The 72,089-nt window shown below is 41.4% G+C and overlaps 3 protein-coding genes and 2 pseudogenes across 5 annotated transcripts; 2 read left to right on the forward strand and 3 right to left on the reverse strand.

The window, feature by feature from the left end:
* Positions 1 to 22,113: 22,113 nt before the first annotated feature.
* LOC307099204 (olfactory receptor 7A10-like) lies at positions 22,114 to 23,028 on the forward strand (the record flags this gene model as incomplete). The annotated part of the gene is made up of 1 exon (XM_079770416.1): positions 22,114 to 23,028. The coding sequence occupies exon 1, from the start codon at positions 22,204 to 22,206 to the stop codon at positions 23,026 to 23,028; it is 825 nt and encodes a 274-aa protein (XP_079626542.1). The 5' UTR covers positions 22,114 to 22,203.
* Positions 23,029 to 30,742: 7,714 nt separating this feature from the next.
* LOC307100533 (neurofilament light polypeptide-like) lies at positions 30,743 to 48,171 on the reverse strand (annotated as a pseudogene). The gene is made up of 2 exons: positions 48,151 to 48,171; positions 30,743 to 31,913 (listed from the first exon to the last, which is right to left on the reverse strand). The product of its transcript is annotated as a neurofilament light polypeptide-like (transcript).
* A 5,076-nt stretch (positions 48,172 to 53,247) lies between these two features.
* LOC307100535 (putative olfactory receptor 7A2) lies at positions 53,248 to 54,201 on the forward strand (the record flags this gene model as incomplete). The annotated part of the gene is made up of 1 exon (XM_079773004.1): positions 53,248 to 54,201. The coding sequence occupies one exon, from the start codon at positions 53,248 to 53,250 to the stop codon at positions 54,199 to 54,201; it is 954 nt and encodes a 317-aa protein (XP_079629130.1).
* A 6,404-nt stretch (positions 54,202 to 60,605) lies between these two features.
* LOC307100536 (DCN1-like protein 1) lies at positions 60,606 to 61,378 on the reverse strand (annotated as a pseudogene). Its single transcript has one exon. The product of its transcript is annotated as a DCN1-like protein 1 (transcript).
* Positions 61,379 to 64,002: 2,624 nt separating this feature from the next.
* LOC307099197 (olfactory receptor 7A10-like) lies at positions 64,003 to 64,926 on the reverse strand (the record flags this gene model as incomplete). Its single annotated transcript, XM_079770410.1, has 1 exon — positions 64,003 to 64,926. One exon carries the CDS (start codon positions 64,924 to 64,926, stop codon positions 64,003 to 64,005), a length of 924 nt encoding a protein of 307 aa, XP_079626536.1.
* Between the last annotated feature and the right edge of the window lie 7,163 nt (positions 64,927 to 72,089).

The following is a 72,089-nucleotide window of genomic DNA, read 5'->3' on the forward strand; positions in this document are numbered from 1 at the left end:
AGATTTCCATCTTGCTCCCATGACGTGCGCTCTCTCTCTGTCTCCACTCCCCCCCCCCCCCACTTTGCTCTGGTGAAACCAGCTGCCACATTGTGAATTGTCCTGTGGAGAGACCCATGTCGTGAGGAGCTGGGAGCTGACTACTGAACAGCCAGAGAGGGACTGAATCCTGCCAACAGTACCTAAGTGGACTTGGGTATGACCCTTCCCGCATCAAGCCCTCAGCTGACACTCTGACCCATTAGTGACCCTGAAGCAAAGAAAGCAGAGAAGCCATACTTCATTCCTGACCCACAAAAACTTTGCAATCGTAAGTATTTGCTGTTATTTTAAGCCCTTATGTTTGGGGGCAATTTGTTGCACATCAGTAAATCGCTAAGACAACAGATTTGGCCAGATTCAGTGGTTAATCAGGAGTTATAATGTTTGCCAGGTTGAAATAAAATTGTAATAGACATCTGCTTTGGGCTGTCTTCCCCAAACTGCAGAACCTCAGATAAGGGTGAAGTGCAGGTCCGTCATTAGAAGTGTATCTTACAAAGCATGATTAGAGGAGGAGAAGGGAAGTGAGATGTAGGCAGTAAATACTGATTTTGAATGAGCACATTTCTGTGGTGGGCACCTGGGGCTCAGTCCCTCCAGGGGCCTCTGGCAGTGCGGAGGACACACGCTTGAGGAGTGAGGGAGCTGGGGTATTGATCCACCAAAAGTGATGGAGGGTCATTGCCAGGGATGCAAACTCCTTATTAATTCTGACCTGGGGCCCCAGGGGCCATAGAAAGCCCCAGGCAGAGCATCTCTGGTGTTCACCAGAGCAGGGACTATAGAGACGAATGAGGCATAAAGATTAATTGTTCCCTTGGCGTCTGTTCTGCAATGTCTCGGCATATTGCTGTGACAGACCCCATCTTAATTTAACATTTTGCTACTTAAATCATCATGAATGTTTTACATTAATTTTGTTTTTTTAAAACATTTCATTTAAATAATAGTCATCTTGACTACTTGAGTTCCTTGGCACCACACCTTAAATTTGGTTTCACTTCTCACCATTCTCCCAACCTTGGGGATCATGAATGAGGGCATCAGCACACATGGGAGAGGACTCAGCTGTCAGCTGCCACATCTGAGTCAGGGTGGGCTCAGTTCTGCTCTAGTAACAAGCAAACCCCAAATCTCCATGGTTTAATGCATCAGAGATTTTCCTTCGCACCTGGCTACTGTCTGCACACAAAGGAAAAGAAAACAGTGTGTGGCCACTCTAGGCCTCCTGCCCTGTTTTTTCTTTTTTTCTTTTTTGGTTTTATAAATATATTTTTATTAATTTCAGAAAGGAAGGGAGATGGGAGAAAGATAGAAACATGAATGATGAGAGAAAATCATTGATAGGCTGTGACCTGCATGCCCCCTACTGGGGATGAAGTCTGCAACCTGGGCATTGCCGTTGGCCAAAGCTCTATCCACTGAGCAAAACCAGCTAGGGCTGGATTTTTTTCTTAATGCAGTGAAATACAGGTAACATAAAACTTACCATCTGACCATTATTTAAATTGACAGTTCAGTGCATTAAGCACATTCACATGCAACCATCATCACCATTCATCTCCAGACTTTATTATCTTCACAAATTGGAACTTAGTCCCATTAAACATTCATTCCTTCTCCTCCTTCCCCCTTCCCCACCAGCCCAAGGTATCCAACATTCTACTTCCAGTCTCTGAGTTTGACTTCTCTAGGGACCTCATAAAGGTGGAGTCATACAGTATTTATTTTTTATGACTGCTTTATTTCACTCAGCATAATGTCCTTAGTGGTCATCCATGTTGTATCATGTATCAAAATTTAATTCCATTAAAAAAATTTGAAGTAGTAAAAAAAAAAAAAATTACCATTGTAACCATTTTTAAGTGTGCAGGTCAATAGTGTTAAGTACATTCACATTGTTGTGCAACCAACTCCTAAACCTTTTTTTCATGTTCTTGCAAAACTGAAACTCTACACCCATTAAATACTAACTAGCTCCCCATGTCCCCCCTTCCATGCCTGACAACCACCATTCTATTTTATGTTTCTATGAATTTCACTACTTCAGATATGTCATATAAGTGAAATCATGCAGTATTTGTCGTTTTGTGACCGGCTTCTTTCACTCAGCATAATGTCAGCAACTCTGTGCTTTCAAATACTTATGTCTCTGTTGTATGTGCATTTCAAAGGCCACCTTCTTCCATGAAGAACCCATCCCCATCCCCAACAAATACAAGTATCAGATTGGAAATCATTTTGAATATGTTAAGGGCAGGTCAATAAAATAAGAAGCAATGTCTACATGAGGATGTCAAAAAAGATAGTATCATGAAAGCAACAGCTCTCTAGCTCTGTTAATCAGTGAATTAAGTCCATGGACAGGAGATATCTGAAAGGAAAAAGTTTTACTTTTTAAGCCTAGAAATGGTAAGTGGAAAGCAAGTTGCAGAGGGGTGATGCTTATACTTGTAAGGGCCTAACCCTCTAGAGTAGCACTTCCACATCTGGTCATTAAGCATATTTTTACTCTTTCTCTCTTTTCTAAGATCATTGAGCTGTTGAGGGCAGATGAAGAAATAAAGCTTAACTGATTTAAAATTTACCCGGTAGTCTGTTTGCAGATGTGGCCCCATTCTTTTTTCTTTCCAGATCTTTTTCCATGTGATTGTGAGCTTCTCCCATCCAGAGCTGTAGTCTTTTTCTCCACCTTTCAATCTGGGTGGGAATTAGAATATTTTCTTTGTTTTGTTAAAAAAAATATGGTGGAAGTGATAGTGTGCTTTACCAGACCTTGGTGCATTTCCACTGCTCTCACTCAGAACCGTGGCTGAGCCATGTGAACAAATCCAGGGGGCCTTCCAGAGAAGGAGAGGACATGTGGACAGAGCTCATTTATTCCAGCCAAGCCCTCCCTAGATCAGTCACCATAGCTGAGCCCCTAATACATGAGAAAGCCCAGCCAAGTTCAGCAGAGACACCCCAGCTGACCCTTAGCTGACTACAGATTCATGAGGAGACCAGTAGAGATCAACACCTTCCCACTACACAAACCCATTGAAAAATAAAGTAATTATATTAAACTGTTTGCTTTTAGGATGGCTTGTTATAGCAACTAGTGGCCCAGTGCACAGATTCATGCACATTGAAAGGAAACTAATTAGAAGGTGGCTGGCAGGGTGGAACTGGGCGAGATGGGCTGGACATGCCCTTGAGCCAACCTCCTGTGATCCCTTCCTAGCTGGCTGCACCTGGGGTGGTGCTGCTCACCCTAACCCTAACCCTAACCCTAACCCTAACCCTAACCCTAACCCTAACCCTAACCTTCCCTGGCCCACCACACCTTGGGCTGGTGCTGCAGCTCGAAGGGCGTCTGAGGTCATCACAGCTTGGCAGTGAACCAAATTCAGGGCCGACAGTGCCCCAGCAACAATATAACCTATGGCCGAAGGGGGAATTGTGTGGCCAAGGAATCAGGCTCCCTTCTCTCTGGTTCCAGGGTGTGTCACCCGGGAACCATTGCTGCCAATTCACTGAAGCTCGGCATCTCCTGCATTGAGTGTCTGCCCCCTGGTGGTCAGTGCTCATCATACCTACCAGTTGTTCTGATGGTTGGACGGCCACTTAGCCTTTTATATATATAGATAGTGAATTGATGCTATAATTAAAGAGAACAGAACTGAGGGAAGTAATAATAATCTGGTACTTCTTACTTTTGGCATTTGTACTGAAATTTGAGGACAGCATTCACAGTGATTCTGTTATTCAAATATATTCAAATGCATTTCAGATAACTGTATAGAAGTGCCTCCAGTGAGGTTCCCTTCCAGGTAGTCAGGACAGGGTAGAAGGACATGCATGTTTGTGCAGGAAAATCTGTGATTCTTATTCACATGACTGGGCAGAATTTCAACTTCCAGGTGATTAATTCTCTTTTTTTTCATTTTTTATTTTTCACTTTGGTTATTTTGACAGTTTTCTCTTTTTCAGATTCTCTACTTATATTTACATTGCCAGGAAATAAAAACTCCCCCACACCAAAACACCATTGTAGATCTGCTACACTTAAATATATTACTCCATTGGAAGTGCTATCAGCATAGTGTTGGCAAATAGCCCAAAGCATATATTTCAGAGGTTTTTATAGTTTGTAATGTTCATGTTAATTCTTAGGCCATACTGCTTTCTAATGAAGACAGCATTATGCTTTGTGCATTAATGAAAACCTCAAAACAATCATCATAAAGCTTCTGGGATAATAAACTAGGATGGTCCACAGATGTAAGATGAAATCTACATTGTTGGAATTATAAATGGTTAGAGAGGCCCAGGCTAGAAGACAAGCCCAAATCACCATTAGAAGAATTAAATATGATATGGTCCTAGATGTATCCTTAACCTTTTGCACTCAGATGTCGAGTGTGACTCGACAGGGTTAGCATCGGTAGCAGCTCGTATGTCGAGCCACACTCGACACATAGTTTCACCATGGGAGGAAGGGGGATTTTTGTCTATTTTTCCAGTATCTTTTCTTGTTTTCATTAGCATGAAAGGACAAGTAAAATGTAAATGCCGTCTCAACTGATGCCAAAAAAGAAAAAATGAAAAACCGATAACACATGTGAAATTTATTAGGAAACTAGTACATGATCTTGTTGGAGAATTCAGAGATGGTACACTAACTTCCAGGGGTAGATTATTATCCACTAACTTAGAGCAACGTTTAGATGGAAAGCTCTATATAATCACAACTCACCCTAACAAAAAACACAAAGATTGTGTTGTTTGTTCTAACAGAAAAATCAAAGGAGGAAGAAGAGAGACGATTTATATTTGCAAAACATGTGAATGTAAACCAGGTCTTCATGTGGGTGAATGTTTCAAAAAATATCACACCATGAAAAATTATAGATATTAAAATTACTCTTGGAATGTATCAATAATTTGAAATATAAAAAAATCCAAATAAATAAGTTTGTATGAAAAGAAACTCCAGTTTTTTATTCTACTGCCACACTTTGTAAAATCTGGGGTATTTAAAAAATTAAATCCCGAGTAGAATAAAGGAATCGAGAAAAAAGCAAGTGAGTGCAAAGTGTTAAAGGTTTGTTTGAGCCCTCAGTCTAATTTGTGAGGATTGATCTGAATTCAGTTCATTCTAGCCAACAGAAAGTGACTTGCAATTTTTAAATTGTATTTATTATACAGAATATGTACATTCTAGAAGTTTCCTTTAGTGCTACACTGTTGTACTTCTTGCCCTGGCAATTGGAGGGTATGCAATTACCTCAAAGTCATCAATAAGTAGAAGCTGTGCTCCCTCTTCATCATAATTAGACATGTCATTTTGTGTATCAATCATTGTACTGAAATCTAAAAGAAAATTCCAGGTATCTTTGCTATTGATTGTTTATGATGTCCCAACAAAAACTAAGAATTTAAAGCTTCCATTAAGGACTAAATTCCTATAGGTAATGGCCATTTCTAGACCTAATCTTTTTTGTCCTGGATTCTTTGCAAAATTAAACTGGTAAAAATCCTTAAATCATGCTAGTCACTTCAATCCCTGTTCCATCTTGGGCATCTGGGCCTCTGTTCTGTCACTTCCTAATTCTGTCATGACCTGAATGACGTCTTATTTGGAGAACTTGCACTGTTGCTGCTCTGAACTTCCACACAATGATCAACATACTAACACTGGCTGGCTGGACTGCCAGGTTATCACAGAACTACTGTATGCCACCTATTCCTATTTTATTTTTACCTTGAGGATCTTTGTGTCTAGTGCATAGTTGTTCTAACTTCTTCCTGTCCAATGATATTTTTACACTGTCTCGAATATACAGTTCAGGATTTTGGAAAAAATTGGTCTGTTAGAATATCTAACTTCCAGTCATTTTGAGACAGGCAACTTACTGCTGGTTTTTCACTAGGTTGTGTGAAGATCATAAAGTAACCATGGGTATCCTTCTGCAACAACTTAAACTTGATCATGTTGTGTCCTCTGGGCCTCTTACCTCCTCCTCCAGCTCCAGAGTTAATGGAGGATAGATGGCTCCTCTCCCGGGCTCCTGGGCTCCAGTTCATGCACAGTGTAGGGCAGCCCTTGGCACAACTGAGGAAGCAGCCCTGGGCCTGGGAGAGGCAGAGGGTTGGGGCAGGTGTCAGGAGCCCCTTGTGAGTTTTCTCCTGAGGGCAGAATCCTCTCAGGCATGTGTGATTCATCCTTTGAGTATACACATTGAAGATATTCCTGAGTTCAGAATATATATATATATATATATATATATATATATATATATATATCTCCTACCTTATAATAGAGAAACATGCAAATTGACCACACCTCTGCTACCCCCATGATTGGGCCGGCGGGAGGCTGGGGGGTTGGGACTCCGTGTGGCCTATCTGGCCGTTGAGAAGATCAAGATGGCGGCGCCCAGTCCTCTTAGTTCCAGGGGTCACTGGGAAGATCGCCGCCCCGGGGAGGCGAGGCCGGGCTGCCCAGCCACTCCCGGGGGTCCCTGGGAACATCGCCGCCCAGGGGAGCTGAAGCCGGACCCGCCTAGCCGCTCCCAGGGGTCCCTGGGAAGATCGCTCCTTACACTATCTTCATATTTTTGGATACTTTTTTCTTTTCTGGTTGGGTGTTTTTTGCTTCTTCATATTTTAAAATCATTGACTTGATTCTTGGGATCCTCTAGTCTGCTGTTGGATCTCTGTATATTATTCTTTATTTCATTCAGTGTATGCTTAACTTCTGATTGGTCCTTTTTCATATCCTTGAGGGTCTCACTAAATTTCTCGGAGGCTTCTAGAAGATTCTTGAGTAACCTTATAACTATGGTTTTGAACTCTATTTCCAGTAGTTAGCTTTCCTCCATGTCTTTCATTTGTGACATATTTCTTTGTCTCCACATTTTGGCTGCTTCCCTGTGTTGATAGAGTGGCCTTGTTTGCTAGGTGTCCTATAGGGCCCAGTGGTTCAGCCCCCCACAATCACCTGAGGTGGACACTCTTGGTGCACCCCTTTGTGGGCTGTGTGCACAGTCTTGTTGTAGTTAAGCCTTGATTGTTGTTGGTATCACTGGGAGGAATTGACCTCCAGGCCAATTGGCTATGAGGATCAGCTGTGTCTACAATGGAAGAACTGCTGTGCTGGAGACACCCTTATGGGGCAGAACTTCCTTCAGTGGGGCTTTGGTGCTCACTGAGTCTGCCCCTTGAGTGTGTCGCTTATGGATTGGAAGAGTTGTAATCTGGTATGGTCTCACACTGATCATTGGGTACACTGGCTCTTGGATCTTCAAGGAGGTGCAAAGTCAGCCATTGCCTGAGGCCACCCAGCAGGAGCTGCAGAGTGATCTACACATTTCTCCTCTTTGTTTGGGATTTGGAAGTGTCCAGATGAGGCCCAGCTGTGACGCAAGGTCGACTGCTGCTGTTGGTCCTTGGGCCTTCTTTTGGAAGCTTTGGAGCTCTCTGACACAGCTGCAGTTTGTTAGGTTTTAGGCTGCAAAAGGACAGGCCATTCCTATGCAAAAGCCACTGCTCACAGCTTGGGTGGGATTGTAAATTGGGTGAGGCGGGGTCTCAGGGAATCACCAGGGCGGAGCAAATAGCAATGGCTGCCAGTCAGCCCTGCACCGGAGAGGTCCCCAGGTCTCTGTGTCCCATGGCCCCATGCAGAACAATGATCGCTATGAGCACCTCTGAGATAAAGCCGCCCTCGTGTTCTGGCCTGATGCCAGACAGTCCAGTTTCTCCCCATATGAGTCTGGGTCCCCAGAATCTCGCCTGGAACTGGAGTTCAGAGCAATCGGGAGCTTGTATATCCCTCCCAATTGAAAAACAACAACAGTACACCCAGTTGCCAGCCTGTTTTGTGCACGCCTTTACACCTCCGCACTTCCGCACCTCCGCACCTCTGTACCTCCGCACCTCCACACCTTCGCACCTCCACACCTCCTACCAGTCTCAATGTGCTTTTTTCTTTCCTTCTAGTTGTAGAACTTCCACTCAGCCAGCTTTCCCATGGTTCTGGATGATATTTGTTTTGTCTTTTAGTTGTAGATTTGATGTGGTTGTGAGAGGCAGCAAGTACAGGTGTTTACCTATGCCACCATCTTGGTTGTCCTCTCCCTTCCTCTCTTGTGTTAAAAATTGTTTTTGAGGGCTAAAAGCTTTCCTTTAAATACAAAAAAAGGTTTATTGAGCCAAATGCCAGCCAGCAAAAGACCAGGTCCTGGGGCTGAAATCTAAACCAGCAGCATCAGAGTGATGCAGAAAAGACATATCCACTGTCCTGAAGTTGACAGCTCTTTACACTTTATGTTTTGGGGAAGAAAGAGGTAAGTTGTTTTAAAAGAATTTACATTGGCTACTGATGCTGGTGGGGGTGCCCCAGGGCGGGGAGAGTGTCACAGGAGAATGTAACCTGGGGCAGTTCTAGGATAGGTACACAAGGAAGAAATATTTACTACTTTTGATTGGTTATAAGCAACAGTCCTGAAAGCTCATGTATGTGCAGGATGGAGGGGCATCTAGTGGCCACTACAGAAATTGATTCAAAGTTCCAATTAACAGTCAAGAATATAAGCAATCTTTTGTAACTGAGTCCATGGCATTTACCTGGTTGGCTACTATTATCTTTTTATCTCACTCACTGGCTCAGTGTTATTTAATTTAGGTCATCTCAGATTTCTTCCTGCTCACTTTTGAAGTCTCTGTTCAAAGGCCACCTTGTTTGCAGATCTACCAAACACCCATGAAAAATAGAATTCCCTACTCACTCTTTCCTTTAGACATGCTTTCCTTTTCTTCATACCACCTGCCACCATGGTCAGCACTCAATTAGCATTCCTGAGAAACAAAGAAATTATTATTAAAACTATAGAATACACGATCCCCTCAGAGACATAGGTGATTGGGACAAATATTCCATATCAGGGCTGGCACTGGATATCCTCTAAAGGGGGCTATATCCATACACAAAATATTAAAATTAATGTATGGTCTACAAAATATGAGTTGTAGCATTTCAAATAGCAGAGTAATGCAACTTTGGGTGAAAATTAGTCATGTTATTTTCATCTATTTTGGTAGTCACCTCCACCACATGGAGCCTGTGAATCTTACACAAATTTCAGAAGTTCTTTTGGCAATTTCAGAGAAAGCAGAACTGAAGTCCCTCATATTTGGGCTTTTCCTCTCTATGTACCTGATCACTGTGTTTAGAAACCTGCTCATCATCCTGGCCATCAGCTCTGCCTCCCCGCTCCACACACCCAAGTACTTCTTCCTCCCCAACCTGTCCTTGGTAGACAGACCTCTGTTTCAAAGATGCTGTGGAACAGCCAGACACAGAGCAAAGTCCTCAGCTATGCAGGCTGCATCACACCGGTGTATTTTTTCATGCTTTTTGCTGATTTGGATGTTTTCCTCCTCACTGTGATGGCCTATGACCATTTTGTGGCCATCTGTCATGCCTTGCAATACATGGTCATCATGAACCCCCAGCTCTGTGGACTGCTGTTTCTGATATGCTGGATCATGAGTATCCTGAATTCCTTGCTACAATGCTTAATGGCATTAGGACTATCCTTCTGCATGGATTTGGAAATTCCTCACGTTTTCTATGAACTTGATCAGATAATCAAACTTGCTTGTTCTGACACATTTTAAATAACACGGTGATATATTTTTCAGCTGTCCTGCTTGGTGGAGCTCCTTTCGCTGGGATCCTTTACTCATATTCTAAGATAGTGTCCTGCACACATGGAATGTCATCAGCTGAGGGGAAGTATAATGCATTTTCTGCTTGTGCGTCTCACCTCTCAATTGTCTCCTTATTTTATGGTATGATTCTAGGTATGTACCTCTGCTCTGCCGCTACCCACAATGCACACTCAAGTGCCACAGCCTCGGTGATGTACTCGTACTCTGTGGTCACACCCATACTGAACTCCTTCATCTACAGTTTCAGGAATAAAGACATCAAATAGGCTCTGAAGACATTCTTTGTGAAGGAAACTACAAACAGGCCAGTTGTTCTAAGACTGAAGACGTGCCCATGATGGCAGAGGTCAAAGGCTCAGAGTCACACATCATGATGATCTTCAGACCATGGAAGTAGCACTTGCTCTTTCCATTTATTTTCTGAAATTTCTGTGTCTTTGACCTCATCTTCTCTATTCAACATTTGTAACTCAATTAAGTTCTCTGCTCTCTCAGATATTCAACAGCTTTTCTCTGTTGTCTTTCTACTTTCCTAAATTTATCTCCATCATGGATCAGATGTATTTGGAAAATTCTATTTACCTAATGAAACAACATGGATATCTTTAGAAAAATTTTTCTCAAATGACATATACCATACCAAATAATTTTTTTTTTTTTTACTAAAGATTCATCCTGAATTGAACTAGTCCTATGGAAATGCTGCACTTAATGACCAAGGCAATTTATACCGTTTTGTATGATAGGAAAATCTGAGACCTCTGCTGTTCACTTTTATGACTGACATTCCTTTGTATATCACTGTCTCAACTGCTGTTCCTAATAATGTAGACTTTGACATACCAGTGTGTTTAATAGCTGGTCACTGTGTTTTATTCTCCTTATTAGGATCCTGTTTTCTTTCAGGTCAGTGTTCATATCCCTACCTTAGCCACTTTCAAAATGATTATCAAATCCATGTCTCCAAGAGGACTCTTCATTGAAAGATGAATTTTAATTAATAGGTTGACCTAATACCATCTCAAATCACAGATGAATTTCAATATGATGGAGCAAATTTTTAAATCACACATTGTATTACTATGTAAATGTTTATTCTTCATACTATGCATCTATTCACTGGAGTATGGAGAAATGATGCCCATTTGCAAAGGGGTTTATACATATGATTGATGATTGCTTGTTGTTTCTCTATATTTTATTGAGTTAACTTAATGTGTCCCCTTGAAAAATTTCAGTGCTTCCTATAATGTGGCTCTTTGATTACTATAAAGACTATAGATTCCCACCCTCTAAATTTTTTATAAGGTTGGAAAGTATGGCAACTGATCATTATCAGTTTCATCCATTATATATCTCTATTATGCTCAGGATTCTATTCATCCTTTAAGATCAAAGAATGACTCTAGAGTAAAATTGCATTTTTGTTTAGTTGTATAAAACAGGGTCACCAGTTTTCCTACAAAAACATATGTGTTCTTTCCACCTCTCCTGGTTACAGGGACATGAAGCCCCAATGAGAGTTTTTAAATGCAGTTGTCTGAAATACAGTAACAATGAATGCTATCTTCTAAGAAATAAGAATATAAATAAATAAAATTAAAAATGTTAAGTGCTCTAGCTGTTGTGGCTCAATTGGCTGGGCATTGTCCCATGCACTGAGAGGTTTGATTCTCTGACAGGGCATATGCCTGGATTTCTGGCTCTATCCCCAGTGTAGGAGGCAACCGATTGAAGTTTCCATCTCTCCCTCTCCCTTTCTTTCTCTCTCTAAAATAAAAAAAATACATATTTTAAGAAAAAAAGTGTTATTCCCACTTAAAATTTCTAATTTTGTTTGTGTTTCCTAACTTTTTTCTTGGTTATATTTATTAGATACCAGAATGGTTTGAATTTATAAATTCTGTTTTTTCTGTTTTTAAATCCATTAATTTATGTCTTTGCCTTTGTTATTAACTTAATCTGCTCTCATGAAGTTTGTATTGTTCTTTTAATGAATTCAACTTAATTTCATGCTTTATTTTTTAACTGAAACATTTTAAGGATATTTTCAACTGAGTATAAGTTGGTCACACCCTGTTTTGACATGTAGAGCTGTCATTGTAATCTTTTTTTCTAAATATATTTGTATTGATTTCAGAGAGGAAGGGAGAGGGACAAAGAGATAGAAACATCAATGATGAGAGAGAATCATTGATGGGCTGCCTCCTGCATGCCCCCTATTGGAGATCAAGTTCGAGGTCCAGGCATGTGTCCTGACCAGAATCAAACCAATCAAACCACGACCTCCAGATTCATGGGTTGATGCTCAACCACTGATCCACACTTGCAGGGCTCTTAGTAATCATTTAAATAGTAGTTTGAATAATTCTTTTTTGACCAAGTTGTAATTGAGGAGATTACTTTAAAAACTCCCCCCAAAAGTTGTTTTTTTAGTTGAGTTTTATGGCCTTATAGTTAGAATGTATCTCAATTTTTTCTTCTGATCTTTTGAAATGTGTGGCTAAGAAGTTAACTGACTTTTGTCAATGTTCCATGGGTGCTTAAAAAGGAGATGTATTGCCCTGGCTGGTTTGACTCAGTGGATAGAGTGTCGGCCTGCAGACTGAAGGGTCCCGGGTTTGATTCCAGTCGGGGGCACATGCCTGGGTTGCGGGCTGGGTCCCCAGTGTAGCGTGTGCAGAAGGCAGCCAGTCAGTGATTCTCTCTCAACATTGATGTTTCTATCTCTCTCTCCCTCTCCCTTCCTCTCTGAAATAAAAATATAAAAAAAATGTATTATTTGTTTATAGGCTACAAAGTTCAATATTTAACAGTTAATTAAAGCAGTTTATAATTCAGAAAAAAAAAGAATTAGTGTGGGTAATAATCAACAGCAGATAACTACTGTGCTCACTTATATTTACTTTGATTATTATATCATTAAGCTATTGCCATATGACAAGCCATCCTACAAGCAAATTATTTAATATAATGCCATTACTACCAAGTGTGATTGTGTGGTGAGGAGCTTTTCTGAACTCTGCTAATCTCTTTATGATTCTATAGTCAGTTGTGAGTCTCTACATGTGTTTTTAAGTTTCATTCATGATGTGTGTGTCCATGGTGATCTTCTCCCTTGAAGCAGTATATCATCAGTTTACCCTGTTTCTATATCTACCTTTATCTTCTATTTTAAAGAAAAGAAAGTGTACTGAGTGTGAATTGCTTTATTTTATTTCTACTGTTCCTATATTCATGAAACTTAGATTTTTTTCCCAGGTGGAAGAGATACTTCCAGCTACCTGAGCTCTAGATCCTGGCTATTTTCCTTCTAGGTTTTTTTGAAGTATAATTATATAATGTAAATGGAACATGATTAAAATTCACAATTTGATGACTAAAGGAATACAAAAATTGCAGTCTATACCTCGTTTCCATTATATATATATATATATATATATATATATATATATATATATATATCTTTAAATAAAATATTTTTCCTTTGATTTTTAGAGAGAGTGGAAGGGTGGGGGAGAGACAGAGAGAGAAACATCCACATGAGAGAGACACATTGATTGATTGCCTCCCACTCGCACCCTGACCAGGGCCGGGCAATGAGCCTACAACCGAGGTATGTGCCTCAGACTGGAATCAAACCCAGGACCAAAGAGCCAAACCAGCTAGGGCTCATGTTTCCATTTGTATATGTCAAGAAAGTACACAATAAACTTTAGTGGCTTCTTATAGTAATTGTTAAATATTTAATATACTGAGCCTAATTTTCCAATGAAATATGGCCATATATCTCATTTATTGCTTTCAACATGAGCCATGGGATTAGTAAATATAACTTCAAACGAATGTTGCAAGCAATAAATGAGATATATGGCCATATTTTATTAAGCCCAAATACATTGTTCCAAGGTAAAGTGTGTATGTATATGTGTGCTTATTCATATACATTTTTATTTCAAACAAACCAGTCCACTTATATGTACACAAACACAGATTCATTTATAAGCACATCTACACTAATAAAAGAGAAACATGCAAACTGACCATACCTCCGCGACACCCACCAGCCAATCAGAAGTGAGTATGCAAATTAACCCAACAAAGATGGCGGTGCCCACAGCCACAAGATGGTGGCACCCAGTCCCCTCAGCCCTGCGGGAGTCCCCGGTCCTGTCAGCCCTGGAGGGGGTGGTGGGATGGCAGGCAGGGAGCAGGGCATGGGGGCTTCCTTAGTGTGGCAGCAGTGGGAAAGCCCCCAGGCCCAGCAGACAGAGCCTGGACAGCAGGGCATGGGTGCTTCATTCGCATGTTGGCAGTGGTGAAGCCCCCATGCCTGGGTGACAGAGACAGCCTGGACAGCAAAGCATGGGGGCTTCGTTTGCATGGCAGTGGTGGCGAAGCCCCCAGGCCTGGCAGCCAGAGACAGAGCGTAGACAGCATGGCATGGGGGCTTCCTCTGTGTGGCAGCGGCAGCAGTTGCAAAGCCCAGCAGACAGAGCGTGGGTGCAGGGCATGGGGGCTTTGTTCACAGGGCAGCGGTGGGGAAGCCCCCAGGCCTGGGAGACAGAGAGAGGACAGCAGGAAATGGGGGCTTCATCTCCATGGCTGTGGCGAAGCCCCCAGGCCCCGCGCAGAGAGCAGAGAACCACAGGGAGTGGGCTTAAGCCATCAGTAGGACATCCCCTGATGGTTCCTAGATTGGAGAGGGTGCAGGTTGGGCTGAGGGACCCCCCCATGCACACATTTTGTGTGCTGGGACTCTAGTATTTTATGTTGAAAGTAAACTTAAGAAAAATTTAAAGAAGATAGAGGAGACAAACTGCAATCCAGTTGTATTCGTTTGCATGTGGCTTTCCAGTTTCCCCAGCACCATTTATTGAAGAGACTATCTTTACTCCAAAGTGCACTTGTGGCTCCTTTATCGAAAATTATCTGTCCATATACATGTGGTTTTATAGCTGGGCTCTCTATTTTTCTCCATTGATCTGTGTATCTGTTTCTCTGCCAATACTATGCTGTTTTAATTATCGTAGCTATGCGGTATGAAGGGAATCCTCATTCACTGCTTGTGGGAGTGTAGACTGGTACAACCACTATGGAGAGCAGTCTGGCGATTCCTCAAAAAATTAAAAATAGAGCTACCATATGACCCAACAATCCCACTCCTGGGTATACACCTGAAAAACTTGAAATCATTTATTCGCAAAGATATATGCACCCCTATGTTCATTGCAGCTTTATTCACGGTGGCCAAGAGTTGGAAACAGCCAAAGTACCCTACGATAGAAGACTGGATAAGGAAGATGTGGTATATACACAATGGAGTACTACATGGCCATAAGAAAGGATGAAATAGCGTCATTTACAACAACATGGATGGGCTTTGAGAACATTATCCTAGGTGAATCAGTCAGACAGAAAAAGCTAAGAACTATATGATTTCACTCAGATGTGAAATATAAAACTGAAACTTATGAACACAAACAGCAGTGTGGTGGCTGCCAAAGGGAGAGGGTGGGGAAAAAAAGGGTCTTAATATGAGGTGACAAGAGAAGATTTGCCTTTGGTGGTGGGCACATGGTCCTATATACAGATTTTGTAAATTAGTGATCTACACATGAAACCTATATGTTCATGTTGACTAATGTCACCCCAATAAAATAAGTAAATAAATAATAATAAATAAAGATAGAAATGAAGAGAATGAATTTCTGAATTAACATAAAATGAAAAGATGTAAAAATATAGATGTGAAGATTTAAAGTAAATGGTAAAGATGAACTTAAATGATGAATTGCCTTTCCTATGTTAATGCCTCAAAGGCATCAAAATTGGGAGCACATTTACATTTATTCAATAAGAAATTCTTTACCCGGTAAAGAGGCTGAATATCTCCAAACTGATCACACATTTCTTTTACTTAAGGGGGGATTACAACTCAAAATGCCTTTACTCAGGGAAGGATAAATGAATGAATTGAGACACTTGAATCCAGTTTCCTGAAGAAAATTTTAATTGGATAAATGTGTATTCATTTTTTAATGCTAATGTAAAATTACCACCTGAATGATTTAAAACAAACATTCATGCCCTTACAATTCCTGAGGTCAGAAAGATGAAATGGGTTTCAGTGGGCTAATATCAAGATGTTTGCAGGGCTGGGATTCTCCTGGGGGCTACAGGAAAGAGTCTATTTGCTTTCCTATTCCAAGCTTAGATGAGAGTGTAAAATAATCTAAATATGTTTCTTACAACTAACAAATATTTCATAGTGAGGGACTAAATGCCAGCTCTTAACTTGTGATATAAGGTTGAAATGCCAAATTCTTTTGGCTAATGTGTCATGAAGCCCAGTGTGTAACACTCAAAGATTATATCAAAGAAACTTATTTCTCCCCCTTGTTGAAAAGAAAAATAGCAATTTTCTGTAGATATTAGGGGCCTGTATCCCTACCACAAGTCAATATTTGGAGATTCAAGTTTTCTAATCCATACTACGTCCTCAGTCTTAAATTTAGAAAAAAATTTAAAATGCAGTTGGGATAAGGTGCTCGGATGTTAGTCCTCTGAAACCTAACAAATGTTATAAGGAAGAACTAGTAAAAACTGGACTCACTTGAATCCTAAATTGGCCTTTTGGGAACACGGAATCTCCAGGAAAAGATTCCCTTCTGTCCAAACCCACAGGGAAATCAGGTGATTAGAAGTTGCAGTAACAAGACAGAAATGCACCTAATGAGCAGACACAGGGAGCTGTAAATATCTCTTCATCTCCAGTCTCTCAGCTTGTGTGACCTTGGACTGGCTGGGACCTGGTTGTTGCTTTTGGAATCCTAAGTTTGTCTAGGAGACCTGTGCTTGCCTTCTTCCTGCTGTCTTGTCTGGGCAGAGAGCTTCAGTCTCCATCATCAACCATCCATGAGGTTGGACTTTCCCATGGAGACCTTCTCCTCAGAGTTTCCAAAGAGGTGAGTCCATAGGTCCAGTAGGTACTACAGGAAAGGGTCAGAGAGAGTCAAAGCCAAGCACATGTACCTGAGGTCTCTTGATAGGCACCAGCCTGTGGTTGTTTGTTTGCCTGATTAAATAATTAATGACTGATTTATGATGCTAAAAGGAGAAGTGAACAGTGAACTAATTGCAGATAATTAACAATTAGAGGTGGTAATCTGAGGCATAAAGTGATTCAAGTAAAAGTAGAGTGCTTCCACTGAGTTTTGCAATTAAAGGGAGTAGGAAAATAATGCAGTAGGTATGGAGGGATGTCCAGTCAAGTGAGGGCAGTTCTTTATTTTTATCATGGCACCTATTCAACTACGTTTCCATTGATGAGAAAGATCCAGGTCCAATATATTTCTTGAAATATTACAGCAGTAGTTCATGAGACATACATTTCACAGGATCTTCTTTCACTCTGGTATTTACTTCACATGAAAAAGAATATATGATAAATAATAAGAGGTATGCTTAATAGTTTAACTTTGCAATTAATTCATTTTCTGTGACCTGAATATATTTGTGGGTTAGTTATTCATTTGTTTAATTTCTTTCAAGTCATCTGTAAAGTCTTGATGTTTGTGTAGTGGGTTCAGAGTGTTTTTATTCCTGTTTTTGATTGCATTCTTCCAAACAAGGAATTGGAGATTTCTTTCACCCACTTTGTTATTTGTTATTGAATACCTTCATGGGTGTATATGTGGGCAATTGTGAGTGTTTATTAATAGTGTGGGCTCAAATTTGTCACTCAGTCATATTGCATTCTCTCCATTGCTTTTTCTAAATTTTATTTTATTTTTAAAAACAATTCTTTATTGTTGAAAGTATTACATGTGTCCCCTTTTATCCCCCATTGACCCCTTCCAGCCTGCCCCCCTTAACCACCCCCCGCCCCAGACCATTACACCGCCCTATTTTCTGTGTCCATGGGTTATGCATATATGCATACAAGGTTTTTGGTTGATTACCGCCCACTCCCGACCCCCCCCCCCCCAAGCCTTCTCTCTGAGATTCCACACCCTGTTCCATGTCTCTGGATCCATTTCGTTCATCTGTTTATTTTGTTACTTAGATTCCACATATGAGTGAGATCATCTCCATTGCTTTTGAATGTTTACTTTTCTCACTGAAAAGAATTCAGCTATTATTTTTATATTCTTTACTTGTGAATTGTTGCTATCACAAAAATGAAAGTTCTGTGTACGCAGTGCTAATAAATCACCCTACACACATATTGCCAACTTGTTTCACATCTTCATTGTTCCTTATTGTTCTTTTTGGCCTTTTGTTGTTAGCTCTATTTACAAAACAGGCATCAACTTTTATGATCCTCTGGAAGGCATTCTCTTTTATTTACTAAAGATTACCTTTACCTTCATTAGCACATTTGAACCCAATATCTTTATAGAAGAAGAAACTATAGCTTAGAAACTGCTTTCCTCCAAATTTAAAATCCATTCTACCCGGCCCGCATGGCTCAGTGGTTGAGTGTTGACTTATGAACCAGGAGGTCACCTTTAGATTCCTGGTAGGTCTGGGTTGCAGGCTTGGTCCCTGGTAGGGGATGTGCAGAGGGCAGTCAATCACTGATTCTCTCTCATCATTGATGTTTGTATCTCTCTCACTCTCTTCCTTCTTCTCTGAAATAAAAAAAAATTTTTTAAAGTCGTTTTATAATATTCTGTTATTTCCAAGTTATTAGAAATTAAAGCTGGAATTAGTGGCCCATGTTGATATTAGTAAATTACTATTATTATCTGTCTTTATATAGATTAATTTGATTCTCATTTAAATTTGTTTCATACAGATTTTTTGTAACCACTATACTTAATCTTATTTCTTTCCTTTGACAATCTTTATTCTATAAATTTTTAGTTTTTTTAAAAAACGTATCTTTTGTGCTTTGAATACATACACACTCATATGCAATTGTACAAATGCATAAATAGCATCCTGTGCCCAGCAGAAATTATCTTTATATGTTATACAGTCTTTTTTATATGTGTCCACTGTTCCTTTCCTCCAATTAACTAATGTGATGTCAATTCATTATTACCATGTATACAAAATATTTTATGATGTGGCTGTGCTATTCACACTTTGAAAGTGTGAATAACAATTATATAAAATTATACAAAAATATTGTGGAATTGTTACATTACAATTCTGGTTCTCCAACAGAGGCAATACTGTTACCCCAGGGGATATTGAGCAATATGCAGAGACATTTTTGTCTGTCACATCGAAGGTGTAGGTAGGTAGAGTCCAGGGATGCACAGGAGAGACCACACCACAGACAATGATCTGGCCCAGAATGTAAAAAATGCAGAGACTGAGAAATCACGACTTAAAGAATATATGTACTTGTAATATGTATAGCTGTCTTCAGATTGGCTTCCCAATGTTTTAACACTTATAGTTCTGCCAGAAAAGAAAATAGAGTACCCCTTACCTACCTGTTTGCAAGTTCCAACCCTGGTCAATGTGACACCTTTTTAAGTTTTCACCAGGCTGACAGATGTGGAAGAATTTTTTTGTTGTTTACTGAACTTTTTCTTACTTTTATCAAAGATTCATATATTTGATGGTCTTGTTAATTTGAATATTATTTGTATATGCCTATTAGTCTTTCATTATTAGCCTTTTAAATAATTTCTAAACATGATTGTGGTGGGGGAGATGGAAGTGTGTACCAGGGAGATAAATGGATGATAGAAGGAGACTTGACTTGGGATGCTAAACACACAATACAATATACATCTGATGTATGATAAAATTGTATACCTGAAACCTATATAATTTTGTTAGTCAATATTACTCCAATATATTCCACGAAATTTAAAAATAAAACTTAATATAAATTAATATTTCTCAATTGACTTTGGGGGATGTTTTGGCCATAAAAATGATTCACATTTTATTTAGTTAAATATGTCTATCTCATTACTACTAAGTCTCCTGACTTAATTATGATGGTTTGGCCCATATATACATATTAATGTGCAGTTTTTTATCATTTCACATGAGAAGGATTGGTTACACTTAGCAGTGAGTAGGCAATCACTCTGATTTTTTGTAATGTGACTGAGGGAGGGGAACAACTTCATTTCCATCCAGGTTGATATATTCCCAGCTTTTTTTAAACAATTCAATGCTTCCAAGTATATTGAAATGCAGACTGTCCATGGGTTTAGTGCACTTATAAACTGAGACCTAATTCCTGATTCATTCAAGAAATAAGAATGGATCATCTACTATGTGCCACAATTTCTAGAAACATTATAGATTATCTTCTATGTCTGTGCCATTGACAATTTGATTACTAATCCAGGTTAGTAACCATGAATTATTGCTATTTATTATACCATGTTTTGGTTAACTTTTGATGCTCCTCTCAATTTTCTTTAATACAGTTGCTTGCAATTTGCTCTGTTTAACCAGGTTTCATTCTCCCTGTCATTCTTTTCATTTCATAACTTCATATTTACTTAAAGGTGTTCTTATATAAGTACACATTTTTTACAAACAATTTTGAAAATACAAAGGCGAACAAAACAGGTGAAACCCTGCTTGTTTGGACCTGGCACTGTGATGAAGTCAGAGTACAATGAAATAAATGTTTGTATGACCAGGTGCTCAGGGTTAAATCATATGAAGAAAGTTACTCAAGTGTAGAAGAATGGATTGTCATGGCATGTGCAGGCTTTATTGATCAAGTCTTGAGAGGCCTTTGCACATTGGATGAAGATGAAATGAGATCAAAACCCCAAGACTAAGAAAAAAAGTGATGCCTCATAAGAAAATGAGAAATGTCTTGTCTCATTCACCATCAATCATATAAAAACCCACTGATCAAATAAATATAGAAGAAGCATAGGAAAAACCTGTTTTCTACTGCTTGATATTAAATAATATTCACCCTGTGTTTTTTTAAAATATATTTCCTTTTTGTGAGTTACTGGTTTATTCTTTGGTCATATTTCACTTGGGGTAGTTACATCATATATCTATAAATACCTTTGTATTTTTGACAAATTTATTTCTTCTCCCCTATTATTTTTGCTTGGCTTTAATGGGGATATAATTAGGGTTGGAAAGCAGTCAGAATCCAAAGATTGCTCTTCCTCATTGTCTATCAGGGACCACCTGAGCTAATTAAATCTCTGACCTTCCTCGGGTTCATTTTATTGCTCTCTCTCCCTCTGTGTTTATTTAACCTATTGTTTATGTTTCTCTAACTACAGGACAAAAAATGTGCATAGCAATATAAGTCCCAAAGCTTATTTGTCCATGGGAGGTGTACTATCAGAATAGCAAAATACTATTTCTAAATTATTTTTGGAAAAGATAGTTGATCTGGACACCTAGACTTGTATCTTCTCATAGTCTAAATAGTATGGGAGTGAGAAGGACACAGAAATAACAGTGGGAGAAAGGCCATGGTGTGCTGTTGTGTGTGTGTGTGTGTGTGTGTGTGTGTGTGTCTTGCAAACTGAGAGCATTTCCTGGACTGATATATTCCAATGTGACTCTAATATCAAGAGTAAATACTAAGGATGAGATCCTTTTCAGTTCACAAGATCCTTCTGCAACCAGATTAATGAAGGGCAAGATTTACATAGTGTGCACAAGGCACTCCCCATGACCTGAAGTTACAACAGCAACACACAAGCTACCATTTTTCTTAATATTCTCTGACATCTCTGATCCTGCTTTGCTGTGCTCATTCCAGTTGACCCTCTGGCTCATTTTGAGCCTTGATTTTCTAAACAATCATCTTCCTCAGGGTCTTTGCACTGGCTGTTCCTTTTGCCTGGCAAACATTTATGCATCAGTCTCCCAGTTAGTGATCTTTGAGGTGTCTGTTTAAGTGTCATCTTTTGGCAAGTCTTGGCTAAACTCTATAAAAAAGAACAACACCCTCTCCCCACTCTCTCCATTTACTTTTCTTTATAGCAGCTGCACCATTGGATATGTTTTATTATTTTTATTTGATTATATTCTTTCTCCATGATTAGTTTGTAGAGACTTTGTTTTTCAGCATCCCATACTCTGAAAAGTGCCTAGATTATGGTCTGTAGTCAATATAAATTCCCCGAATGCATGAGATATATCCTCAATAAAACAGCAATATACATTATGTTTGAATAACAGGTTGATGGTAGAAAAGGAAATTCTAATGACAAAAGCTAATAGAGATACCATAATGGATACCAAGTCAAACACCAAAATAGGAATTATTTTCTTGATTCTAAAACATAAATATGTCATTTATTCTCAGTTACAAATGCTTGTGAAAATTTGTTTTTCATTTTTTTTCTATTTTCTGGTAGTCACTTACGACACAAGGAACCCTACAATGGTACACATATTTCAGAATTTCTTCTTCTGGGACTTTCACAGGCACTGGAACAGCAGTCCCTCATATTTGGGCTTTTCCTCTCCATGTACCTGGTCACTGTGTTTGGAAACCTGCTCATCATCTTGGCTGTCAGCTCAGACTCCCACCTCCACACACCCATGTACTTCTTCCTCTGCAACCTGTCCTTGATAGACATCTGTTTCACCTCCACTACCATCCCAAAGATGCTTGTGAACATCCAGACACAGAGCAAAGTCATAACCTATGAAGGCTGCATCACACAGATGTATTTTTTCATACTTTTTGCTGGGTTGGACAACTTAATCCTGACTGTAATGGCGTATGACCGGTTTGTAGCCATCTGCCACCCCCTGCACTACATGGTCATCATGAAGCCCCGGCTCTGTGGACTGCTGGTTCTGGTGTCCTGGATTATGAGTATCCTGAATTCCTTGTTAGAAAGCTTAATGGTGTTGAGACTGTCTTTCTGCTCAGACTTGGAAATACCCCACTTTTTTTGTGAATTCAATCAGGTGCTCCAACTTGCTTGTTCTGACATCTTTCTTAACAACATGATAATGTATTTTTCAGCTGGGCTGCTATCTTTTGGTCCTCTTGCTGGGATCCTTTACTCTTACTCCAAGATAATTTCCTCCATATGTGGAATCCCTTCAGCTCAGGGGAAGTATAAAGCATTTTCTACCTGTGCGTCTCACCTCTTAGTTGTCTCCTTATTTTATGGTACAGCCCTAGGAGTGTATCTCAGCTCTGCTGCTTCCCAAAGCTCACATTCAAGTGCAGTAGCCTCGGTGATGTACACCGTGGTCACACCCATGTTGAACCCCTTCATCTACAGTCTCAGGAACAAGGACATAAAGAGGGCTCTGGAAAGATTCTTTGGCAGGTAAGCTTTTCATGGGCCAACTGTACTAGGCTGAACAATTGCCCAGGAATGCAGGGTTCAAATCCTCAGGGTCACAAGTTCTGACACAAATTAATCCAATATTAGGACCATATGTAATTGGAAATTCTCATTTATCTCATAGGTTAACCTGAATTACTTTAGCATAATTTAATATTTTATGACACTTTTCATTCCAAGTAATTTTCCTATTTTTTTTCCTGAAAGAATAGTCATGATTTATACTAGCCCTGTGGACAAAATTATACTTGGATGCTAAGGTCATTTGTATAATTTTATTTTAGACCAAAATCTGAGACCACAATTTTCACTGATATGTTCATTAGTCTTTTCTTTAAAAAAATATTTTAATTTATTTCAGAGAGTGGAAGCGAGAGGCAGAGAAAGATAGAAACATCAATGTTGAGAGAGAAACACCAATCAGCTGCATCCTGCATGCCCCACACTAGGGATTCAGACTGCCACCCGGGCACATGCCCCCACCATAATTGAACTGTGACCTCCTGGTGTACAGTCGATGCTCAACCACTGAGCCATGTTGGCTGGGCTATTATTATTTTCTATAGCACTACCTTTACTGCTATTCTTGATAATGTAGACTTTAACATGCTAGTATGTTTTATAGCTAGTCTCCTGGTTATATATTCTTCATTGTATTATTCAGCTGTGTGTCCACATGCCTACCATAGCCACTAGCAAAAATTGACTTTCAAACACATTTCTAAGGAGAGTCTACAAGGAAATACACATTTTAATACATAGATTGGTCTTCTATGGTTAGAGTTAGAGATAACCTAAAATGTAATGAAGCAATAATAGCCATACAAATTTTTACTGTACAAAATGTTTTTCATGGCACACATCTAATCAATAAAGGGTGGAATATGTTTCCATGTGTAAGGCTACTTATTCATTGGGGTAAAAAATTATTTGGAGTATTTTATGATTTTTTTCTGAACTATTTCACTGTTTCTGCTTTAAAACATTGTTTTTATATGGTCTTTTTAAAGTGAGAGGAAGAGAGAAAGAGAGAGAGAGAGAGAGAGAGAGAGAGAGAGAGAGAGAGATGGAAGCAAGATGGAAATATCAATCTTCTGCAAAACTTGAAAATGACATTACTTTACTGTTAGAAGTGCCCACACGCAAGGAGGGGATTGCACATGGATACCAGGAGGCACAGATCATGAGGGCTGTCTTGGAGTCTGTCCAATGATTTTTCCTTTCTTAGAGTATGGTTCCACCACCAGCTCAATTGTTCAGGCCCTAAACAGCGGTGTCATGTTGTCCATAAGGCATTCTAACCTTGTTCCAAATGGCCTTTCTGACGTCATCTCCTTCTTTCATCCTGTCTTGGTCGTCCTTTTCTTCTTGGAAGCTTAGTCCCACCACAGGCCTTTGTACTCGCCATTCCCTCTGCCTGGAAATCTCTTCCCCCAGACATCTGCATGGCTCCTCCTTCAGGGTCTTTCACAGCTGCTATCCAGGTGTTGGCTGGGGATGCAGTGTCATCTGAAGTCTGGATCGGGAAGCACCAACTTCCTTCCAGCTTTAGCTTTAACATGATCTCTTTAAATATGCATTGATGATTCAATATTTAGTAATACACAGGAAAGAGTTAACTCAGTGGTTTTGGGGTGCTCCAATCCTGAACCTTCAAAGGAAGGCCTGTCTGCATGATGCTTTTGCCTTGCCTTTCTCTGGGGAGGTTGTTTTTAAGGCCCTGGACTATTCTGCCTGAAAAGAGTGTCTATATTCCTCAGACCTTTGACCATGTCAGAGAGTCAGACTCACAATGTGATATATTGTGGAGGCCTTAGGCCAGCAATGCACTGTCAGCTTGTCCTCTGAAGGGGCTGATGTCAGCCACATGAGTGGTCAGTCAGGCCCACGTGAGGAACTCCCAGTAAAAAACTTGGACTGCAAAGATTGAGTGAGTTTCCCTGGTTGGAAATACTCACTGCATGTTTTCCCAGATTATGGCTGGGCGAGTTCAGAGCTGGCACTCCACTGGGAGGGGACACCTAGAAGCTCATGCCTGGTGTTCTCTGAATCCCACCCATGTGCCTTGTCCTTTGCTGATTTTAATCAGTATCCTTTCCCTGTAATAAATTGTGACCAGGAGTATAACAGCTTTTCGAGGTTATGTGAACTGAGTGAATAATTCACACCCACCCAAGCCCATATCCCACCTGCCACCCTCTTTTGAGATCTTCATCACCCTTTTCACTGAATGGTATATTCTTGCTCATTTGCTATTTCTTGTCTCTCTCCTCAGGACAGAGTGGAAAGCTGGAACCTTGTCTATGGCTCTCATGAGAGCAGAAGACAAGAGTAGTCAGGGGTCAGGCCCTAACTCTGCCACTGCCTGGAGGTTAGCCTTGGGGACCAACCTCACCTGTCTGTGCTCCAGTCTACTTATCTATAAAACAAGAATGAGTACATGAGTTCCTCTTTGATGGACTATTGGGAGATGGATGGACTCATTTATTAAGGCCTATAAAGGCCTCTATAAGTACAATCTTCTAAGTGGTCTTCACTCTGTTTCCCAAGTAGCTAGAGCAGATGTCAGTGCTCAGTTAAGGACAATGAGTTAGAAGATCCTCCTATTGCCTTGGACATGGAGAAGCATGAGGGAGCCAGAGATGTCCAGATGGTGGAAAGGAGAGGAGAAGTGCTAGGGAGCATAGGACATCCACTCTGTGGTGCAGGACACAGACAGACCCTATCAGGTCTAGTTGGGACTTCCCTGGGTAGCCAGGCCCTTGGTTTTCACAGTTGAAGAAGTCCCAGTGAGTGGCAGATCTGGCTAGGAGGTAGAGGGTAGAAAAATCAAGTTCTACAATCAGGGCTTCTAGGAGGAAATATGTGGAGGGTTGGGAGCGGGTAGTCAGGGAAGCTGGAGCCATGGCCCTGGGCAGGCACCGACCACCCCAAAAGAAGGGTGTCCTGAAAGTGGCTAGTCTAGCCTGGCCTGGGAGGATGCCTCTCCTCTGCTAAATGCCCTGGAGATGCTGCTTGCTTCTGAACACAGCCTTATATATCCCCGAGGGAGTAATGTGCCCCTCCCCACACCCTGCTTCTAGATTCTTCAAAATGCTTTTGGGATGCTCAGGCCATATGAGTTCAGGACAAAGGAATCAGAAGCACATGGTCTGAGTCTCCAGAGAGCAGTTATTCTGAAAACAAGACTAAAAGGATGAGAGCAGAATCAGTGGGCTAATACTGAGGTGTGGGCTTGAGAGGCAACAGAAGGAAGTGCTTGGCTCTGAGCTGGTTCTGTCCCTCACAATATCCACACTGCCAGAGCTCTCAAGTCAGGGCCATACCTTGGCTGGGGATGAGGGCCACTGTGGACCCATAGGCACCCTGCACATACCCATGTAATTCTTCCTCTCTCTGTCCTTGACAGACATCTGTTTCACCTCTACCACCATCTCAAAGATGCTAGTGAACATCGAGACACAGCAAAGCCAAAACCTATGAATGCTGCATCACCCAATGCTTGAAGCTATCCATTGTCCACACTATCATGAATGTGCAACAAGGAACTCGGAAAGCTGATGGACCTTTAGCTTTGGCAGGGCCAAAGCTATGCACTGATTGTTTTGTTGAAATAATGGTGGCGTGAGCAATTTCCTGACCTAATAGTCTCAAAGTAAAACTTTACTCATATTTACTTACCTTTAAAATAGTCTGTCAACTACCAGATTTCCTGCCTAACTGAGGCAAGATGTGTATTCGAAAATTGAATAAAAACTAATAGGGCCAGGGCTTCAGGGAGCCTCTCCATTAGAGAAAGGTTTCCACCTGGTCACCATGATTTCTAAATTCACATTTCTTGTCTAGTGCTTTCATTTGTGTGTTGGCCCCTTCTCCAGACCTTGAACCCTAGATGTGCTGGTTGTGGCATCACATCTGGCACTTGGAAAGGGATGAAGAGAGGAAGATTCCCTGAGCTACAAACAAAGAAAAAAGTAAATTCACCAGAAAGGTGGGAAGATCACCGAAAAGGTGGGGAAATTCACCATGCCAGCTTCAGAGTTGCGAACTGTAAGTGGGCAAGAACGTCTTTTGTTTCAGCCAGGCTATAATGGGGCAGAATTCGAGTAAAGGGGGAAAACGTTATTGTAGACTTTTGGCTTGCTTGCTCAAGGATAAAAGAATTAAAGTGTTAGAAGGTCTTCTCTTACAGTTTTTGCATATTATTATAGAACATAATACTTGGTTACCTGAAGAGGGTACATTAGATGTTGAATGTTGGGAAAGAGTACTCAGAACTTGAAAAAAGCTCATCAGCAGGAGAAAAACCTGCCTCCAAATTATTTCTTCTTGTGGAACATGGTATTGCACTTGCTAGAACCTTTTAGAGAGGCTAAAGAGGATAAACCTCCTCCCCTTGCACCCTCCAATCCTAAGGAGGAGCTGAAAGAAAAATTGGAGGAGTGGCTTTCATGTCCCCCTCCATCTCCATGTCCTGACCCTGAAACATTTAATTCACCGCTAATGGAATCAACTATGCAAAGAGTTATCCGAGAAGGATTAAAGGACATGAAGGTGGAGGAGAGACTGGCTTTTCCTATTATACAGGTAGCAGACCCACATTTCCCAAATCAAATAATAAGACAGCATGAAGAGTTTGACTTTAAAATGATAAAAGCCTTGCGTGAGAGCATAGTACAAAATGGTCCTACTGTTCCATTTACTGGAGAAATTATGACTAACATTTCTAAAGCATTCCTATCTCATTATGATTGGTACTCTCTGGCTCATGCAACCCTGGATGGAGGAGATTATTTACTATGGAAGGGAGAATTTTTAGAGAGTTGTCAAGAAGAAACTCATGCAAATCGAGGGCTGAATGATCAAATAATGTATGAAATGTTAGCAGGACAAGGACATTACAGTGACTTGTAGAATCAGCTACAGTATGCACAACAAGCTTATGAGCAAATTAGACTTTGTGGAAGAAGAGCCTGGTGGGCTTTACCAGCAAAAGGGGATCCAGGGAGAGCTTTTAGTAAATGTATTCAGGAACCCACGGGAATCATTTTGTGATTTTGTGGCTCACCTCACTTGAGCACTTTGAGTGAGATGACAAATACAACATGAAACAGAAGGAGACATTTTAATTCAGCAATTAGCTTATGAAAGTGCCAATGCTATTGTAAGAAATGTCTGATGCCTCTAAGAAACATTAATACCATTACAGAAAGGATTGGAGCATGTCAGAATGTGGGATCAGGCATTTTTCAAGCAAACTTACTAACTGCTGCTGTAACAGCGGGGAATAAAAGATGTTTTAATTGTGGAAGAACAGGACATTTCAAAAGAGAATGTAGGCAACCAAAAAGGACACAGGGTGGCGCCCAAGGGAAAGGCGTGAGCATTCCACCTCCTGATTCAAACAATGCAGGTTCAACCTCTTTATGTCCTAGATGTCAAAAAGGAAATCATTGGGTTGGTCAATGTAGATTGAAATTTCATAGAAATGGGCAGCTGTTAAATCAAGAAATAGGGAATGGCCAACCGCAGGGAAATGGCCAGAGGGGCTATCCCCAGCCCCATCATCAATAGGGGATTTATGCCCTGCAATGCCCACAGTGGATTCCCTCATCCAAGCCACTCCAGGGAGTGCAGGCCTAGATCTCAACAGCACAATAGCAGTCACTCTGACCCTCGATATGGCTCAGCAAGCTGTTCCTACAGGAATTTGGGGCCCTGTGCCACTGGGAACATTAGGATTAGTCTTAGGAAGAAGTGGAAACATTCTGAAAGGACTAACTGTTTTGCCTGGAGTCATAGATTCAGATTATGAGGGAGAAATCAAGGCAATACTAGAATGCAAACATATTATGCAAATTACTCCAGGACAAAGAATTGTTCAGCTCCTACTTCTACCTTATATTCAGCAGGGTGTAGCTATAAATAGGAAAAGAGGAACACAAGGATTTGGTAGCTCAGATATCTATTGGATACATGAAATTAGCAAAACCCATCCTATGATTAATTTAAAAATAGAGGGAAAACTGTTTAAAGGTTTAGTAGACACTGGGGTGGATGTTAGTGTTATTAGTAAAGAATTCTGGCCTCCAAGTTGGTCTATGGTAGAAGCTATGGGCTCTATTAGGGGGGGTTGAAGTTACTGATAATATACAATGTAGTGGGAAGATGAGGAAGTACAGACAGGATGGTTGCAGCCCTACATGGTCTGGAATTGCAGTCAACTTATGGGGCCAGGATGCTTTAGAAGGCTTACAAGCTTGTATTATTACCAGCAAGGGACAGCAATTAATAACTCAGATGAGGTATCAGACTGGTCAAGGCTTAGAAAAAAAATCAGGGAATTAAATAACCCATTTAAGCCAAAGGAAACCCAGGAAGACGAGGATTAGGATATCAGCCTTTTTAGGAAAGGGCACTGCTCAGTCTCCTCACCCCCATGCTGATCCTATACAATGTAAAGATGATAGACCTATATGGGTGGATCAGTGGCCATTAACCAAGGAGAAATTAGGTTATATTCATGATTTAATACAGTAACAAATAGAGGTTGGCCACATAGAGCCTTTCACTAGTCCTTGGAATACGCCTATATTTACAACTAGTGGCCTGGTGCACAAAATTCGTGCATGGGTGGGGGGGGGTGGTGTCCTTCAGCCCGGCCTGCATCCTCTCCAATCTGGGACCCCGGTGGGATCAGGCCTAAACCGGTAGTCGGACAACCCCCTCGCAATCCAGGACTGCTGACTCCTAACCGCTCACCTGCCTGCCTGCTTTATGACCCCTAACCACTCTGCCTGCTGGCCTGCTTGCCCCCAACTGCACCCCTCTGCTGGCCTATTCACCCCCAATTAGTCCCCTCTGCCAGCCTGCTCACCCCCAACTTCCCCTCCCCCGCCAGCCTGATCACCCCCAACTGCCCTCCCCTCCTGGCCCGATCACCCCTAACCGCCTCTGCCTTGGCCCCACCACCATGGCTTTGTCCAGTAGGACGTCTGGAAGGTCTCATGGTCTAATTAGCATATTACCCTTTTATTAATATAGATAGGATATGACATACTGCCATAACTATAACATATCTACCAGTATTACTCTATGAGAATACGTACTTCATGTGATAGAAAGGCATCTAATACATTACATTGTATATGTTGTAAGTAGTAGGAAATACTGTATTTGTAGCAATAATATACACCCTGTGACTTCCCTTCCTGATTTGGGAATGGTTCCCCAGTTCTTTGAATGTTTCCTGGCCCCTAATGTATTTTTTTTTTTTTGTCATTCAGTGTAACTTTATTTACTGTTTATTGCACATGATTTGAGGTCTTTAATTTCTAACCACCAAAGATTCAAAGGACTATTTTTTCCATGAAGTTTAACATTAACATTAGTGAATTCATGTATTCATGTGTTTTTATTGTAAACATCTGAATTATTCACATTGTCATAGATCTTGAACTCATAAGCGTGGACCATGCACAGGCTGGCAGCAAGCCAGGGAGCCACTCTGCAAGCAGATACTCTGCATAAAGAGAAAAGTCATAGCACAACATTTAATGTCCAACCTGAGTCACCTCAGAATGTTATATATATATTGACTTCTTAATTCATATAGTATTGGGAACTCAACTGCTTGGTTGATGACGGGGTTGATCTGGTTTCAGGAGGATTATTCCCGAAATAATTAAGGAAAAGGGGGCTCAATCTTTCTTGGTTGCTTGCTCCTCCCCAGCATCTTCATCTTTCTTCTTGTCCTCAGCTTCTTGGGCATCTTCTCCTTCACCTTCACTTCCTTCTTCCTCCTTTGCGTCCTCAAATTCTTCCTTGGCACCTTCTTCCTCTTCTTCTCCTTCCTCTTCCTCAGCCACTTCCTTCTCCTTCTCCTCCTCTTCAGCTTCTCCTTCAGAGGGGGGTTCATCCTTAGCTTCCTCAGCTTTTGCAGCCTCAGTGGTCTTCTCCATCTCGATCTGCTCCTCCTGGACATGGCTGGTGTATTAAGAAGGGAAGGAGCGAGCAGACATCAAGTAGGAGCTAGTCTGTAAACCACCTTAGGCAGATCTACCAAAGACCTGGGAACTCTGGGAGTAGCCGCTGGCTATGCTTCCCACGCTGGTGAAACTGAGCTGGGTCTCCTCACCTTCCAAGAGTTTCCTGTAAGCTGCAATGTCAATGTCCAAAGCCATCTTCACATTGAGGAGGTCCTGGTATTCTTTTAAATATTGTGCCATTTCACTCTTTGTAGTTCTCAACTCATTTTCTAATTTGTTGATTGTGTCCTGCATAGCACTAATGTCAGCATTCTGCTTATCCTCCAGCTCTTGCAGCTGCTTTCCCAGTGCTTCATTCATGCCCCAGCTTGCTTTGATCTCCAGGGTCTTGGCCTTGAGCAGGCGGCAGCTCTTGGACACCTCGTCCTTGGCAGCCCGCACCGTGTAGGTGTTCTTGGCAGCGCTCTCAGTCAGCACGGTGAAGCAGCTCTTGTACCATTCTTCGGCATTCTGTATGTTCTTGGCAGCCAGCTTCTCATACTGGGCGCAGATGTCCTTGAGCGCAGCGGAGAGGTCAGACTTGGAGAACACATCCATCTCCATGGAGATCTGAATGTACTGGATCTGTGCCTGCAGCTTGGCAATCTCCTCTTCGTGCACCTTCTTCAGAAAGGCGATTTCATCCATCAGACTGTCAATACGGCTTTTTGAGCTCAGCGCTGGCGAGAGCCGCCTTGTCTGCACCTTTACACGCCTCCATCAGCCAGCCCTTGACATCCTCATGGTTCAGCACCTCTTCCTGGTAGCGCACCTGCGGGTTGCTCCCAGTCCATTCTGAGCCGTGGTGCCTCCTGACTGCCCACTGCCCTCTCCTCGCCAGGGACTGGGCACAGTGGGGCGGGGAACAGGCATCCCATTTTCATTAAAATGTTCAACCCTGGGCCTGCACCACTGGTGTCTGCAGGTGGCCCGGGGGCAGACACTGATCCCAGAGACACTGGCCACCCCCGCCTGCCCAGTCCCTATCATGGCCTGGACCCTGCAGGCAGCATCAGGCGCTGCCTGCCCCGCCTGCCTGGTCCCTGATTGTGGCCTGGACCCCACGGGCAGCATCAGGTGATGCCCGCCCGGCCCACCCGGGTCCCCGATCACAGCCTGGACCCTGCGGGTAGTGTCAGGGGCTGACCATGCAGCCTGCCCGGCTCCCTGATCATGGCCTGTACTCCGTGGGTGTTGTCAAGTGCTGCCTGTGCCACCTGCCCGGTCCTCGATCATGGCCTGGATTCCGCGGGCAGCGTCAGGTGCTGCCCGTGCAGCCTACACGGGTCCCCAATCATGGCCTGGACCCCGAGGATGGTGTCTGGCACTGCCTGCCCTGCCTGCATATGCAAATTTACCCGCCATCTTTGTTGGGTTAATTTGCATATCACTCCTGATTGGCTGTGGGTATAGCGGAGGTACGGTCAATTAGCATATTTCTCTTTTATTTGTGTAGATACCTAAGAAGGCGACAAGAAAGTGGCAATTATTGCATGATCTTAGAGTGGTTAATGCTACTATGCATACCATGGGAGCCTTATAGTCTGGACTCCAAGCACCTTCACAAATCCCTCTAGATTGGTCTCTTATAGTAGTAGATCTTAAGGTGTTGTGTTTTTTTTTTCACCATTCCCTTGGCACCTCAAGATAAACAAAGATTTGCCTTTTCAGTGTCATGTATTAACAATATAAAACCTCTGAAAAGATATCAATGGAAAGTTTTGCCTCAAGGAATGGCCAGTAGCCCCACCTTATGTCAAAAATATGTAGATCAAGCTATTTGGCCTTTAAGGGACAAATATTCCCAATATTATATTATCCATTACATGGATGGCTACTCTTAGCAAGTTCATGGGAAAAGCAGACTTTAGCAATGTTTTCCCAATTAGAAAAGGAACTCCCTAAATGGGGCTTAAAAATTGCTCCAGAAAAGGTACAGAAAGACATGCCTTTCAAATATCTAGGAACCATAATTGAAAACCAATGTATTAGGCCTCAAAAGGTGGAAATACAAAAAGATTGTCTTAAAACCTTAAATGACTTTCAAAATTTATTAGGGGACATTAATTGGTTAAGACCTTATCTAAAAATCTCTAAGGGAGAAATGACAAATTTATTTAATATATTTAGGGGTGAATCTAATCTTTCCTCACCCCAAACATTAACAGATGAAGCTAGGAAGGAGTTGCTAAGAATTGAGCAGACAATCTTCTCAGCCCAAGTAGCACGGGTACAGCCTGAATTTCCTTTATTGGGACAGATTAACCCTACTGAAAATTGTCCCAATGGAGTCATCTTCCAAAATAAAAACTCTCCTACTATTATTGAATGGGTCCACCTAGGGCCGTGGTCAGCAAATTGTGGCTCACGAGCCACATGCGGCTCTTTGGCCCCTTGAGTGTATCTCTTCCACAAAATACCACAGCCTGGGTGAGTCTATTTTGAAGAAGTGGCATTAGAAGAAGTTTAAGTTTAAAAAATTTGGCTCTCAAAAGAAATTTCAATCGTTGTACTGTTGATATTTGGCTCTGTTGACTAATGAGTTTGCCGACCACTGACCTAGGGCATCAATCCTCTAAAACTGTGGTTACATACATAGAACTCATGGCTCAATTAATATCTCAACTCAGAAGACACTGCAGGCAGCTTAGGGGAGAAGAACCCCAATACATCTATCTTCCCTTCACTGGGAAACAATTAGAAATGTTATTTCAAATTGATTTGAATTGGCAAATTGGACTAAGTGGATATTTAGGGGAACTTAGTTGTCACCTACTAAAAAACAAATTACTACAATTTTTATATTACACCCCTATTATTATAATATCAAAAAACGCTAGGCAGGAACCTATTCCTGGAGCATTAACTATTTTTACTGATGGATCAACTAATGGTAAAGTTGCTTACATATATATAAAGCCCAGTCTGTGACAACTGTGATGACCAAACGACTGGTCACAATGAGGTGCATTGAGCACCTCTCCGTCCCTCCCACCACGAACAGTGGCTCTCATGGTGTGGTGGGACGGGGCAGTTCTCTCGGCATAGCAGGGCAGGGCAGGGTGGCTCTCGCAGCACAATGGGGCAGGGCGGCTCTCATGGTGAGGCGGGGAGGCTCTCACAGCTGGGTGTGGTGGCTCTCGTGGCGGGATGGGGCGGCTCTTGTGTGAGCTGCCACTCTCGTACAGAGCAGTGGCTCTCGCAGCAAGCAGTGGTAGGTTACCACATGCAATTTTATGCGCTGGGCCTCTAGTCTATGTAATAAAAGCCTAAGCCACCATTACAGCAGAACAATCAGAACGACCGGTCACTATGATGAGCACGGACTATCAGGAGTTAGACGCTCAATGCAGGAGCTTCCCCCTGGTGGTCAGTGCACTCCCACTGACCACCAGGAGAGCTGCTCAGCCAGAAGCCGGGTTCATGGTTGGCAAGTGCAGCAGCAGTTGCAGAAGCCTCTCCCGACTCAGTGGCAGCACTAAGGAGCAGTGAGCTGAGTGGTAAGGAGCAGCAAGCAGGTGGGCGGTAAGGAGCAAGGGATCTGGGACTGCAAGAGGGATGTTCAACTGCCAGCTTAGTCAGACATCCCCTGAGGGTCCTGGACTGCGAGGACTGTGAGGAGAAAGAAAATTAATACCTGGGTGCATTAGAGGGATTCTACAAAAGAAAACAAAGGCAGAGAACATCTTAAAAGTAGTCAGAAGAAAACCAGGAGGCAGACATCCCCCAAGGGGTCCCAGACTGCAAGAGGGCACAGGTTGGGCTGAGGGACCCCCTGCAGTGCATGAATTTCATGCACTGGGCCTTTAGTCCCACAATAAATTCAGACTGAGAAATCGAAACTAGTCATACTTCTGTACAAACAATTGAATTAGAGGCTATCAAGGCTGCGTTGCAGGTTTTCCAAGAACCTCTTAATATTATTTCTGACTCTGCTTATGCTGCGAGCCTGGTAAACAGAATTGAAACTGCTCAATTAAAATGGCTCAGTCACCAAAGTCTATTTGTACTATTTAAACAAGTACAGCAGATTGTACAGCAGAGACAATACCCTTTTTATATTACTCACATTATGGATCATAGCACACTATCTTGCCCTTTAACAAAATGCAACGCATATGCTGATCAATTGGTTGCTTTATTAAAATAGGCCACAGAATCTCATCAGCTTTTATATAAGACTTCCAAAATGTCGTTTAAACAATTCTCAATCACTGGACAGCAGGCAAAACAGATTATCAAGGAATGTTCCACTTGCATGTTACATCTTCCTCAAGGGCCTAATACAGGAATTAACCCTTGAGGATTGTTAAGAGACCTCATTTGGCAAATGGATGTAACACACTATACTCCTTTGGATGCCTTGGGGCATTGCATGTCTCTGTAGACACTTTTTCAAAGGTCCTATGGGCTACTGCATCTAAAATTTTAAGAGGACATGAAAAATTTAATCCCTTTCACTGGATCTCCTTACATTTGCCTCTCAGCATAACCACTATAGCTTGTCTCATTCTTATTCTTATATGTTTATTTCTAGTCTGCAGATGCACAATGAAGAGTCTTAAAAGGACTCAAGCCTTACAGACAGCATACACTTTTCAAGATTTATTAAGAAAACAAAAAGGGGGAGATGCTGGAGGATATCCATTGTCAACACTAACATGAAAGTGCAACAAGGAACTCGGAAGGCTGATGGACCTTGAGCTTTGGCAGAGCCAAAGCTATGCACCGATTTTTCTGTTGGATTATGGTGGCTTGAGCAATTTCCTGACCTAATAGTCTCAAAGTAAATCTTTACTAATATTTACTGATCTTTAAGATATTCTATCTGCTACCAGATGGCCTGCCTAACTGATGGCAAGATGTGTATTCTAAAATTGAATAAAAGCTAACAGGGCCAGGGCTTTAGGGAGCCTCTCTACTAGGGAAAGGTTTCCGCCTAGCCCCCATGATTTCTAAATTCATACTTCTTGTCTAGTGCTTTCATTTGTGTGTTGGCCCCTTCTCCAGACCTTGAACCCTAGCCATGCTGGTTGCAGCATCACAACCCAGATTTGTTTATATGTACACTTGAGACCTGCTGCACAAAATTTGTGCTCTCGGGGTTAAGGGGGTCCCCAGCCTGGCTTATGCCCTCTCATAGTGTGGGAGCCCCGCAATTGGTCGCCCCAAAAAGGTAAGCCCCGCCAACCCATCTGGGGCTCCTCTATGTATTGCCCCAAAGAAGTAGGCCGAAGCCAGGTGTTCCGACTCTGTGCCACAGAGAATCTCGGGACCCCCAGGTTTCTCCGTGCAGAGCCGCCGAGCCCCACCTCCTCTGCACTGCGCAGAGCTGCGGGACCCCCAGGCCTCACTGCATGGAGCCACTGGGCCCTGCCTCCATGCCACGCACACAGCGTCAAGTCCCTGCCCACCCATGCATGCCTGCTGTACACACAGCCTCCTGGTGATGCATTGTGATGGTGTGAGGGCGTGATGACCATTTGCGTGATAGCTCTTTTTAATATAGGATATATTGTTGGGTTGGATGTTTTCCTCTTAACTTTGATGACCAATGATCAGTTTGTGGCCATCTGCCACCCTCTGCACCCCATGGCCAACATGAGCCCTCGGCTCTATGGACTGCTGGTTGTGATGGCTTGGATCATGAGTATCCTGAATTCCTTGCTTCAGTGCTTAATGGCTATCTTTCTGCATGGACTTGGAAATCCCTAACTTCTTGGGGACTCAATCATATGATCAAACTTGTCTTCCTGACATCTTTTTAAATAACATGGTGATCTATTTTTCAGCTATCCTGCTAGTTAGTGGTCCTTTCTCTGGGATCCTTTACTCATACTCTGAAATAGTGTCCTGCACACATGGAATGTCATCAGCTCAGGGGAAGTGTAAAGCATCCTCTGCTTGTGCGTTTCACCTCTCAGTTTACTCCTTATTTTATTGTACGAGCCTAAGGGTGTGCCTCAGCTCTGCTGCTACCCACAATGCACACTCAAGTGTAACAGCCTCAGTGAGGTACTGTGTGGTGACACACATCCTGAACCCCTTCATCTACAGTCTCAGGAACAAAGACATCAAAAAGGCTGTAAATCATTCTTTTTTTTTTTTTTTTTTTAATCAGGTCCTGATGGGCTTTAGATTATGAGAATCAATGTCCTGTGTGATGCTGAGGCTGAAGGTCCTGCTCTGGGGACTGCTCTGAGCAGCAAGGCTGTGGCTCTGTGTGAGAGTCAAGTGCAGGTAGTTTTAGATCTTCTGAATAAAAAATCATAGTTGCACGTGATTTTGAACAAATAGCGTATTCATTCTGGAGGCTGTTACAAATTCATTGTTCACTTATTGCATATGAAGATTCATGAATAACATCATATGCTGTACTTCTTAAAAATGCCTTCTTCAAATCTTTTATGTGTCCCTAAAAATTAAATAAAATATACATTTTAAAAAATTATATTTATTGCTGAAATTATTACAGCTGTCCCTCTCTGTTTCCCCCATTGACCCTGTCTACCAGACACTGTCCCTCCCAGCTCTTCACCACACTATTGTCTGTGTCCATGGGCTTTGCATATATGCATATAAGTTTCCCAGGTAATCTCTATCCCCCACCCAATCCCCCATCCTCACCTTCCCTCTGAGTCATCAATCTATTCTATGCTTCTATGTATATAGATCTTTTTGTTCATCAGTATTTTGTTCATTAGATTCCACAAATGAGTGAGATTATTTGATACTTGTCTTTCTCAGACTGGCTTATTTCACTTAGGATAATACTCTCCAGGTTCCTCCATGCTATCTCACAGGGTAAAAGATCCTTCTTTTTTACTGCTGCATAGTATTCCATGGTGTAAATGTACCACAGTTGTTTTTTTTTTTTTTAAATTTACTCATCTACTGATGGGCGCTTAGGCTGTTTCCATATCTTACGTATTTTTAATTGTACTGCTATGAACATATGTGTACATCTGTTTTTACTGATTGGTGTTTCCAGTTTCATAGGCTATATTCCTACATGTTGGATCACTGGGTCAAATGGCAGATCCATTTTTAATTTTTTGAGGAAACTCCATACTGTTTTCCATAAGGTTACACCTGTCTTCATTCTGTCCAGCAGTGTACTAGGGTTCCTTTTTCTCCACATCCTTGCCAGGACTTGTCATTTGTTGGTTTGTTGATGGTAGCCATTCTGACAGTTGTGAGGTAATAACTAATTGTCATTTTAATTTGCATCTCTCTGATGATTAGTGACTTTGAGCATGTTTTCATATTATCTTGGCAATCTGTATGTCCACTTTGAAGAAGTATCTATTTAGGCCTTTTGCCCATTTTTTTTATTGTTTAAAGTATTACATATGTCTTCTTTTTCCCCAATTGACCCCCCCTTCCCCACCACTCCCACCCTACAGGACAAGCCCCCACTGCCCCACTGTCTATGTCCATTGGTTGTGATAATATACATACACTAGAGGCCTGATGCACGAAATTCGTGCAAGAGTAGGCCCTCGCAGCTCCAGCTTTGTCCGGAAGGTTGTCCGGATGGTCGTGCTGCTGTTCGGTGATTTGGTCGATTTGCATATTACACTTTTATTATTATAGATACAAGTCCTTGGTTCATCTCTCACCCCCTCCTCCTCTACCTTCTCTCTGAGGTTGGATTGCTTATTCAGTGTTACTTAGTCTCTGTATCTATTTTTGTTCATCATTTAATGTTGTTCATTATATCCCACATATGAGTGAGATCATGAGATATTTCTTTCTCTGACTGACTTATTTCATTTAGCATAATGCTTCCCAGATCCATCCATGCTGTTGCAAATGGTAAAAGTTCATTTTTTATGGCAGCATAGTATTCCATTGTGTAGATGTACCACAGTTTTTTAATCCATTCATCTGCTGATGGGCACTTAGGCTTTTTCCAAATCGTAGCTATTACAAATTGTGCTGCTATGAACATAGGGGTGCATATGTCCTTTCTGATTGGTGTTTCTGGTTTCTTGGGATATATTACCAAAAGTGGGATTACTGTGTCAAATGGGAGTTCCATTTTTAATTGCTTGAGGAATCTCCATACTGTTTTCCATAGTGGCTGTACCAGTCTGCATTCCCACCAGCAGTGCATGAGGGTTCCTTTTTTCCACATCCTTGCCAGCACTTGTTGTTTGTGGATTTGTTGATGATAGCCTTTCTGACAGGTGTGAGATGGTACCTCATTGTTGTTTTGATTTGCATATTTTGGATGATTAGTGACTTTGAGCATGTTTTCATATGTCTCTCAGCCTTCTGTATGTCCTCTTTCGAAAAGTGTCTATTTAGGTCCTTTGCCCATTTTCTGATTGGATTGTTTATCTTTCTTTTGTTAAGTTATATGAGTTCCCTGTAAATTTTGGAGATTAAACTCTTATCTGAGATAGCATTGGTAAATATGTTCTTCTTTCAGTGGGCTTTCTTGTTGTTTTGTTGATGGGCCAGCACCATTGATTGAAGAGACTGTCTTGACTCCATTATATGCTCTTGCCTCCTTTGTCAAATATTAATTGAGCATAATGGCTTGGGTTGATTTCTGGGTTCTCTGTTTTGTTCCATTGGTCTATATGTCTGGTCTTGTGCCAGTACCAGGCAGTTTTGAGAACAGGCTCTGTAATATCGCTTGATATCTTGTATTGTGATCTCTCCAGCTTTGTTCTTTTTCAGGATTGCTGTGGTTATCCAGGGTCTTTTATTATTATTATTATTATTATTATTATTATTATTATTCCAGATGAATTTTGGAGAGTTTGTTCTAGTTCTATTAATTATGCCATTGGTATTTTAATGGGGATTACATTGAATCTATAAATTGCTTTGGGTATTATGGACATATTAATGATTTTGATTTTACCAGTCCATGAATATGGTATGTTCTTCCATTTGATTATGTCTTCCTCTATCTCTTTTTTCAATGTCCTGTAGTTTTCCAAGTACAAGTCTTTTATCTCCTTAATTAAGTTTATTCCTAGGTATCTAAATTATTTTGGTGCAATAGTAAATGTGATTGTTTTTTCAGTTTCTCTTTCTGTGAGTTTATTATTGGTGTATAAAAATGGCATAGATTTCTGGGTGTTAATTTTGCATCCTGCTACATTGCTGAATTCATTTATTAAGTCTATTAATTTTTTATAGAGTATTTAGGGTTTTCTATGCACAATATCATGCCATCTCCGAATAAGGACCATTTTACTTCTTCTTTTCCAATTTGGAAGCCTTTTATTTCTTCTTCTTGTCTGATTGCTATAGCTAGCTAGCATTCCCAGTAGTATGTCGGCCAGGAGTGGTGGAAGTGGGCATCCCTGTCCTTTTCCTGTTCTTAGGGGAAATAGTTTTAGATTTTTCCCATTGAGTATGATGTTGGCTGTATATTTGTCATATAATGCTTTTATTATGATGGGGTATGATCCCTCTATTCCAAATTTGCTGAGAGTTTTTATCAGGAAAGGGTGTTGGATTTTGTCAAATACTTTTTCTGCATTGATTGATATGATTATGTGATTTTTGTTTCTCAATTTGTTTATGTGATGTATCACATTTATTGAGATTTGCAGATATTGTACCATTCTTGCATTCCTGGAATAAATCCCACTTTTCATGGTATATAATCTTTCTAATGTAATGCTGGATCCAACTTGCTAGAATTTTGTTGAGGATTTTAGCACCTATGTTCATCATGGATATTGGCCTGTAGTTCTCTTTCTTTGTGGTATCTTTATCTGGTTTTGGAATTAGGGTAATGTTGGATTCATAGAAAGAACTTGGAAGTGTGTTTTCCTCTTGAATTTTTTGGAATAGTCTGAGGAGGATAGGTTTTAGTTCTTTTTTGAATGATTGTTAGCACTCTCCTGTTAAGTTGTCCAGACCAGGGCTTTTGTTTGCTGGAAGATTTTTGATTACTGCTTCAATTTCATCTGTAGTTATCAGCCTATTCAGGTTTTTTGATTCTTCCTGAATGAGTTTGGGAAGCTTTTATTTTTCTAAGAATATGTCTATTTCATCTAGGTTTTCCAGTTTGTTGAGTAGACTTGCTCATATCTTTTCAATATATATTTTATTGATTTCAGAGAGGAAGACAGAGGGAGAGAAAGATTGAAACTTCAACGATGATAGAGAATCATTGATTGGCTGCCCCATGCACACCCCACACTGGGGGGTTGAGCCCACAACCCAGGAATGTGCCCTTCAGAAGAATTGAATCCAGGACCCTTCAGTCCACAGGCCCACAATCAATCCACTGAGCCAAACCAGCCAGGGCTTACTATCCTTTGTGTTTCTGTGGGGTCTGTTGTTACTTCACCTCTTTCATTTCTGATTTTGTTTATTTGGGTCCTCTCTCTTTGTTTCTTGGTGAGATGGACTAGAGGTTCATCAATCTTGTTTATCCTTTCAAAGGATCAGTTCTTGGTTTTATTGATATTTTGTATTTATTTTTCTTTTTATGGTCTCTATGTCATTTAGTTCCTCTCTAATCTTTATTAATTCCTTCCTTCTGCTTACTCTGGGCTTTTCTTGTTGCCCTCTTTCTAATTTTTTTAAGTTGTAGGGTTAGATAATTTATTACAATTTCTTCTTCTTCTTCTTCTTCTTCTTCTTCTTCTTCTTCTTCTTCTTCTTCTTCTTCTTCTTCGTCTTCTTCTTCTTCTCCTTTTTTTAAGGTAGGCCTTTAGAGCTAGTATGAAATTCCCTCTCAGGACTGCTTTCACTGTATCCCATGAATTTTGGATTGTTGTGTTTTCATTGTCATTTGTTACCAGGATACTTTTTATTTCTTCTTGGATCTCTTTGGTACCCAATCATTATTTGATAGCATGAGAGTTAGCCTCCAAGTGTTTGATTTTTTCATTGTTTTTATTGTAGTTGATTTCTATTTTATGCCATTGTGATCTGAGAAAATGCTTGATATTCTTTCTATCTTCTTGAATTTGAAGAGACTTTGCCTGTCCCAATATGTGGTCAATCTTTGAAAATATCCGATGTGCACTTGGGGAGAATGTATATTCTGTAACTTTGGGGTGAAATGTTCTTAAGATGTCAATTAAGTCCATCTGATCTAGTGAGTCATTTAGGATTGATGTTTCTTTGATTTTTTTCTTTACAGGATTTATCCAGTGGTGTCAAGGGGTCTTAAAATCCCCTACTATGACTGTATTGCTGTCAATCTCTCCCTTGATATCTTCCAGAAGTTTTTTTATATATACATATATTTGAGTGCTCCTGTATTGGGAGCATATATGTTAACCAGAGTTATATCTTCTTGTTCAATTGCTCCCTTTAGTATTATGAAGTGGCCTCCCTAGTCTCTTATTATGGCCTTCACTTTGAGGTCTATTTGTGTCAGATATAAGTATTGCTACCCCAGCTTTTTTTTTTTTTTCATTTCTATTCACCTGAAATTTTTTTTTCCATCCTTGCACTATCAGTTTGTGTGAGTCCTTTGTTCTGAGGTGGGTCTCTTGTAGACACCAGATATATGGGTCATGTTTTCTTATACACTCAGCAACCCTATGTCTTTTGATTGGGACATTGAATCCATTTACATTTAAAGTTATTTTTGATAGATACTTGTTTGTAGCCATTTATATTCTTTATGCCTGTGTTCCTTCTTCCCTTCCTATTTCTTCTTTTTACAGTAGTCCCTTTAGCATTTCTTGCATTGCTGGTTTGGTGGTAATAAACTACCTTAGTTCCTTTTTGTCTGTGAAGATCCTAATGTCACCTTCAATTTTGAATGATAGCCTTCCTGGATATAGTATTCTTGGGCTCAGACCCTTGCTTTGCATCACTTTGTATATTTCATTCCATTCTCTTCTGGTCTGATGTGTTTCTGTTGAGAAATCAGTTGATAGTCTGATAGGGATCCCTTATAGGTAACTTTCTGTCTCTCTCTGGCAGCCTTTAAGATACTTACTTTGTTGTTGGTGTTTGCCAATTTAATGTGTCTTGGTGTCCGTCTTTTTGGGTTCATCTTCTTTGGGACTCTGTGAACTTCTTAGGCTTGTGTGAGTTTTTTCTTCCCAATATCAGGGAAGTTTTCTGTCATTATTTCTTCAAACAGGTTTTCTATTCTTTGTACAGTTTCCTCTCCTTCTAGCATCTCCATTATGCGGAAGTTGTTTTGTTTCATGTTGTCCCAAAGCTTCCTTAGGCTCTCCTCCTATCTTTTAAGTTGTTTTTTTTTTTTTTTTCAGTTGCTGCTCTGCTTGGGTATTTTTTCCTACCTTGTCTTCTAGTTCACTGATGTGGTCCTCAGCTTCTTCTAGTCTATTGTTGATGCTTTGTATTGTGTTCTTTATTGCAACGATGTCATTCTTCATTTCTTCTTGGTTCTTCTTTATTTCCTCTTGATTCTTACACATGTTGAATTTGTCTTCCATCCTTTTTTTGAATCCTTATGACCATTGCTCTGAATTCTTTCTCTGACAAATTGCTTGCCTGCATTTTGTTTACATCCTTTTCCAGTGATTCCTCCTTTTATTTAGTATGGGGGCTGATTCTTTGTCTCCCCATGATTGTTCCTTTCACAGTGTCTGGTTATGTGGATCACTGTCTACCACATTGACTTAAAGGCACAAAATACAACTTGACAAGACACAACACAGAGGGCACAAAATACAAATGTATTTATGATACCAATAAGCCCAAATAAAGGTGACCACCAGAGAAAAGAGAATTAGGGGAGAGAAAAGAGCACAAAAATGATTTTGAGAAAAGGAAAAAAAGGTAAGACAGAAAAATAAAGAAGAAAAAATAAGTGGAGAAAAAATATATGGAGAGAATACTCCACAAAACAAACAAATAAACAAAAAATGCAAACAACAAATTCCCAGAAAAAAAGGGGAAAACTGAATCTAAAGAGGTAGATGTTACTTTCAGAAAATAAGGTAAAGGAATTGAATGAATGGAGGAATGGCCACCATTCAGCATAGAGGAGGGAGAAAGAGAATGAGTTGATAAGGAAAACAAACAAACAAACACAAACAAACAAATAAAAAACACACAAAAAAACCTCAATAAAATAAATAAATAATAAAAATTAAAAAAAGACAAATAAAAATTTTCCCTTTCTTTAACCTATCTATCTAGCTATATATTCATCTATTTTTGGAAAAGGACAATAGAGTATAGAGTAAATAGGTTTGAGATTGGTGAGTGGAACTAATTAAGAAATTGGGAGAAGAAGTGAGCAAGAGAGGAGAGGAAAAACAAAAGTATAAAAATATTGGTTAGCAAAGAGAAATGAGAAGGGTGCATGGACTTGGAACAGGGAAGAGGAAATTAGATATATGAGTAAGCCAACATAGACTACTATAATAGTAATGCATTAATAAAGCAGATAAAGAAGATCAAATTTTAACAAGATTTAAAAGAAAGGAGAGAGAAAAAAACTAAAGCAGGAGCAGGAGAAGAGAAACAAGATGAAAAAGGGAGAAGGGAGAAAGAAAAGGTTGGCAAAAAGGAAAAAAATGATATAAAGTAAAATAATGATAAAAAATAAAAATAGATTGAAGAACACTAATCCAAAAAAATGAAAGGTTAAAATAAATAAATAAAATAAATAAAAATTATTTTTCCATTTTCTTTCTTAAGTAAAAGATAAATAAAAAAGTGAAGTAATGAAGTGTCACTCAACTCAGCTGAATTTTAATGTCCCAAAGGGGCTGGTTTAAGACCCCTCTCTACTGTTCTGTCTGCTACTTCTCAGTTTCCTGTTAGGTAATCAGCACCTTGTTGAAGTTCCCAGCGATCCAGCACTCCTCTGTGTCTCCTTGGTTTCAGGCAGGCGGGACCAATCTGCCCACTTTGTTTGTCTGCCTGCTTTCAGTCATATTTACAGAAGGGTCTATTTCTGACACAGGCTCTAGGTGGGGGTATTACTGTATTAGTTTCCAGGACCAAATGGCCCCTCAACCCAGACCCTGAGGGCTCCCTGGGGGTATTCAGATTCCTTGTTGCCCTGCAGAGCTCAAGGCTGGGTGCGGCTGCACTTCTTGGAGGGGCTGGCTCTTCAGGAGAAAAATGGCTGTTTAGGATTGGAGGGACCGGCTGTCCCAGAGCTGGATTCCTGGTCACCTCTCCCTGTCTTGCTCCCTGGCCTCCACAAAACTGAACCTCCACCTGCACCACAGCCTTGGTGAGTGTTTGTAATTGAAAGATTCTATGTACTGGATTTAGTGAGTAAAAGCAAGGAAAATATAAAGACAGAGCAACCATGCCCCTGAGTATATCTCTCCTCCTCGGCACTGCGCAGTCAGTGCAGAACTTCAGGCTGCCTTTCTAGGCGCAGCCTCCCAATGGCTGTGGACTTAGACTTAGATTCCCCGGCTTTCAGCAGCCCTTTGGACCCCCTTCCACAGTCAAGTGTTACGTGTGTCCCCAAGGGACACAGACTTGGTGCAGCTCAGTTTCCTTCTGATCCTCCAGTCCGGGTAGTCACACATCTCTCTCTCCAGCCCACACCCCCAATTCTGTCCTTGCCGTCCACAGATTGCCTCACCAGCTGTGTTTAATTCACCAATTCTGGGTGGATGTTATTCGATTTAGTTGTTTCTTCTACCTGCTCCGTGAGAAGGCACAGGATATGTCCGCCGATTTGGCTGCCATTTTGTCTCCCCCACCAGACAAATTTTTAGGAGCCCACAGCCTGGGAGACTGGAATCTCGATGTTTGAGGGTTCACAACCAAGGCAGCAGGTCCTTGGCTGGTGTGGCTGTAGGGTCCCAAGTGGCATCCAAGGGCTCCCCGGTTGGAGGTGAGGCTGGGCTCCCAGTCATAGCAGCTCTCCTTTTCAAGATGGTTTGGCCTCTGTGGCACAGCTGGCTGCCCCAGGAGAGATTGCAGCGGTAACAGAGGCTGCCCAGCCAGGGGATCCTGGTCTGCCAGCCCCCAAAAGTCCTGTGGAATATAACTGTCCCTCACTCACACACACACACACACACACACACACACACCCCACACGTCCACACACTTCCCTTTCACTCCCTCACTCACTCACACTCTCTCCCTCACTGCCATTTGGGGCTCTTGCAGTCTGGGATCCCTCACTCCTTACTGCCTGCCTGTAGCGGAGGTGGGAGAGGCTCCCACCACCACTGCTGCGCTCACCAGCTGTGAGCCCTGCTTCTGGCTGAGCTGGACTCCCCCTGTGGGAGCGCACTGACCACCAGGGGGCAGCTCCTGCATTGAGCGTTTACCCCCTGGTGGTCAGTGCAAGTCATAGCAACCTGTCGTTTTGCTATTTGGTCGATTTGCATATTAAGCTTTTATTATATAGGATTTTTTATGTATAAAGTAAACTTATGAGAAAGTTGAAGAACATAGAATTGGAAAGATATAGAAATTTAGACATGAAGGTTTAAAGTAAATGGTAGACATGAACTTAAATGACGAATTACCTTTCGTGTGTTAATGCCTCAAAGGAATTAACATCTGAAGCACATTTATATTTATTCAATAAGAAATCCTCTACCAGGTAAAGAGTCTGAATATCTCCAAACTGATTATAAATTTATTCTCCCTAAGAGGATTACAACTCAAAATGCCTTTACCCAGGGGCAATGAATGAATTGAGATGTTAATTTCATTTTCCTGAACAAAAATTTCATTGGATAAATGTCTGTTTTCAATTTTTAATGCTAGTGTAAAAATATCCCAAGTGATTAAAACAAAAATGTTTATGCTCTTAAAATTCCTGAGGTCAAAAACAGGAATGGGTCTTAGTGGGCTAATATCAAGATATTTGCAAGGCTAGGGTTCTTCTGGAGGCTACAGGGAAGAGTCTATTTACTTTCCTATTCCAAACTTACATTAGAGTGCAAAAAATGTATGTTTCTGATAAATAACAAATATTTCATAGGGAGGGACTAAATGACAGCTCTTAACTTGTGATATAAGGTCAAAATGCCAAATTGTTTTGGGCTAATGTGTCATGAAGCCATTGTGTAACACTCAAAGTTTATATCAAAGGAAGTTAGTTCTCCCCCTTGTTGAAAAGAAAAATAGAATTTTATGTAGATACTAGAGGCCCAGTGCATGATTAAATCATGTATGTGTAGGGTCCCCTACACGCTTTCGCTTTCAATCGTGGGGGTGCTGGGTGCCTGTCTGCTGGTGCACCAGGCCTTTCAGAAGCCTCGGGCATGGCAGAGGCTTCTGAAAGGCCTGATGCCGGAGCGGACAGGCACCTAGCTCCCCCGCTTTTGATGGTCCGCAGTGGGACGTGAGCTCGCTTCCCCAGAGGCCCCTTCTGTGCCGTAGCACAGCCATGGCGCAGACGCTGAGCTCGCGTGGCTGCTGGCGACGCGAGCTCAGTGTCTCACCGGCCCAATCGGCCACCCCGGCCACCCCGAGTCCTGCCCCCCTGCGCCTCCTGGCCAATCATGGGCATAGCGAAGGTACGGTCAATTTGCATATTTGTCTATTATTAGGTAGGATGAGGGCCTGTGTTCCAACAAGTCAGTATGTTGAAATTTCAGTTTTCTAATTCAGGCTAGATATTCAGTCTTAAATTTGGAAAAAAATTAAATCAGGGTTGGGATAAGATGCTGAGATGTTAATCCCCTGAAAACCAACAGATTTTATAAGGAAGAACTAGTAAAAAATGGAATTCCCTTGACTTTTAAACTTGTCTTTTGGGAACACAGAATCTCCAGGAAAACATTTCATTCTGTTTCAATCTCCAGGAAAACATTTCATTCTGTTTCAACCCTCTAATCACATGATTTCCACAGGGAAATCATGTGATTAGAGGTTGAAAAAACAAGACAGAAATGTACCTAATTAGCAAACATAGGGAGCTGTAAATATCTCCTCATCTCTAGTCTGTGGATGGAATCTGGTTGTTGCTTTTGGAATGCTAAGTTTGTCTAGGAGACCTGTGCTTGCCTCCTTCCTGCTGTCTTGTCTGGACAGAGAGCTTTAGTCTCCATCATCAACTGTCCAGGAGGTTGGAATTTCACACAAAGGCCATCCCCTAAGATTTCCCAATCAGGTGAGTCCAAAGATCTGGCAGGTACTACAAGAAAGGGTCAGAGAGAATCAAAGCCAAGAACATTTACCCGAGGGCTCTTGATAGCCATCAGCCTATGGTTGTTTATGTGATTAACTAATTAATGAGTAATTTAGGATGCTGAAGGGAGAAGTGAACATTAAACTCAGCAACACATGGTTAATTGTTGACAATTAACAGATGGAAGCCCAATTAGAGTACTTTAAGTAAAAGTGGAACCTATACAACGAGTTTTGTAACTAAAGGGAGTAGGAAAATAGAGTGCTTTCTATGGAGAGATGTCCAGGAAAGTGAGGGTGATTCTTTATTTTTATCATTGGGTCTATTTCACAACATTTCCATATTGAAGAGAAAAATCTAGATTCAATATACTTATTGTAAATATTACCTTGCAACAGTAGTTCATGAGACATACATTTCACACTATCTTATTTCAATATGGTTATTCAATTCACATGAAACAGAATTTATTTGATAAGTAAAAAGAGGTTTGCTAAGTAGCTTAACTTTGCAATTACTTCATTACCTGTGACCTGAATACATTTGTAGGTTAATTATTCATTTGTTTTGTCTATTGTAAATTGTCTGTACAAGACCTGGCATTTGTGTAGTGCAGCCAGAGTGTTTTCATTCCTGGTTTTTATTGCATTCTTCTAAACAAGGAATTGTAGTCTTCTCCACCAAATTTGTTGTCATTGAGTACCTTCATATGTGTATATGTGGGGAATTGTGTTTACTGTGTGAGCTCAAATCTACCACTTGGTCATATTGTATTCTCTCAGTTTCTTCTTATTTTTCACTTCTCTTACTGAAAATAAATTCAGCTGTTACTTGTATACTTTTCACTTGTGAATCCTTGCTCTAAAAATAAAAAAAAATGAAAGTGAATGTTCTTCTGTGTACTTAGTGCTAATAAATCACCCTACACCCATATAGCCAACTTCTTTTACATCTCCATTATCCCTATTGTTCCTTTCGGCCTTTTGTCATAACCTCTATTTCCAAAATTTGCATCATCTTCTACTGTCCTCTGGAAGGCCTTCTCCTTTGTATTTGACTAAAGATTAGCATTACTTTCTATTAGCATATTTGAATCTAATAACTTTATATAAGAAAAAGTTATAACTTAGACACTACTTTTCCCCAAATTTAAATGCCATTCTATAATATTCTAATATTTCCAAGTTTTTGGAAATTTAATCTGGAATTAGTGGCCCATGTTGATGATAAGTTATTATTGTTTTCTATCTTTATATAGATTAATATGATTTTCACTTAATGTTTTTATGCAATTGTTTCATAGCCACTATGCATAACCTAATTTCATTCCTGCTGATAATCTGTATTCCATAAAGTCTTAGTTTTTAAAAACTTCTCTTTCTATGTTATGCACATATACATACTCATATGCTTTATGTAAATTCAAAAATAGCATCCTGTGCCTATTAGATATTCTATTTATGTGTTGTACACTCTTTTTTCTCTTCCCACTGTTCCTTATTACTAACAACATTTTATGGTCTTCCCTCCACTCAGCTAGTGTAATACCAATTCATTATTACCATGTGCACATAATATTTTATGATGTGGCTATGCTATTCCATATACTTTCTCAATACATTGTATTATAACAATTACACAAAAATATTCTGATATTGTTACATTAGAACTCTGGATCTCCACCAGCGGCAGTATTGTTCCCCCAGGGGACATTCAGCAATATCCAGAGACATTTTTCGCTGTCACATGGGAGGTGTAGGTAGAGTCCAGGGATGCTCTCAACATCCTGCAATGCATAGGAGAGACCACACCACAGGCAGTGATCTGGCCCAGATTGTCAATAGTGCAGAGACTGAGACACCATGACTGAAATAATATATGTACTTGTAATAGCTGTCTTCAGATAGGTTTCCCAATGATGTAACACTTCACAGTTCTACCAGAAAAGAAAAAGAGGACCCCTTTGCTACCTGCTTGAAAGTTCCAACCCTAGTCAATGTGACATTTTAGTTTTTTTCCCAACCTTACAGGGTATGAAAAAAATTTTTTATTGTCTTCTGGATTTTCTTGAATTCGATCAAACATTCACGTTTGATGGTTTTGTTAATTTTAATATTATTTTTATATGATGATTATTCTTTCATTATCAGCCTTTTAAATGATTTTTTAAAAATATTGTGGTGGGGGAGGTTGAGGAGAATGAAAGGGGCATAAATGGTGATAGAAGGAGACTTGACTTGGGGTGCTGAACACACAATACGATATACATATGATGTATTATAGAATTGTACACCTGAAACCTATATAATTTTATTGACCAATGTCAACATAATAAATTCAATGAAAAATGTAAAAAAGAAGTATATTAAGTAAAAATTAATATTTGACAATTGATTTTTGGAGGGCTGTTTGGCCAAAGAGAAGTTTTACATTTTTAAAAAATTAAATATGTCTGTCTTATTACTTCTTAGTCTCTTGACATAACTATGATGGTTTGGCCTACCCATAAACATTGATATGCAGTTTTCTATCTGTTAACCTAAGAGAGATTGGTTACTCCTATAGTGAGTAGATAATACATCCGTTTTTTTGTAACATGAATGATGGGCCCAACTTTATATTTTCCTACATGATGATATTTATTTTTTCTGACTTTCACAGCAATTCATTCTTTCCAAATATATTGAAATGCAACCTTACAATGGGTTCAATGTATTTATATAGACTCCTAATTCCTTATTCACTCAACAAATAATAACTGAGCACCTGTCATTTGCTACAATTTCTAGAAACATTATAGGTTACCTTTTATGTCTATGCCACTGCTAATTTAATTACTAATCCTTGTTGGTATTAGTAAATTATTGTTGTTTTTCCATCTTGTTTCCATTAGTTTTTGATGCTCCACTCAATTTTCTTTAATTGATATCAGTTGGTTTAAAACCACTCTGGTTAACCAGGTTTCATTCTCCCTGTCATGCCTTTCATTTCATAACTTCACATTTACTTAAAAGTTTGCCTATATAAGTGCACATATATTCACAAACAGTTGTGAGAATACAAAGGTGAACAAAACAGGTGAAGCCCTGCTTGTCTGAATCTGGCACTGTGATGGTGAAGACAGAGTACAATGAAATGATTGTTTGTATGACAATGTGCTCAGGCAAAAATCATATGAAAAAAGTTACTCAGTGTAGAAGGATGGCTCCTCATGGCCTGTGCAGGATTTAGTGATCTTGTCCTGGGAGGCCTTTGCATGTTGGATGAGACAGAATTAGACTGTGCCCATTATTTGTCAAAAATGAGTTTAAACCCAAAGTCCAAGAAAAACAATGATGCCACATAGGAAAAATGAGAAAGGGGCTTGTCTCATCTGCCATCAACCACATAAAAACCAACAGGTCAAATAAATATAGAAGGGGCACAGGAAAAACTTGTCTTCTACTGCTTGATGTTATAAATATTCAATCTGTGTTGTTTTGTATATTGCCTTTTGTGAGCTATTGGTTTATTTGTTGGTAATTTTTCACTTGGGGTAGTCAATCTGTAAGGTGTTTCATACCATACATTTATAACTACCTCTGTCTTTTGGAGAAATTTATTTTTTCTCCTTCATTATTTTTGCTTGGCCTCAAGGGGGTGTTATTAGGGTTGGAAAGCTGCTAGAATCCAAAGAAGATTTTGCTTCCTCATCATCTCTCAGGGACCAGCTGAGCTCATTAGATCTCTTTTCTTCCTCATGTGCATTTTATTTCTGTCTCTCCCACTATGTTTATTTAACCTATTGTTCATGTTTCTTTAAATACAGGGCAGAAAATGGGAATAGCCATATGAAACCCAAAGTGTATTTGTCCATGGAAGGCATACAATAGGAATATCTAGGTACTATTTCTAAGTTCTTTTTTTTAAAAAAATACTTGATATGGACAGTTTGACTTGCATCTACTCATAGCTTACATAGTGCGGGAGGGAGGGAGAAGGACATGGAAATAACACAGATGAAGGGGCCCTGGTGTGTTTGTGTGTGTGTGTGTGTGTGTTTTTGTGTGTGTTTGTGTGTGTGTGTGTGTGTGTGTGTGCATTTGTGTGTGTGTGTGTGTGTGTGTGTGTGTGTTTGCCTTGTAAATTGAGAGCAGTCCGCAGAGCAGAGGTGCTTGAACTCATTTATTCCAATATGACTCTACTATCAAGAGAAGGTAATAAGGAGGAGATCCTTTTCAATTCACGGGAAACTTTTGCAACCAGATTAATACAGTGCAATATTTTCATAGTGTGCACAAGGCACCCTCTATTACTTGAAGTTTCAACAGCAACATGCAGGCTACCTTGTTTCTTAATATTCTCTGACACCACCACTCACCCTGCTCTTTCTTGCTCATTTCCCCGGATACACTGGGTCATTTTGAGCCCTGATTTTCTAAAACAACCATCTTCTCAGGGCCTTTGCACTGGCTGTTCCTTTTGCCTGGCAAGAACTTCCCCCTTACTCTGGTGCCTGTTCTTCATTGAGGTGTCTGTATGTATAACTGTCACCTGTTGACAAGTCTTGGTTAAACTCTATAAAAAGAATACCCTCTGTGCACTCTCTCCATTAAATGTGATTTACTTTTCTTTATAGCACCTTCACCATTGCATATGTGATATTACCATTTTTATTTGATTAAATTCTTTCTTCATCATTAGTTTGTAGAGACTTTTCTTTTTCAGCATCCATATTATGAACAGTGCCTGAAACCTGGTCTATAGTCAACATACAGGGTGTCCCCCAAAAATGTATACACACTATAAAGCTGATAGCTCAATATTGAAAATAAAATGCATTTTAATAAACACTACCTTTATTATTATTCAAACTGTGGGCACACATTTTTGAGACACCCTATATGTACATCAAGTGAATGAAACGTATCATCAATAAAACAGCAATATACAGTATGTTTGAAGAATTGATTGATGATAAAAAAGGAAATTTTAATTAGAAATGGCAACAGAAATGAATTAATGGGGACCAAAACATACAACAAATATGGAAATTATCTTCTGATTCTAAAATATAAATATATCATTTATTATCAGTTACTAATGCCTGCTAATGTGAAAATTAGTTATTCATTTTTTTCTATTTTCTAGTAGTCACCTCTGACACATGGAACCAGGCAATGGTACACAAATTTCAGAATTTGTCCTTCTGGGACTTTCACAGGAATGGGAACTACACCCCCTCATATATGGGCTTTTCCTCTCCATGTACCTGGTCACTGTGTTTGGAAACCTGTTCATCATCCTGGCCATCAGCTCAGATTCCAATCTCCACACGCCCATGTACTTCTTCCTCTCCAACCTGTCCTTGGTAGACATCTGTTTCACCTCCACCACCATCCCAAAGATGCTGGTGAACATCCAGACACAGAGCAGAGTCATCACCTATGAAGGCTGCATCACACAGATTTATTTTTATACACTCTTTGTCGTGTTGGACAACTTAATCCTGACTGTAATGGCCTATGACCGGTTTGTGGCCATCTGCCAACCCCTGCACTACTTGGTCATCATGAACCCCCGACTCTGTGGACTGCTGGTTCTGGTGTCCTGGATCATGAGTGTCCTGAATTCCTTGCTAGAAAGCTTAATGGTGCTGCGTCTGTCCTTCTGCTCAAACTTGGAAATCCCCCACTTTTTTTGTGAGCTCAATCAGGTGCTCCAACTTGCCTGTTCTGACACCTTTCTTAACAACATTATGTTATATTTTTTAATTGTGCTGCTTGGTGGTGGTCCCCTTGCAGGGATCCTTTACTCTTACACTAGGATAGTGTCCTGTATATGTGGAATCCCATCAGCTCAGGGGAAGTATAAAGCATTTTCTACATGTGCATCTCACCTCTTAATTGTCTCCTTATTTTATGGTACGTGCCTAGGAGTGTATTTCAGCTCTGCGGCTACCCAAAATGCACACTCAACTGCGATAGCTTCGGTGATGTACACCGTGGTCACACCCATGCTGAACCCCTTCATCTACAGTCTGAGGAACAATGACATAAAGAGGGCCCTGCAAAGATTCCTTGGCAGGTTAGCTTTTCAAGGGCCAACTGTACTAGGCTGAAGAAGTGACCATGAATGTAGGGTTTAAACCTCAGTGCCTGTTTTTCTGATATAAATAAAGCCTATCTTTGGATCATAGGTAATTGGAAATTCTCATCTGATTGGTTAACATGAATTCCTTTAGCATAATTTATTCTCTTATGACATATATTATTCAAAGGAATATTTCTATTATTTCCCTGAAAGTATAGTCATATATTCCACTACCCCTATGACCAAAACTACATTTGGATACTAAGGGTATTTACATAATTTTAATGTAGAGGAAAACCTGAGACCATAGTCTTCATGGTGCACATCTAATCTTTAAAGAGTGGATATGATGTCTATGTGTAAGGGTCCTTATTATTTGAGGTGAAAAATACCTGGAGAGTTTTATGCACTTTTTCTTAACTATTTTCCTGTTTTGGCTAAAAATCTTTCAATGTACTCACTACAAATATGACTCCTTCTAGTGCTCCAAGTTAATATCTCCCCTTTTCTAAAGTTTCCAAATCTACCAAAGAGACAGTGAGTGAAAAAAATCTCCATATCATACAATATATGTCTGAATGAAGTTTATCTCACACATATTTTCTCCATAAGTCACATCACAGCCTTCTTGCTCTTAGAGACACTAGACAGTTTTCAGCACTATATGTGGGGCCAATTTCAACAGTGAAATCACCAACAGAAAGAACAAAACTGTGGAACGTGTGGCACTACATAGACTATGAAAACTACACATTATGGTATCAGAGCTGAAACAAGAAGGCAGAGTCTTGCCTTGTTGGACCTCAGATTAGAAGCGGCCAATAAGCAATTCAGATTGCTCTTTTATCTGTGCATGTCTGAGAATAACCACTGAGTTCTCACCAGTATTGATTTCAGATTACAAATAAATGTTTGCAAGTAGGCGAGTTCTCAAATATGGAATCTGTGAATAATGAAGATAGACAGAAAAAATGCGCTCGCACACAGACATACAAACATACAGAATATCAAGTGCTTGTGTGTGTGTGTGTGTGTGTGTGTGTGTGTCCACGACTCAACATAAGCAACAATGACAGGAATAGTAGGAAAGTAGTAGGAAGCCAGCGGGGCTGGAGGAAATAGTGAGGGGACAGTGAAAGGAGATAATGTCAGGGAGAGCCAGGGCAGGACATGTAGAAACTTGTGGGTCACAACGAGGGTTTTGACTTTTGTTTTGAGTGTGGTGAGAGTCTCTAAGTGTTCATGAGCAGAGTTGTCCTCTGGACACTATTGGGGAACAGCCTGTGTGTGAGGGTGAGTGGAGTGGAAGGGAGCTGAAAGGTCAGGGCAGAGGTGACTGAACTGTCCCCAGTGGAAGATAATGGGGCTGGTCCAGGTTAAGGCCATGGAGGAGGTGAAAAGTGGGTGGATACTGGATGGATTTTGAAAGTAGAGCCCTCATGGTTTGCTGATTCTGGGGTTGGAGGGATAGAGAGCAACAGAGATAGAGATACACAGATGACTCTAGTATTTTGACCTGGACACCTGGGTCACTAGGAAGAACACTGAGGCCCACAGAGGCAGAGGGAGGTGCCCAGGTTGCACATGGGTCCACAGTGGACTCATCCCCAGCCAAGGTATGACCCTGATTTGAGAGCTCTGATGGTGTGGATATCATGAGGGGAAAAGCTTGCTCAGAGCCAGGCACCTTCTCTCTTTGCCTCTCAAGTTCACATCTCAGTACTTCCCCTCTGGCTCTGTTCTCTTCCTTTCAGTCTTATTTCTAGAACTAATGCTCCCTGGAGACTCAGACCATGTGCTTCTGATTCCTTTGTCTTGAACTCATATGGCATGAGCACCCATGAAAGCCTTATGTGGAAAAGTCTAGAAGCAGGGGTGGGAGGAGGATATTCCTCCCAAGGAGATGGGTAGGGCTGTGTCTAGAAACCCAGTAGTATCTCCAGGGCATCCAGCAGAGGGGAGGCATCCTCCTGAGCCAGGAAAGAATGGCAACTTTCCAGAACAGCCTTCCTTTGGGTCCCTGTGGTGCCCGCCCCCAGCCATGGATCCAGCTGCTCTGATTCTCCACCTCCCAGTTCTTCCCACACATTTCCTCCTAGGAGCCCTGATTGTAGTGTTTGCTTTTCCTCACCCCCTCCTTCCTACCCAGCTCTATCATTTCCTGGGACCTCCTTCCCAGTGACTCCATGGCCTGGCTACCCAGGGTGTCCCACATAGGCTACAGAGCCCTGTGTGGAACCGGAGCCACAAGGCAGATGTCCAGCACTTCCTGGAACTTTTCCTGTCCTCCTTTCCACCATCTGGGTATGTCTGGGTCCCTCCTGTCTCTCCATGTCAAAGGTCTCATAGGGTCATCTTAACTCATTTGTCCTCAACTGAGCACTGACACCTGCTCTAGTTACTGCTTTTCTAGGTTATGAGTCTAGATAGAGACCAATACTTGGAAGCTAGTGCTTATAGAGGCCTTTCTGGGCCTTAATAAACCAGACCATACATCTCCCAATTTTCTATAATTTTCGTGAGTATCTCATGCTCCTGCTCCTGTTTTACAGGTAGGGAAACTGGAGCTCAGACAGGTGAGGTTGTTCACCCAGGGCCACACAGCCAGACAATGACCCCTCACCTCTCTGATCTTCTGCTCTCATGAAAGTTGTACACAAGGTTCCAGTTTTCCTTTCTGTCCATATGAGGGAGACAGGAAATAGCAAATGAGCAAGAACATACCATTCACTGACAAGGGCGATAAAGATCTCTAGAGAGGAGGGCTGGGGGAATGCCAGCCTTGGTTGGGGGTGAATGATTCACTCAGACTCATAACCTAGAAAAGCTGTTATACTCCAGGTCACAATAGATTATAGGGAAGGAATACAGATTAAAATCAGCAAAGTACAGGACACCTGGGTGGGACTAAGAGGATGCCAGGCATGAGTTTCCAGCTGTGCCTTTCCAGTGCAATCCCAGTTTTTAACTCTGCCAGCAACAATGTGGAGTATTTCCACATTGAGTATTTCCAACCAGGGAAACCCACCTGAGCCTTGGTGTCAGGGTTTGTATTGTGAGTTGTTCATATGGGCTTGGTTGACCACTCATGTGGCTGACCTCAGCTTATTCAGAGGACAAGCTAATAGTTCACAGTGGCCCAAGGCCTCTATCATGAGTCACATTGTGAGCATGACTCTCTGGCATGGTCTAAAGTCTGAGCTATACAGACACTCTTATCAGGCAAGATACTCCAGGGACTTAAAGAGATGACCTACCAGGCTCAAGGCAAAGCATCATGCAGACAGGCCTTTCTTTGTAAGTTGCAAGCCCTCTTAGATAACTCTTCATGGCACAGGAGTAAATAGTGTATCAAGAATGCATATTGAGCCCTAACTGGTTTGGCTCAGTGGATAGAGCGTCGGCCTGCGGACTGAAAGTTCCCAGGTTCGATTCCGGTCAAGGGCATGTACTCTGGTTGTGGGCACATCCCCAGTAGGAGTTATGCGGGAGGCAGCTGATCGATGTTTCTCTCTCATTGATGTTTCTAACTCTCTATCCCTCTCCCTTCCTCTCTGTAAAAAATCAGTAAAATATATTTAAAAAAAGAATTCATATTGAAAGAGTTCATGTTAAACCTAGAGCTGGAAAGAAATGGGTGCTTACCTGATCCAGCCTTCAGATGAGACTACAGCCCTAGGCAATACCTGTACAGCAGCCTGTGAAAGACCCTGAAGGAGGAGCAATGCAGATGTGAGAGAGTTCCAGCAGAGGGATCAGAGGGTGTAAAGTTTTGAGATGGGACTTAGCTTCTGAGAAGTGAAGGCCACGAGGGGATGAAGGAAGGAGGTGATATCAGAAGGTCCATTTGGAATGCCTTATGCACAGGATGATACCCCAATTTTGGGCCTGAACAACTGAGCTGCTGGTGGAACTATATACTAAAATGGGAAAATCAGAGGACAGACTCCAAGACAGCCCTCATGATCCCTGCCTCCTGGGATCTGTGTGTAATGCCCTCCTCTTGAGTTAGGTTAAGGCCTCATGACTCACTTCTAACAGGAGAGTAAGACCAAGGTGGTGAGATGTCACTTTCAAGATTTGGTTACAGAAGATTGAGATTTCCAACTTGCTCCCATGGCGCTCTCTCTGTCCCTCTCCCTTTTCCTGTCCCTCTCCCTCTCCCTGTCCCTCTCCCTCTCCCTCTTTTTCTCTCCCCCCTTCCCCCTCTCCCTCCCCTCCTCCTCTTTCTCTCCCTCCCCCTCCCCCTCTCCCTCTCCCTCTCCTTTTCCCTCTCCCACTCCTCCTCCCTCTATCTCTTGCTATGGTGAAACCAACTGTCACATTGTGAGCTGCCCTGTGAAATGACCCATGTGGTGAAGAGCTGAGAGCTGCCTACTGGACAGCCAGTGAGGAACTTAATCCTGTCAACAACACCTGCGTGAGCTTGGGAATGGACCCTTCCCTCAGCTGACACTGTGGCCCCTTAGAAACCCTGGAACAAAGAACCCAGAAAAGTCATACCTCATTCCTGACCCACAAAAACTGTGAGAGCATAACTATTTGCTGTTATTTTAGGCCCTTACATTTGGGGCAATCTGTTGCACAGCAATAAATCACGAACACAACATATTTGGCCAGAGATTAAGAGGTGAATCAGGAATTATAGTGTTTGACCAGTTGAAATATAATTGTAATAGAAGTCTGCCTTGCGCTGGTTTCCATGAACTGCAGAGCCTGAGATAAAGATTGAGTGCGGGTACATCGTTACACTGTATTCAAATAATAGTCTTTTTCTCCACCTTTCAGTCTGGGCTGGACTTAGGATTTTTTTAGTTGTTTTGGTCAAAAAAATATGGTGGAAGGGACAGTGCGCTTTACCAGGCCTTGGTGCATTTCCACGGCTCTCACTCAGACCCCTGGCTCAGCCATGTGAACAAATCCAGGTGGCCTTCAAGAGAAGGAGAGGACATTCGGACAGAGTTCATTTATTCCAACAAAGCCCTCCCTAGATCAGTCACCATAGCTGAGCCCCTAATGCATTAGAAAGCCCAGCCAAGATCAGCGGAGACACCCCAGCTGACCCATAGTTGATTGCAGACTCATGAGGAGACCAGCAGAGATCAGAACACCTCCCCACTACAAAAACCCATTGGGAAATACAGGAATTATATTAAAACATTTGCTTTTAGGATGGCTTGTTACATAGCAATAGTGAATCAATACTTTAATCAAAGAGAACAAAACGGATATTATCATAATCTGTTACTTCTTATTTTGGCATTTGTACTGAAATTTGAGGACAGCATTCACAGTGATTCTGTTATTGAAATACTAGAGGCCCAGTGCACGAAATTTGTTCACGGGGTGTGTGTGTGGGGGTGCCCTCAGCCCAGCCTGCACCCTCTCCAATCAGGGACACCTCAGGGAATGTCTGACTGACAGTTTAGGCCTGATCCTGGGGATTGGTCCTATACCAGCATTTGGACATCCCTCTCACAATCTGGGACCACTGGCTCTTAACTGCTTACCTGCCTGCCTGCCTGATCACCCCCAAGTGACCTCTCTGCCGGCCTGGTTGCATCAAACTGCCCTCCCCACCAGCCTGGTCACCCTTACTGTACCCCTCTGCTGGCCTGGTCACCCCTCACTGTCCCCCTCTGCCGACCTGGTCACCCCATGCAGCCTGTTCAGTCATCTGTTTGGTTGCGATGGTCACTTAGGCTTTTATATATATAGATATTCAACTGTATTTCAGATAACTGTATAAAAGTGCCTTGACTGCGGTTCCTTCCAGGTAGTCAGAACAGGGTGGGAGAACATGCATGTTTGTGCAGGAAAATCCATGATTCTTATTCACACGACTGGGCAGATTTTCCACTCCCGGGCGATTAATCCTCTTTATTTTTTATTATTTCACTTTGGTTGTTTTTTTCTTTTCCAGATTCTCTACTCACATTAACATTGCATGTGATTTGCCAGGACATAAAAATTCCCCCACACCAAAATACCATTCCAGATCTGGTACACTTAAATATATGACTCCATTGGAAGTACTATTAGCATAGTCTTTGCAAATAGCCCAAAGCATATATTCCAGATGTTTTTAGGAATTGTTTGTAATCTTCATGTTTACCTCTTAGACCATTCTGCTTTCTAATGAAGACAGCATTGTGGTTTGTGCAAGAATGGAAACCTCGAAATAATCACCATAAAGCTTCTGGGAGAATAAACAAGGATGGTCCACAGATGTAAGATGAAATAGTTTTAAATGGTTAGAGGAGCCCAGACCCAAACCAACATTAGATGAGTGAAATACGATATGGTTCTAGATGGTCTTTAAAGTTTTGTTTGGACCTCCAGTCTAATTATAAGGAGTGATCTGAATTCACTTCAGTCCAGCCAGCAGAAATTGACTTGCAATTTTTAATTGTATTTATTATACAGATCATTCTAGAAGGTTCCTTTAGTGTACACTGTTGTACTTCTTGTCCCAGAAATTTGAGGGTGTGCCAATACCACAAAATTATCAATGAAAACAGGCCATGCTCCCTCTTCATCATAATTAGACATGTCATCTGCAATCATTGTACTGAAATCTAAAAGAAAATTCCAGTTATCTTTTGGTATTGATTGTTTGTGATGTCCCAACAAAAACTTATTCCATAAGTCTAAGAATTTAAAGCTTCCGTTAAGCACTAAATTCCAGTAGGCAATGGACATTTCTAGGCCTAATCCTTTTGTCCTGGATTCTTTGCAAAATTAAGTGACTCATAAAAATAAAAAAGCAAACTGGTAAAAATCCTTAAATCACGCTGGTCCTTTCAATCCCTGTTCCATCTTGGGTATCTGGGCCGCTATGCTATCACTTTCTAATTCTGTCATACCCTGCATGAACTCTTGTTTGGAGAACCTGCACTATGTTGCTGCTCTGAACTTCCATGCAATGATCATCACAGAACTGCTGTATGCCATCTATCCCAATTTTATTTTTACTTTGACGAGCTTTCTATCTAGTGTATCTATGTTTTAACTTCTTCCTGCCCAATGATCCTTTTACACTGTCTCATATATACAGTTCAGGATTTTGGAAAAAATTGGTCTGTTGCAACATCTAACTTCCAGTCATTTTGAGACAGGCAACTTAGTGCTGATTTTTCACTAGGTTGTATGAAGATCATAAAGCAATCATGGGTATCCTTCTGCAATGACATAAACCTGATCATGTTGTGTCCTCCAGGCCTCTTCCCTCCTCCCCCAGCTCCAGGGTGAATGGAGGATATATGGCTCCTCTCCAGGGCTCCTGGGCTCCAGTTCTTGCACAGTGCGGGGAAGCTATTGGCTCAGCTGAGGAAGCAGCCCTGGGCCTGGGAGAGGCAGAGGGTTGGGGCAGGTGTTAGGAGCCCCTCATGACTTTTCCCCTGAGGGTGGGGACCCCTCAGGCCTTTGTGATTCATCCTTTTATTATACAGATTGAACATATTCCTGAGTGTAAAGGATATCCTATTTAATAAAAGAGTAATATGCAAATTGACCATCACTCCAACACACAAGATGGCCGCCCCCATGTGGTCAAAGATGGTAGCCCCCATGTGGACACAAGATGGCCACCACAAGATGGCTGGCAGGGGAGGACAGTTGGGAGGAACCAGGCCTGTAAGGGAGGGCAGTTGGGGACCATCAGGCCTGAAGGGGAGGACAGTTGAGGGGTATCCAGGCCTGCAGGGGAGGACAGTTGTGGGGGACCAGGCCTGCAGGGAAGGACAGTTGGGGGAGACCCAGGCCTGCAGGGAAGGACAGTTGGGGGGGGGCAGGCATGCAGGGGAGGGCAGTTAGGGGTGACCAGGCCATCAAGGAAGGGCAGTTAGGGGTGACCAAGCCTGCAGTGGAGGGCAATTGAGATTGTACACTCACTGTCCCTTTGGTGGATTTGAAAAACATTTTAAAAAGGAATACTGAATTTAGAGCATTAGGAGGAGTCACATTTGTATGAAGCACATTGAAAACTTTCAAACAGAAATCAGAAAATAGTTCAGAAAAACCCCCACATAAAACACTCCATGTAATTCTTCACACAGATGTATAAGGACCCTTACACCAGGACATTATATTCCACACTTTATTGTTATTTTTTATATTATTTTACTAGAGGCCCATTGCACAAAATTCGTGCACAGGGGGCTGGTATGTGTGTCCCTCAGCCCATCCTGCACCCTCTCCAATCTGGGACCCTTCGAGGGATGTCCGACTGCCCATTTAGGAGCCCCTTCGAGGGATATCCGACTGCCTGTCCAGGACTGCTTGCTCCCAACTGGTCGCCTGCCTGCCTGCCTGATTGCCCCTAACCACTTCTGCCTACTAGCCTGATCACCCCCTAACAACTCCCCTGCAAGCCTGAACGATGCCTAACTGCTCCCCTGCTGGCCTGATCAGCCCTAACTGCGCTCCCCTGCTGGCCTGGTCACCCCCACTGCCCTCCCTTGAAGGTCTGGTCCCTCCCAACTCCCCTCTCCTGCTGGCCATCTTGTGGCAGCCATCTTGTATCCACACAAGGGAGGTCATCTTTGACCACATGGGGGCAGCCATCTTGTGTATTGGAGTGATGGTCAATTTGCATATTACCCCTTTATTATATAGGATTATTGATTTTTTTAGAGAGAGACGAAGGCAAATAGAGATACAGAGGTAGAAATAGATGATGGATAGATAGATAGATAGATAGATAGATAGATAGATAGATAGATAATGATAGATAGATAGATAATAGATAATGATAGATAGATAGATAATAGATAGATAGATAGATAGATAGATAGATAGATAGATAGAGACATAAGCATTAATGTGAGAGAGAAACATGGATTGACTGCTTCCCATATGCACCATACCAGGAATGGAATCCACAAACTAGGTATATGCTCTTATCTAGAATCAAACACACAACACTTTTTGGTGCACATGACGATGTTTCAACCAACTCAGCAACTGGGCCAGGGCCATATTCCACACTTTAATGAGTAAATGTGCAGCATGACAAAAATATATATATATATTTTTTTAATATATTTTATTGATTTTTTACAGAGAGGAAGAGAGAGGGATAGAGAGTTAGAAACATCGATGAGAGAGAAACATCGATCAGCTGCCTCCTGCACACCCCCTACTGGGGATGTGCCCGCAACCAAGGTACATGCCCTTGACCGGAATCGAACCTGGGACCCCTGAGTCCGCAGGCCGACGCTCTATCCGCTGAGCCAAACCGGTTTCGGCGACAAAAATATTTTAATAGTAATAAATTGTATGGCAATTTATTAAAATGTATGTATTCATGTAGACTCTTCTTAGAAACATGTATTGAATAGTCAACTTTCACCAGTGGCTAAGATAGGCATGTGGACACACAGCTGAATAACAGAATGAAGACTATAAAAACAGGAGACCAGCTATAAAGCATACTAGCATGTTAAAGTCTACATTATCAAGAAGAGAAGTAAAGGTGGTGCTATAGAAAATAATGATGAACATGTAAGTGAAAACTATGGTAACAGATTTTCCTCTACAATAAAATTATGTAAATGACCTTAGTAGCCAAGTATAGTTTTGTCCATAGAGGTAGTGTAATTCATGACAATTCTTTAGGAAAGCAATAGAAAAATTATTTGGAATGATATATGTCGTAAGAGAATAAATTATACTAAAGTAATTCATGTTAATCCATAAGATAAATGAATATTTCCAATTCCTTATGGTCCAAAAATTGGATTAATTTGTGTCAGACTTTTGACTCTGAAGCTTGAACCCTGCATTCCTAGGCAATTCGTCAGCACAGTATAGTTGGCCCTTGAAAAGCTTACCTGCCAAGGAACCTTTGCAGGGCCCTCTTTATGTCATTGTTTCTCAGACTGTAGATGAAGGGGTTCAGCATGGGTGTGACCACAGTGTACATCACCGAGGCTGTTGCACTTGTGTGTGCATTTTGAGTAGCAGGAGAGCTGAGGTAAACTCCAAGGCTTGTACCATAAAATAAGGAGACAACTAAGAGGTGAGATGCACAGGTAGAAAATGCTTTATACTTCCCCTGAGCTGATGGGATTCCATGTATGGAGGAAAGTATCTTAGAGTAAGAGTAAAGAATCCCAGCAAGGGGACCACCACCTAGCAGTCCAGCTGAAAAATACATCACGATGTTGTTAAGAAAGGTGTCAGAGCAGACAAGTTGGAGCAACTGATTGAGTTCACAGAAAAAGTGGGGGATTTCCAAGTCTGAGCAGAAGTGCAGACCCAACACCATTAAGCTTTCTAACAAGGAATTCAGGACACTCATGCTCCAAGACACCAGAACCAGCAGTCCACAGAGCTGGGGGTTCATGATGACCATGTAGTGCAGGGGGTGACAGATGGCCACAAACCGGTCATAGGCCATCACCGTCAGGATAAAGCTGTCCAACACTGCAAAGAGGATATAAAAATACATCTGGGTGATGCAGCCTTCATAGGTGATGGCTTTGCTCTGTGTCTGGATGTTGACCAGCATCTTTGGGATGGTTGTGGAGGTGAAACAGATGTCTACCAAGGACAGGTTGGAGAGGAAGAAGTACATGGGTGTGTGGAGGTGGGAGTCTGAGCTGACAACCAGGATGATGAGCAGGTTTCCAAACACAGTGACCAGGTACATGGAGAGAAAAAGCCCAAATATGAGGGACTGCTGTTCCAGTGCCTGTGAAAGTCCCAGAAGAAGAAATTCTGAAATATGTGTACCATTGCCTGGTTTCATGTGTCAGAGGTGACTACAAAAAAAAAATAAATAAATAAAAAATTAACAACTAACTTTCAGGTTAACAAGCATTAGTAACTAAGAATAAATGTCACATTTTATATTTATATTAGAATCAGGAAAATAACTTGCATTTTTGTTGTGTTATCTGGTCTCCATTAATGTTTCTCTACTGGCATTTCTCATTATAACTTCCTTTTCTTACATCAACCTGTTCTTCAAACATAATGTATACTGCTGTTTTACTGAGGATATCTTTCATGAATTTGAGAAAAATATATTGACTATAGAACATGTTCTAGGCACTGTTCAGTATATGGGATGCTTAAAAAGAAAAGTCTACAAACTAATGATAGAGCAATAATATAATCAAATAAAAATAATATTATAACAAGTTTGATGGTGAAGATGCTATAAAAGTAAATGATATTAAATGGAGAGAGTGGATAGAGGGTGTTCCTTTTTATAGAGTTTATCCAAGACTTGCCAATAGCTGACACTTTAACACACACACCTCAATGAAGACTGAGCGAGAGACTAAGTGGGAAAGTGTTTCCCAGGGAGAAGGAAAAGCCAGTACAAAGGCCCTGTGGAAGATGGTTGTTATAGAAAATTAAGGCTCGGGAGTTTGAAGATAGCAGCATGTGGCCATATTATTCTTGGCGCTCCTCCCAGAACCAAACTGGCAATGAAACTAAATTAGGGAATATTCACCCTGAATTACCAACTGAAGACTAGCTGACAAGAAGACTTTTAAAGAAGGAAGGGCAGAAACCATCTTGAGAGTGATAGGAAGGTTATGGTTTCGGGAGGGGCTGGCACCACTCCACAGGGCAGGCCAAGTTGAGGAGGGATATCTCAGCTGTGGGGGTTTCCCCCTGAGAGTAGTGAGGCCTGTGCACCAGGCTGGGCTCCCCAGTTTCCAGGGCCAGAGCCAGGAACACCTGCCCACATAGCATCCATCAGTGAAAAGCAGCAGGGCTTCTACCAGCAGGGGGCAATGGAGCTGCTGGAGATAAAGCCACTTTGTTTTTGTTTACTTACTAGAGGCCCGGTGCACAAAATTTGTGCACTGGGGGGGGGGGGTGTCCCTCAGCCCAGTCTGAACCCTCTCCAATCTAGGACCCCAAGAAGGTGCAATCTGGGATCCTGGTAGGATCGGGCTTAAATGGGCAGTCGGACATCCCTCTCACAATCCAGGACTGCTGGCTCCCAACCCCTCGCCTGCCTGTTTTCCTGATTGCCCCTAACTGCTTCTGCCTGCCAGCCTGATCACCCCCTAACCACTCCCCTGACAGCCTGATTGATTCCTAACTGCTCCCCTGCCAGCCTGTTTGCCCCTAACTACCCTCCCATGTAGGCCTGGCCACCCCTAACTACCCACCCCTGCAGGCCTGTTCCCCCCCAACTGCTCTCCCCTGCAGGCCTGGGTCTCCCTGAGCTGCCCTTCCCTGCAGGCTCAGTCGCCCCCAACTTCCCTCCTCTGCCGGCCTGGTCCCCCCCAACTTCCCTCCCCTGCTGGCCTGATCATCCACAACTGCCCTCCCTTGCAGGCCTGGTCCCTCCCAACTACCCTCCCCTGCTGGCCATCTTTTGGTGGCCATCTTGTGTCCACATGGGGCAGCCATCTTTGACCACATGGGGGTGGCCATCTTGTGTGTTGGAGTGATGGTCAATTTGCATATTACTCTTTTATTAGACAGGGTATCTATTTTTTTATTTTTAAAATCTTTATTGTTGAAAGTGTTACCTATGCTCCATTGTTTCCCCCACTGACTTCTTCTAGCCCGCTCCCATCCCCCACCCCTGGCCTACACCACCCTATTGTCTGTGCCCATGGGTTATGCATATATGCATACAAATTCTTTGGTTAATCTCTGTCCTCTCACCCACTCTCTCCTACCTTCCCTTTGAGGTTCAACAGTCTGTTCATGCTTCTATGACTCTGGGTCTATTTTTGATCATCATTTTATTTGGTTCATTAGATTCCACATATGAATGAGACCATGTGATATTTATCTTTTCTGACTGCGTTATTTCTCTTAGCATAACACTCTCCATGCTGCTGAAAATGGTAAGAGTTCTTTCTTTTTTACAGTTGTGTAGTATTCCATTATGTAAATGTACCTGGGCTTTTTTATCCACTCATGTGCTGATAGGCACTTGGGTTGTTTCCAAATCTTAGCTATTGCAAATTGGCTGCTAGGAACATAGGGATGTATATATTTTTTCTGGCTGGTGTTTCAAATTTCTTAGGATATATTCTTAGAAATGGGATCACTGAATCAAATGGGACTTTTATTTTTAATTTTTTGAGAAAACTCCATACTGTTTTCCATAGAGGAAGCCACTTTGTTTTTAAAGGGGCAGAGCACAGAATTTTCATTCACAGCCACTCATCCTGGCTTCAATGTGCGGGGGTGGAGGTGGGGTGGAGGGGGAGAGTCACCTGAGATAAGTCTGGGATTAGAAGCATTGGGGAGAGACATGGAGAGTAGCTTCCAGGATACCTGTGCTCAGTCATCCTCCCCAATTCTGCAGCAGCCACTTTTCCTGAGAGGTGCAAGCTCCTCTCCTCAGCTGAGGCACAACCTACAGGTCTGGTCAGACTCAGGAAGCATCAGTGACTGGCTTTGGGGCGAGGCCATTCTCCAAACTTTCCTGGGAACCTGACTGGCACCTCCCCCTCATGGAAGAGCTGATAGAAATTACTGACTTCCAGCAGACCCCACTGGCCTGCCTATGAGTGGATTCACCCTGCAAGGTTAGAGAAATACAGTCTAACCTCGGTTCTCAAATGTCACCCAAGTCAGAGAAACCATGTCTTGAGTGCCAAACAAATTTTGTGCATGATCAAAAGTGTCTTGTAAGACACAAACAAAGGAGAGAATGAGAATCAAGTTTACTGTGCTGTGAATATTTTCATGTAGTTTTGTTGTTGCTGCTTTTGTTGTGTTTTGCTTTTGTTGTTGGTGAAATGGATGATTAGTGCAATTTAAAAACCTAAAGAGGCCATCAGATGTGCTGATGTTGCTAAGGGCATAAAATTGCTCACAAAATAAAGGTCAAAGGCAATTGAAGAGGTAGAAAAACTGTTTTTGATTTGAATAAAGGAAAGTAGTTATCCTGTGACAGCATGTTGGAGGCAATGATATGTGAAAAAGTGAATACTGCATCCCTGGAATTAGTGATAAAAGTGATTCATTTAAGGCTAGTAAGGGGTGGTTCAATACATTAAGAAAGGAGTTTCTTGTTTATAGATTGTGCAGTACTGTAGACATGTACTATATATAAGAAAGATTAAAACAGTTAATCTTTTGGGGGTCTGCAACATTTGGGGGTTTGCAATCATTTGGGGGGTCTGCAACAAAGTAATTCAATTTACATTATTTCTAATGGAGAAAAAAAATGGTTCGGTTTTAAAACAAATCTCTTCTCCAACAGTCTTCTAGAATGAATTACTAGTAAGTTCGAGAGTATTTTGTGAGAGTCTCAGGTGTGTGGCTCTGGGACAGGGGAACACACTCACCATCTTCCCTGAAGTCTGAATGGCACCTTCCCCTCATTGGAGATACAGAGGTCCCATCTTCCTGATTCTGCCAACAGCCCATTCAGAAACAGTTTTTTCAGTGACTAAATCTGATAGGAAGTGGGCATTAATAGGTGGGACAAGGCAGATCCCAAAGTGCCTTGGGATGTTTGCTGACCCACCTTTGGGGCCCATGCAGCTATACAGCTGACCTTATAGAGTAGCTTGTCCTTCCTATGCACAGTCAAGCTCAGTGGAGGCAGCCACAAAGGGGTGATCACTTCAAGCATCAAATAGGTTGCTGAGAACCAAATGTGGGCAGCTTCTGAAGTTGGCTAGCACCAAAGTCCCTACCAGGAGGCCCAGAATCAACATACAAAACAGTCATCCTCAGGCAACACAAGAAAAGGATACAAAGGGAGCTCCCAGGAGCGCACTAAACTCTGCCTAAATGAACTCCACTTTGTCTTTTTATTTCATTATTTTCTCTTTATTGCTTTATTATTTTTTCCTCCACATCACTTATTTTTCTCTTTCCTCTTGTATTCTATTTTTTCTTTATTTCACTTATTTTTTGCTTTTCTTACATTTTCTTTTGTCTTCTCTTTTTCACTGTTCTTCTTCTTTTCTCTTCTAGTTTACTCCTTTCTTTTCTTTCATGTTACTTTTTCTTCTGCATTTTTTCTTATTATATTCTTTTATTTTTCTTCTTTTTTAATTCTTTTTTAAAATTTCTTTTTTGGTTAAGGTATTACATATGTGTCCTCATCCCCCCATTAACCCCTCAACCCCTCCCCCTCCACTTATGCCCTTACCACCCTGTTCTCTGTGTCCATTGCATACAAGTCCTTTGGTTGATCTCCTCGCCTTACACCCACCCTCCGCTACCTTCCCTCTTAGGTTTTGGTCTGATTGATGCTTCCCTGTCTCTGGATCTGTTTTTGTTCATCAGTTTATGTTGTTCATTATCCTATATGATAAAAGAGTAATATGCAAATTGACTGTCACTCCAACACACAAGATGGCTGCCCCCAGGTGGTCAAACATGGTTGCCCCCATATGGACACAAGATGGCCACCACAAGATGGCCAGCAGGGGAGCACAATTGTTGGTGATCAGGCCAGCAGAGGAGGGCAGTTGGGAGGGACCAGGCCAGCAGGGGAGGGCAGTTGGGGGTGATTAGGCCTGCAGGGGAGGGCAGTTAGGGGTGACCAGGCCTGCAGGGGAGGGAAGTTGCGGGGGGACCAGGCCTGCAGGAGAGGGCAGTTAGTGGTGGGGAACAGGCCTGCAGGGGTGGGAAGTTGGGGGTGATCAGGCTTGCAGGGGAGGGCAGTTAGGGGTGACCAGGCTGGCAGAGAAGGGCAGTTAGGGGCAATTGGGCCAGCAGGGGAGCAGTTAGGCATCGATCAGGCTGGCAGGGGAGTGGTTAGGGGGTGATTAGGCTGGTAGGCAGAAGTGGTTAGGGGCAATCAGGCAAGCAGGCAGGTGAGCCATTGGGAGCCAGCAGTCCTGAATTGTGAGAGGGATGTCTGACTGCCCGTTTAGTCCCGATCCCACCGGGTTTAGTCCCACCGGGATCGGGACTAAACGGGCAGTCAGACATCCCTTGAGGGGTCCCAGATTGGAGAGGGTGCAGGCTGGGCTGAGAGACACTACCTCCTGCCCTGCACAAATTTCATGCACCGGGCCTCTAGTATTCCATAAATGAGTGAGATTATGTGATATTTATATTTCTCTGACTTGCTTATTTCACTTAGCATAATGCTCTCCAGTTCCATCCATGCTGTTGCAAATGGTAAGAATTCCTTCTTTTTTACTGCAGCATAGTATTCCATTTTGTAGATGTACCACAGTTCATTAATACACTCATCTACTGATGAGCATTTAGGCTGTTTCCAAATCTTAGCTATGATGAATTTTGCTGCTGTGAACATAGGGGTGCATATACCCTTTCTGATTGGTATTTCTAGCTTCTTGGGATATATTCCTAGAAGTGAGATCACTGGGTCAAATGGGAGTTCCATTTTTAGTTTTTTGAGGAAATTCCATACTGTTCTCCACAGTAGCTGCACCAGTCTGCATTCCCACCAGCAGTGCATCCTTTCCAACACTTGTCTTTTGTTGATTTGTTGATGATAGCCATTCCGACAAGTGTGAGATGATACCACATTGTTGTTTTGATTTGCATCTCTCAGATAATTAGTGACTTTGAGCATGTTTTCATATGTCTCTTGGCCTTCTTTCTCTCTTCTTTCCAAAAGTATCTATTTAGGTTGGTTGCCCATTTTTTTGATTGGATTGTTTATCTTCCTTTTGTTAAGTTGTATGAGTTCCTTGTAAATGTGGGAGATTAAACGCATATCGGTGATAACATGGGCAAATATGTTCTCCCATGCAGTGGGCTTTCTTGTTGTTTTGTTGATGGTTTTCTTTGCTGTGCAAAAGCTTTTTATTTTGATGTAGTCCCATTTGTTTATTTTCTCTTTAGTTTCCATTGCCCTAGGAGCAGTATGAGTGAAGAAACTGCTTCAGCATATGTCTGATATTTTGCTGCCTGTGGATTCCTCTAGTATTTTTATGGTTTCCCATCTTATGTTTAAGTCCTTTACCCATTTTGAGTTTATTTTTGTGTATGGTGTAAGTTGGTGGTCTAGTTTCATTTTTTTGCATGTATCTGTCCAATTTTCCCAACACCATTCATTGAAGAGACTGTCTTGACTCCATTGTATGTTCATGCCTCCTTTATCAAATATTAATTGAGCATAGTGGTTGGGGTCAATTTCTGGGTTCTCTATTCTAGTCCATTGATCTATATGTCTGTTCTTGTGCCAATACCAGGCTGTTTTAAAAACAGTGGCTTTGTAATACAGCTTGATATCTGGTATTGAGATCCCACATACTTTATTCTTCTTTCTCAGGATTGCTGCAGCTATTTGGGGTCTCTTTTTATTCCAGATGAATTTTTGAAAAGTTCGTTCTAGGTTTGTGAAATACGCCACTGGTATTTTAATGGGGATTGCATTGAATCTATAGATTGCTTTAGGTAGTATAGACATTTTGATGATGTTGGTTCTACCCATCCACGAACACAGTATGTTCTTCCATCTGTTTATGTATGCCTCTATCACTTTTTTTCAGTGTCCTGTAGTTTTTCACATATAGGACTTTTACCTCCTTAGTTAAGTTTATTCTTAGGTATCTTAATTTTTTTGGTGGAATGGTAAATGGGATTGCTTTTTAGTCTCTCTTTCTGTAAGTTCACTATTGGTGTAAAGAAATGCCATAGATTTCTTGGCATTAATTTTGTATCCTGGTACATTGCTGCATTCATTTATTAAGTCTAATAATTTTTTGATGGAAGCTTTAGGGTTTTCTATGTACAATATCATGCCATTTGTGAATAAGGACCGTTTTACTTCTTTTCCAATTTGGATGCCTTTTATTTCTTCTTCTTGTCTGATAGCAATGGCTAGTACTTCCAGTACTATGTCAAACAGGAGTGGTGAGAGTGGGCATCCCTGTCTTGTTCCTGTTCTTAGGGGAAATGGTTTTAGTTTTTATCCATTGAATATGATGTTGGCTGTGGGTTTGTAATATATGGCTTTTATTATGTTGAGATAGGATCCTTCTATTC

The sequence above is a fragment of the Cnephaeus nilssonii genome (assembly GCF_951640355.1).
Source record: "Cnephaeus nilssonii genome assembly, chromosome: 5".
Lineage (NCBI taxonomy): Eukaryota > Metazoa > Chordata > Mammalia > Chiroptera > Vespertilionidae > Cnephaeus > Cnephaeus nilssonii.